The sequence below is a fragment of the Polypterus senegalus genome, chromosome 1 (genome assembly GCF_016835505.1).
Source record: "Polypterus senegalus isolate Bchr_013 chromosome 1, ASM1683550v1, whole genome shotgun sequence".
In the NCBI taxonomy this organism is placed as follows: Eukaryota; Metazoa; Chordata; class Cladistia; order Polypteriformes; family Polypteridae; genus Polypterus; species Polypterus senegalus.
This window is the reverse complement of record NC_053154.1, coordinates 200,733,021-200,805,109: the sequence shown is the minus strand read 5'-3', so window position 1 is coordinate 200,805,109 and position 72,089 is coordinate 200,733,021. Positions and strand designations below refer to the sequence as shown.

Sequence of the window (72,089 nt, the reverse complement as noted above, 5' to 3'; positions counted from 1 at the left end):
TTTCCATCAAGATACAAGAAGTAATTTGATTGCTGCAGTGCCAGGATAGAGCAGCTCATATTGGTAAGAGGTAACTTTTAATTGCTTACAAAACACAAAGTTTGAAGAATATGTTGTTTACAGACAGAGATAAAAAGAGAAATTGGCTTATCTGTAACCAGAAAGAGAAGACTTGAGGGCAATGCCAGTATGAGGGAAGGTGCCAGATAAACCAAGGGAACATAAATGACACCGTGAATCAGGAGAGGCAGCTCACCACACAACAAGACAGTAGTTTGGGGTCCTGGTTGTCAACCCCCAAGGCATACACACGGTCCTGTCCCACCCTTCGGAAATGACCATCTATCTGCCGCAGCCAGGTGTTACTTGGGGATCCCCTAGGCCTGGTCCAGCCAGTCGGGTCCTCTACAATGAGGATCCTGCAAGCCAGGACACCCTCAAAAGTTTCCCAGCATGATGCCATAAATCAATAGTATAAGACAGCAGTGACCCTAAAGGCAGCCTTGATGTTTTGAGCTCTAACAAGATTGACCGCAGATCTTTAAGTGAGCAAGTGGCAGATTCCATAAGGAGCCATGCAAGTGGATGAGAAGGAGGACACAACCAGAGCCAGACAGGATGCAGGGTGAATGCCCAGTGACAGAACTCAAGGTCAAGATTGGACACTGCAGCACTCTGCCTGCATTTTATTAAGCTGAGAAGTATAAGAGACAGTCTTTTAGCATTTCATAAGAACTAAGAAAGTAATGGTTTTACTTTGGACTTGTATCTGGTAGGGGGTAAAAAACATGGAGATGATGAAGTTAAAACAAGGGATATTATTCATTTTAACAACTGAAGTTGAGATTGAAAAGAAAAATGGAACTTTGTCCGACCCTTAACAGAAGCCCCGGAGAAAAACAATTTTTAACATTATTTAATTCTGAAAACGTTCCTTTCACTGTAGCTGTTTGATAACAGTGTTTAAGCAAATTTTGTACCCTCCTCCAACATAGCGCCCTGGACTCACACATTTTTAAGTCTGACTCCCACCCCACAGTGGGGCCTCACCAAAAGCTTTCTAAAATCAATTTTTTCTTAATAATTACACCTATTTATGTACCTGTAATGCATATTAAGCTTACTGACCTAGAGTTACTTGGATCAGAGTGATCACATTTTGATATAATGGGATAATATTTGCTAGCTTCCAGTCCTTTGGAGATTTTTTAAACTTACTGTATATGTTGTGTAAGATGTATAATATTCATATATATAGAGTATCTTCTATACTAATAAAAGGCAAAGCCATCACTGACTGACTGACTCACTCACTCACTCACACACTCATCACTAATTCTCCAACTTCCTGTGTAGGTAGAAGGCTGAAATTTGGCAGGCTCATTCCTTACAGCTTACTTACAAAAGTTAAGCAGGCTTCATTTCGAAATTCTACATGTAACGGTCATAACGGTCGATAACGGTCAACAACGTCCGCCATGTTGAACTTTCTTATTTACGGCCCCATCTTCACGAAATTTGGTAGGCAGCTTCCCTGCGCTAACTGAAACCGATGTTCGTACTTATTTCGATGGTATGACGCCACTGTCGGCCGCCATATTGAACTTTCCAATGTCACTAATTCTCCAACTTCCAGTGTAGGTAGAAGGCTGACCCCATCTTCATGAAATTTGGTAGGCGGCTTCCCTGCGCTAACGGAAACCGATGTATGCACTTATTTTGTTGGTATGACGCCACTATCGGCCGCCATATTGAACTTTCCAACGTCACTAATTCTCCAACTTCCCGTGTAGGTAGAAGGCTGAAATTTGTCAGGCTCATTCCTTACAGCTTACTTACAAAAGTTAAGCAGGTTTCATTTCGAAATTCTAAGCGTAACGGTCATAATGGTCAACAACGTCCGCCATGTTGAACTTTCTTATATATGGCCCCATCTTCACAAAATTTGGTAGGTGGCTTCCCTGAGTTAACCAAAACCAATATACGTACTTATTTCAGTAGTATGACGCCACTGTCAGCCGCCATATTGAACTTTCCAATGTCACTAATTCTCCAACTTCCTGTGTAGGTAGAATGCTGAAATTTGGCAGGCTCATTTCTTACAGCTTACGTACAAAAGTTAAGCAGGTTTCATTTCGAAATTCTACACATAATGGTCATAACGGTCGACAACGTCCGCCATGTTGAACTTTTTTATTTATGGCCTCATCTTCACGAAATTTGGTAGGCAGCTTCCCTACTCTAACCGAAACCGATGTACGAACTTATTTCGGTGGTATTGCGCCACTGTCGGCTGCCATATTGAACTTTTCAACAGTCTTAGTTACTTATGGGCCCATCTTCAAGAAATTTGGTACACGGATTCCCAATGCTAACTGAATCCTACTTACGTACATATATACATCCATAGCCTGCAGCTCGGTCACCGTGTGAGGCGGCGTTGGGTCCTCCATCCCAAAACCTCCCACGTTGTTGGCTGCCTGCCTATATAAGGCCGTCCGTCGTTCCGGTCTCTACATTCCCTTCCTTGCTTCGCCACGGGATTCACGTCTCCCTACTGATAACTGCAGCCTTTTTATTTAATCCACGGCTTCTCTGCTGTTTTATTGTTCGTTTATTATGATTATAGTTATTGTGTAGGTATTTTAGTCTTACTTTACATTGTTCAGGTACTCATTTCCTTTATTATTCCAACCGTACCCCCATTACCATGTCTATCGAGGTGATCACCATCGATCAAAGAACTGTCACTTACTGAGTGGTTTCCATGCCCGGAGATGGCACCTATCTTTTCCATTGTCTTTGTTACATATTGCACGGCCATATCAGACTCACTCTTGATATCCGGAGGAACATTGTGTCTTATGTATTGAATGACTGGGACAGGTTCAAGGTGTGGACTGATGATGGTACAGGAGATAATTATACTACACCGGAGCACTAGAAGAGTGAAATGCTTAAGCCCTTCACCTATGGATCTGCATGTGAGTTGATGGCTGCAGCTGAATTGTTCGGTTTTCGCTTTCAAGTGTACCGAAATGGCCAAATATTTTACACCTTTCGACAACTGCCAATGCCTCTTAAACATCTTAGATTCACAGGTGACGATTTCAGTAGTGGACTCTTTGATGTTTATGAATGTTTAAACTCTCAAAAGCTGGATGTGAAGTTATCGATGAAACCAGTTGTATGCTTACAACACTTGACAGATGCCGAATGTCACTTCAACACAATTCCTGCAAATACTGTCGTAATTGAAACAAACCATGAAACTCAAACCGATTATGACAGCAGCAATCCAAGCTGTGAGATTTGAAACAAGATTACTGTTCACATGGCCAACTGTACGTTGCATGGTCAAAACTAAGCTCAGTGCACAGCTTGGTCATATTACAACCGGAGGGCCAGACTCACAATGTGGTATACAAAGAGATCCTTAACAAATAATTATTGGCATATTTTCTCTCAGTTTAAAAAGGTTTAATTTTCTTCTTAATAAAAATTTTGATGCAGTACTTCGCCGCTGCGAAGCGCGGGTATTTTGCTAGTATTTAATAAAATTATAAGTATCTGTATGTCTGTGAGTCCATCTGGCTGCTACAGTATGTCTCTGTCATCTCAATAGATGCCGCATCACAAACATTTGTAGAATTAAAATGCATAGCGTTTGTCATTCCAATGGATGGCACATTACAATAATTAACATACCAAATGGCACATAACTGAGACATGCTTGGTTTGTGCTCTGACATGAACTGTCAACTGTGGGACCTTATATAGAAAGGTGTGTGCCTTTCCAAATCATGTCCAATCAACTGAATTTACCACAGGTGGACTCCAATTAAGCTGCAGAGACATTTCAAGGATGATCAGGGGAAACAGGATGCACATGGCAAAGGCTGTGAATACTTATGTACATGTGATTTCTCAGTATTTTTTATTTTTAATAAATTTGCAAACTTTTTTCACGTTGTCAATATGGGGTGTTGAATTCTGAGGAAAAAAGTGAATTGAATCCATGTTAGAATAAGGCTGTAACATAACAAAATGTGGAAAAAGTGATGCGCTGTGAATACTTTCTGGATGCACTGTATACATTGCATTTGTCATTCCAATAGAGGGCATGTCACAAACATTTGTGATAATGCATTTTATTTCTACAAAGCTTTGTGATGCACCATCTGTTGGAATGGAAAGTGAAAAGCATTTAATTACTACTGTACATGCATTACAAAAAACATTTCAGTAGATGGTGCATTGCAAATGAAAACAGTGAAGCCTACATTGATTACTTAGATTTCAACCCATCTTAGAAGGATAGCACAGCTAGTATATATGTAAATATTTACCTCATGCCTTTTCTCTCACTACAACTTCCAAATCACTTACCCTTTAGTTATTATACAAAAAGGTACTCCTGTGTTCTCAGATTCCAGAAAGTGAAGATCCGTTGCACTGATTTGCCAACTTCTTTGACATTTTTGGACACCTGCATGCCATTCCAGTTGACCAGAGTCTGCTCAGGCCTGTTTTCACATAACCTAATCCTGATTTTGTGCTGATTTTAAAGGATGAAGTGGCTTGATGAGAAATGGGTTCTAGCAGTCTAACAGTTTAACTATAAACACACCAGCAGTGCAGACTTCTGCTGTGTAGTATGACAGCACCCACCCATCATTTGTCATGGAGTACAGAAAATCCAATAAATCGTCACAAAACAATTTAGGACATTTGTAGTTTTCCGGGGTAAATGTCTGTTTTGACACTAATGTCAATGAATTTAGCACAAGCAAAGAAATATGTGTGTAGCTTAGAGCAAAGTGCTGAGATCAGACAGATAGTCTTGGTGATCTCATCACTGCTGCTATTGTTTCAGTTTCCGGGTGTAAGAGGGAAAAATGTCCAGACTGGCCTCAAAATCCAGTGCTATAATCAGGAGTTGTCAAAAGTAATGCAGCCTTAGCACAGTACGTTTACAACTGTAACATTCTACAATACAAAGATGGCATGTTAAAGTGGAAATCATACATTAGCTGCAAAATATGTGAGCAATTCTACCTTCAAAATCAGTTTGTTGGTTAATCCTTGTTTTTGCTTTATTCTTACCTCAATAGAGAGAAAAGGAATGTTCAAAGGGTTGGCCAAAAGAAGAATAATAATGGAGCAGGCTATAAAAGTTACCCAGGCCAGAACACCAGGAGCTCAACAAAGAAACTTAGGGCTAAACCCAAAAATGTGAAGCAAAATCTCAATAAACAGAAGAAAACATACAAAAATAGTACATGATGCCTAAGAAAAAATATGACAAACCACCACTAGAAAGAAAAAGTGCCAGAAGCTAGCTTGATAGCAAAAAACTGTAATAGGCTCTGACAAGATGCTTGTCTAGGTAAGTGCCAGCTTGGTTCAATGTAGCTTTGGGAGTCTTAACATTCTACTAATGTAACAGTGACAAACAGATAACTCCATGTGTTAGAGCACATTGATATAGACAACCATAAACATACATAAATAACAGTACAACATCCATTAATCCATCCATTATCCAACCCGCTATATCCAAACTACAGGGTCACGGGGGTCTGCTGGAGCCAATCCCAGCCAACACAGGGCACAAGGCAGGAAACAAACCCCAGGCAGGGCGCCAACCCACCGCAGCAGTACAATATATTTGTACCCATATAAAAAATAAAATATAAAAAGTAAAATATATTTAAAATAACAAACAGGCTACAGCATAGCGTAGTAGTCAGGATACTGGATTTTTTAATTGGATATCTGCCCATTGAGTCGTAATATAACTCACTTAGCCTACCAGTGTCTAAATCGTATTCTAGTTCTATATGTTTAAAGCACTTGGCACTGCAAAAAAATGTAAATGCATAAAAAAAAATTTGAAATGGGAGTTGTTTTGCTCTTATTTAGCAAACAAATCTGCCAATCGGGTAAGCAAAATTTATTTGACAAGATTTCTTAAAGTAAGCTAAATAATTATAAATAAATAATGATTTAATGTCATAATATAATTACTTTTTATTTGCTTAGATTTCAGTTTTTGCAGTGTTGGAGTAAATTTAAATACAGAAAGGCACTCTCTGAAAGAAAAAATTTTGTTACAGCAACACAAAAACAAGTTCCCAAAAATGTACAGCATATATTAATACAGCAATGAATAAGGAAAAATAATTGTTGGAACTTGCCTATCTGTATATGAAACTGCGCCTTTTCAGGTTTCCAAAATCAAGCAGCTAGAGTACTCTGAGTTGGCAAAGCAGAATAAACTATGACTCAAATGTGTAACAAAAGTCCAATCAAGTTCATTCTAAAAAGGTTAGTAAAACTTTGAAAAAGAACAGATCACAAAAATTCAGGAAAAAGAATACTACACACTCAAAATAAAAGTCAAAAAAGGAAAAGAGGTTTCATTTGCAGTCACAGCTTTCTCAAGTTAAACTTCACTAATTTCCCGCTCTTAAAGTTACATTTCTATGGTGAACTCAGACAGGCTTCAGTACGTTCAGCATGGATCACATTACTCTAATCTGTTCTTTACTCAGAATGACAAGATATAATTAGAATATTCATCTTAAGAGTTAGCTTGTAGGGGTTGTAATAGAACCTTCCACAATCTATTTAGTGCTATACAGAAAAACATTTTTACATATATACTTTAATTAATTTAACATAACTGACTAACAAATGACTCTTAAAGTATTTGAATAAAAATTTTGACAATTTCTCAATTAAGCGCTGCCCAATGCGTAATGGGGTCCAGGGATCCCATTGCAATTCTCTGCCCTGCTATTTTCTGTGTAAACTTTGCCCATTCTTTCCATGTCTGAATCATTCCTGCTTTCTGCCATATCTCAGAGATGAGTGTAGCAGGTGAATGACACCTCTGAGCTTTTCTGTTTGAATGAGTGTCAGTGTGAGGGGAAAAGCAGGTCAAGAAAACACGTTGATAGCTTTGATGTCCAATCCATGGTTTGTTCCTGACTTGCACTCAGTGCTCCCAAAACAGGCTTTGGTGTCCACAAAACATCTATTTGAACCCCTTGGCTTTTATAGACTCTGTCTAAAGTGAGGACTCCCATTATAGCTTGCATAGATTGTACCTAAATCAGTCACTGGCAGTTTTAGACAAACAGACAAAGCCAAACCAAGGCGGTTGAGTTTTGTTGAGCTGTGCAATTCTGAAAAAGCAGAGGAAAGCCAGGCTACTCCACTCAGGGTCATTAAAGAGAAAACGGGCTTCCGTTTGCACAGCCTGCCAGAATGTAACAAAAAAATGGTCTGTGTAACGCTACTGCCTTACAGCTCTGAAGAGCAGGGTTCTGATGGAAGCCCAGTCCCTGACTTTACTAAGGTTGAATGTTCTTCATATGCTTATGTGTTTGCTGTGCCATAGCATGTAGTAACCCAGCCACCGGACATTACACTGTTTAGTTCTACTGGATGACATAAAGTCACATAACCTACCTGTCTATGAATTGAAAACATGGATGCTAACCTTAGAAAAAGTCTATCAAATACATGATAATAATTTTCTCTGGGCCTTCTTATTCTCTTATTTTCCTTTCCCATTGGAAGAATGTGCTCCTTAGATTGACTGGCGTGTGTAAATTAACCTGCAGTCAGTGTGCCCTGCAATAGATTGGTGTGTCTCTGAGGTCTGGCAGTGTCCAGTGCTGCCAGGATGAGTACCAGCCTCCTCCTAACCCTCCAACCATGATCATGAGCAGGACCAAAATGGTGAATAGAGGCATAAATTCTGAAACATCCGTAACATGTGAGTAGAGTAAAACTTATAATATTTTCAAACCCACTTGTTTGAATCAGAATCAGAATCACTTTTATTTATCAGTACTTAAAGTAGTGGAAGTAACCAGGTATCTCAGGAGCTGCTTACCACATAACACAACATCACATACTGTATATATCACATAAGTGAAACAACAGACTTTATAAACAGTTGCAGAATAGTTTAATTATAAAGGAGGTGTACAAATGATTTGCAAATGAATGGGTGTATCTATTGTGATAGACGTTGGGGACCTTGCCCCACCAAGAGACCTGCAGAAGCAGGGGACAGGGAGATGGCCAATTCCTACCCTGGGATGCAAGATGGCAGCCCTCTGGGATTGCATGGAAACCATGGAGCTGGGACCAGTTGCCCCCACCAGGGGGCGCCTGAATGGTTCCAGAGCCATGGACTGCAGCACTTCCACCACAGCAGGAAGTGCTGCCGGAACAGGAACCAGGTACACCCGGAGTGCTTCCAGGTGTCCATGCAGCACTATCGCTACACCAAGAAGCGCTGCAGAAAGGTCATCAGGGAGCACATCCTGGTGCGTTATAAAATTCCATACAGGGAGCCGGAGTCGGGTGGCAGAGGATAGAACTTCCATGAAAGGAGTGGAGGCGGCAAAGGGAAAGAAAAGAAAGTAAAAGAAAGGACTGTGAGTTTGAGCTATTTGTGGTGCTTTGTGAACTGTGTCTATTGAACTGAAGAAGAAAAATAAGAACGGATGTTGTGGGACATTTTTGAGTCCATCTCTGTCTGTGTTCTGGCTGTCTTTCACACTATACAACAACAACATTTATTTATATAGCACGTTTTCATACAAATGATGTAGTTTAAAGTGCTATAGAACATGAAGAAATGAAAGTTTATGAAAAATAAAAATATAAAAATAAGATTAGGGAATATTAAATAACAAAGAATAAAGTAAGATTTGATGGCTTTGAGGACAGAAAAAAAATGTAAAAAATGTACAGAGTGCTGGAGAAAAAAAGAAAAACAAAATCTGCAGGGGTTCCAAGGCCACAAGACCACCCAGCCCACACTGGGCATTCTATCTAACATAAATGATCTAGATCAGTCCTCATGGTCGCATGGACGAGTTAGATGATGATTGTCATGTGGACACCTGGCCTTCAATCCATCAATGTAGGGTCCGCATGGTGACTTGATCAGGTGGTGGTGGAGTAGATCGCCGCCACAGAAAACCGGATAAAGAACGTCAGAGAAAGTAAGGGTTAGAATGGATTGTGGAGCCAGGATTAAAATGATAATGACCACACATACAGTACTTTATACATGTTTTGGGTCATGGTGTCATGGGGTTTCAGGGCTTATGCAAGTAGCAATCTGTGCAAAATTGGAAACAGCCCTGAAGAGTCCATTACAGGGCCCGCTCATGTACACAATGGGGACAATTTAGTATCATAAATTAAAATAACCTGGACATGCATGAGAAAACTGGAACAGCACATTGCAAATCCACTGGGGGACTTATAAACTCCCACATACAGTAACTGGAGCTGGAATGTGAACCGAGAATGCTGAATGTATGAGACAATAGCACTAAGCCACTTTGATGGTCTGATAGTGTCTTACACAATTAAGCTTTGCCAATTTGTAGTAGAAGGTGTTGCACACTTCTGCGCTGACCTCGTTTTTGTGGTTCACTTACAGAATTACATCCGAACACATCTCTCCAGCTTTGATGTTACTAAACTGGTTACCTGTGTCTTTCAGAATTGACTTTAAAATTCTGCTTATGGTTTATAAAGCCATAAATAATCTCGCTCCATCTTATGTATCGGAATGTCTGACACCCCACATTCCAAATCGTAACCTTATATCCTCAAATGAGTGTCTCCTTAGAATTCCAAAAGCAAAACTTAAAAGAAGTGGTGAGGCGGCCTTCTGCTGTTATGCACCTAAAATCTGGAATAGCCTGCCAATAGGAATTCACCAAGCTAATACGGTAGAGCAGTTTAAAAAACTGCTGATAACACATTATTTAACATGGCCTTCTCATAACCTCACTTTAATTTAATCCTGATACTCTGTATGTTCAATTCATTATAATAACTATTCATGGTGGCTCTAAAATCCATACTGACCTCTACTCTCTCTTCTGTTTCTTTTTCTGGTTTCTTTGTGGTGGCGGCCTGCGCCACCACCACCTACTCAAAGCATCATGATGCTCCAACATTGATGGACTAAAAGCCAGAAGTCTACATGACCATCATCATCAAGTTCTTCCATGAGAACCCTAAATCCAAAGAGGACTGTTTCATTTATGTTAGGTAGAATGCCCAGAGGGGACTGGGCAGTCTCATGGTATAGAATCCCTGCAATTTTTTTCTCCAGCCGTCTGGAGTTTTTTTTGTTTTTTCTGTCTTCCCTGGCCATTGGACCTTACTCTTATTCTATGTTAATTAATGTTGACTTATTTTATTTTCTTACTGTGTCTTTTATTTTTCTATTCTTCATTATGTAAAGCACTTTGAGCTACATTTTTTTGTATGAAAATGTGCTATATAAATAAATGTTGTTGTTGTTATTACTTTACATTTGTTAAGTAAAGCTGATGCCACATTACATGACTTCCACTCATGGCTTTGACAGATCTGCTGACCACAATTGCAGATTGCATCACCAGACCACGTCAATTTAAGCAACTGAAAATCAAGACCTATGTCTAAGTTAGAGACTGGATGCTCACTTTCCAGCACAGTCATGGTCACCTCTTTTTCTGGCAGGCCAATAACTTGCTGCCTGACAGAGCCTGTGCTATAAAAAGGGGTAACAGCTCCAGGCGAGTTCAGCAGTAGTCTCTGCCTCTTTTTTCTTTTTCCATTTTGAGACCTCAGACAGATGAGCTTCTGTTCTGTTTATGAGGTCCAAAGCACCTGTCTTCCTTATTCCTTGGCGCTGCGTTAAATGCATTATACGTCCAGATTGGTCATCATTGGTCGTCAGTTCTCATGCGCACACACAGCCTCCTCCTACAACTATAGACAAAATCAAACCTGTTTGATTATATCAAAGAAGGTCATGGACTATTTGGAGTGAGTCGCTGGGGATGTTGCATTAATCCTTTGTCACAATTTTTTAATAAATTTTCAGTTATAGCCTTTATTTACATTTACATACATAGCTAATTGGAGTTTTTTTTTTAATCAATTTTCAGTCATAGCCTTCATTTACATTTACATACATAGCTAGTTGGAGGCACACTCCTATAAAGCCGATTGACTAATGTGACATACCCAGCAACTCACTCCAACTAGTCTGTTACTCAATACAATAAAATCAAGCTGGTTTGAATTTATCTTTAGTTGGAGGGGAGGGCTGGGTGTGCAGAAGATTTGACAGCCAATGAATGCTCATCTAGAAGCACAATGCACATAATGTATTGACAAGCAGCAAGGAACATACATGTTATGAACCTCACAAATAGAAGCGAAGCTTGTCTGTCTGATGTGTTTTGTTTTACATACTTTCTGGGTGGGATGCCTCTTCACTGTATGGACTAGGGGAGCAAGCCTGGTCAGGACCGTACCTCCCCCAGAATGCTAAATGGCAGCCCCCCTGGATTGCAGCAGTGCCTAGGACTCCCACAGGGCTTCATGAGAGTTGGAGTTTGGTGCAGCCCTGTTGGGATCCATGGGCGCCGCCAGGGGGTGTTGTAGCTGCTGCTGAGCCCTACAGACAGCTCTTCCACCATACCCAGAAGTGTTGCCACAAATAGGTCATCAAGCACCTGGAGCACTTCCAGTTGCATTATAAAAGCAGCCAGCAGCCACTCCTCCGGGAGCCAGAGTCGGGTGGAAGGTGGATGAAGCTTGTCGAGGAGGAGTAAAGAGAGAGAAGAATTGTTAGTATTGTGTGCTTTTGTGTTTGTGGGACTGAGTTGTGCCTGTGGGAAACGGGGAAGGCGTTTCCCACGTGATGACGAGAAAAAGTGGGCCTCTAGCATCTGTCTGTGTCAGGTTGGGTGGCTGGCACGCCCACTAGAGTTGTTACAATACTAAAATGGAATGGAAAAAAGAGCCGAGACTGTGGCTGCATTTAACCCTTTGTATAACAGCAGTTCTGTCAGGCAGCACAGGGGCTGTAGACCTCACAAATAGAAGAGAAGCTTATCTGTCTCATATCTCATGTTTTACATACTAAAATACAGTGGAAAAAGAAATAAAGGGCCAAGACTGCGTCTGAACTCATTGCCTCTATTAACCCTTCACATAACACCAGCTCTGTCAGGCAAGCGCACTGTTCTCTGTTGGAAAAATGGGTGGGCGGGACTGTGATGGAAGATCGGTGCTCAGTCGAAAAATGTGACATGGGCTGCAATTTTGTCATATAATTTGACATAGTGCAGTGACGAGATCAGTGACTGCGGTTGGCAAATCTGACATACTACACAAGTAAACAGTTGCTTAAAGAGACATCAGCTTTAGGCAACCTGGCTTCACGCAACTGCCTCTGACATGCCAAGACAATGTAAATGAAGGCTACAACTGAAAAAGTCACATAATGTGTCAAAGCGTTGATTGATTCCTTATTTATTTGAGTTTAAATGACATGCTCAGTGATGAGGTGGAACCTGCAGGCCAAATCTATTACTGTTAGCTTCCACTACCTCCATTATACACTTGATTATTCTGAAAACTTACATTTTAAACAAATCAAGACCCTAGTTGGAGTTAATGTGTTCAACGATTTTCGCTTGCCCTTCCACTGGGTCGTGCTATTTCAAGACCCAAAGGAGGCTCACTTAATCTGCCTGCACTTTGAACGGATGGCCTCATCAGCTCTTGTTGTGATGAAGCCCACATAAGCTTGTTATGCGATGACCTTTCCAGCCCGTTCAAATCCCCATGTCTTATCTTTGTTTGGGGACGACAGCGGTGTTATCTGTTCCTGAGGTTGAACACGTTCAGACCTGTCATCCTCACTTAACGGTGGTCTAATAGGTGTGGGCCAAGGGGAATACCATTGAATTGCCCCTTAAAGTAGATCTGAATTATGTTATCCAACTGCTATTTTAATGAAAGCAGGCTGTTTTTCCAATAAACCTGCCATGAGGCTTCTTGGGGAATTCGCTGTCAGCATTCTCATATTTTAAGAACATGGCAGACAGCCGAAGTAGACACAAGTCAAATTTGCACCGGGGAGAAGCAAGCCATTGATTATCCTTTCCAGACTGCACACAGTTCAGATCACTTCCACAATCTAAAAGTTGCACAAAACAATTTATCAAATGTGGCTCCGACGTAAATAAATTGTTCACTATCCAGGCGCCATCTAGCAGTTTTGTGACTTTTTTTTTTTGGAGCAGGAAAGAGAAGGCAATCTGGAGCAGCCAGGCAGCAGGAAAGTGAGTTTTTTTCAGGCTGCTGTGATGTCACTTCATCTTTCACATTGTAACGCACTCGATGGAAAGACTGAAGTGGAGACGGGGAGAGCAGCTGTTCTGCGGTTCTGGCAGCAGAGCCAGGGAGTGCTGGCACAGGCGCGTACATACACGCTGTCACTCTTTATGCCCAAGTGCTGGCTCCAAGTGGAATACGCTGAGGCCGAGCTCTTCTGCTTTACTGCTGAAACACTTATTTTTAACAGCCAATAATCCACAGTAGACAGCTATAGCTTCTGAGAGACACATCACTGAGGTTTAATGGCTCTTGGCACTTCTGCACAGGCTTTAGCAAGGAGCTAGGCTACTCTTTGTTTCACCAGGTGGTGGCATGGGTACTCATTGAGGTATCAGGTGTCTGTTTCAAAGGTTTTCTGCTTTACCGTATGGCTGCCATTTGGCACTTCACTGGTGTACCAGGTGTCTGCGCTCATCTCCTTTTATTACTGTCAGGGTGTTAGGTTTTAACTGAGAAGTGTTCTTCTGTTTAACAAATGGAAATTCTGCTCATCTGTGTTTTACCAGCTGGTTTTACTGTTCTCTGCCCCAGTCTGTCCTTTGCTCTTCCATGTTTTACTGGACAGCTGTGCACTGCTTGCCTTCATTTGATCACTCCTGGTTTGAACAGAGACCATGTTTTAGTAGATAACTTTTCATCTTAGAATGAAAGAAATGTTCTAGTCCAAAGCAGACATCCAGCTATTTTTTAAAAATACTTATTCTACTATAGATTTCAGAAAGCTGCAGCCTATCCTGGCAACAATGCAGCACAGGACAGGAAGCAATCCCGTGATGGAGTGCCAGGTCATCGACAAACTCACACTCAATCATAGTTGATCACTTTGGATCCACAGAACAACTTCACCTGTACATCTTTTCAACATAAGAAACAAAGAAAGCCCAGACAGATACAGAGACAACATGTCAATCACCATAAGGACAGTGACATGGGCAGACTGGAATTAACATCTGTGGAAGTGTGAGGCAGCAGTGCTAACCACTGCCTCACAAAGCCAGTCTTTGTGATCAGTTATTTTATTGAATTAAAAACAGAATGCAAACAGGAAATCTAAATAACCATAACATTTTAAACAATCCCAGCCAACCCACCCTAACCGATCCAACCCATCCTATCCTAACCTGAGCCAAGGGACAAATATCATGGGATATCCTGGTTCTCAGAAGAAAAGAGGGGAATGGGACCATAATCAAACCACACCAGCAAAAATCAAAAGAGAGCAGAAAGTCATATTCAGTGAGTAACAGCAAACTAGAATTGAGGAAACTGAGTCGATGCAGTCCAGCTTTTAACTGAATTCCTGGATGCACCATTAATCCATGACGCAGACAATTCAAGGTGGATTAAATTATAAAAAGAGGACTGCCAGTCGTCCATAATAACAAACTCAGAGGCTTTCCAGCGGAGGCAAAAATTAGTTTGGCAGCTATGTTACCGAGACAAAGTAATTTACATTGATTAAGTCTAAGTGGTCTTAAAAAAGGAAGGTTTGAGGTAATCAAATGCAAGATAACAAATGACATATGTGAGACCAAAATGAAAAGACACGGATGCCCTGTAAGAACAAGTGAAAAAAAGTGGAAGGATTTGAAAGGGGACATAAAATGGCAAAGAGGATCAGGATGAGGCACTATGCAGAATTTGGTGAATGGGGAGTTGTGTTTTCTAGAGCAGTAACTAACATAAATACAGTGTAAGTATAGCATCCCATGAGATGGGGAGAAAAGAGGAGAAAGGTATCTGGACCAAACGGAAATCAAAAGGAGAGGTTTATAAGGTGCTGTACACACCTATAACATAACATGAAACAAATAAATCTCTGTTGTGCTCAGTTACTGGTAACAACTGGGTCACATAAGGCAGAGAAATTTGGCTTATAATTGCAAAACTAAAACAACTGCCAGCATAGGGCGATAATATTATAATCTACTGTTGCCAAAAAGTTTGGACAACAAAATTATAAATGTTGTACCATAAGATACCAAACTCTCAACAATACTAAAACAAAAAGAATAGACTAGAATTTGGTACAAAGTTACCAAGATTAGCCAATTGCACTCTGGACAGAGAAGACAAAAATAACCATGAATTAAAATGGATGGCAAGGTGAAAGCATGAAAAACAGAACAAACTGCAATAAATCCAAATCAAAGCTAGTGATGGGTAACTTAGGATTGATTTGCTCTCTTTGAATGACTCTTTTCAGTGAATCATACTAATGGATTAGCGATCACGAACGAGTCGATTCAGAGGAGCACAGCAGGAGTATAAAGGCATATGCATGTCCTAAATGATGTCATCAGTCATTTAGCTGACGCTGTTAGAGGTTTAAAGAGTAAGTGCAAGAATCACCTCAATCATGAGTCTCAACTCATTTGACTTATGAGTCTTTTGAATATTTCTTTGAATCTTCAACAAACTAGTCACACAAAACTGAACCTTATAAAAATATTCCAATTTCTAGTAATTATTTGCTTTCAATTTGAATGTAGTGCACACTTTCCTATGGCTTATTGACTGCACTTGGCATGTATCATCTACTGATCTGTTGAGTATAAAATTAATCACTACCTGAGAATGAGTCACATGATTTTCATGTGCTACTCAAAAATATTAATTCATACATCGAATCTTGATTAACAAAATATTCAAGTGGAAAACCTTTACTGATGAATAAGTGCAATTCGATGAATGGCTCTGAGGATTTCATCCTCATACCTAACAGAAGAATAGGTATCATTGCCTAGCACATGGAGGTCTGTGTGTCCCTTCAAAGAAATGCCTCTCTAGACAATCACAGACCACTGCCAAACCAGTCATGCTGGATAACGTTCAACACAGCATCTCTAGACTTGTCACATGGGCTCAATGTGAACCTGCTCACATCTGTGAAGAGAACATGGTGCCAGTGTTGGAGCTGCCAATTGTGGTATTCTCTGGTGAATACAATCAAGCTGCACAGTGATGGGCTGTGAGCACAGGTCCCAATAGAAGATATCAGGTACTCACACCACCTTCACAGAGTCTGTTTTTGACAGTTTTGTCAGAAACATGCCAACTAGTTGCCAGCTGGAGGTCATCCTGTAGGGCTCTGGCAATGTTCCTCCTGTTCCTTCTTGCACAAAGGTGCAGATACCAGTCCCACTGCTGGACTGATGCCCTTCTACAGCAGTGTACAGCTCACTTCGTGTATTGGCCTGTCTCTTGGTATCTCCTCCACATCCCTGAGACTGTGCTAGGAGACACAGCATACCTTCTTGTGACGGCATGTATGGATGTGCCATCCTGGTGGAGCAGGAATACCTGTGCAACCAGAATTGGTTGCAGGTACTGCCCAATAGTGACAAGGACAATAGCATAATGCAACACTAAGGAAGAATCAGTCAGGAAATATAAGGAGAGAGCAAATGTCTGTGGCCACCACCTGCAAAATCATTCCTTTTAGGGGTTGTCTAGTTGTTGCTTCTCCAATGATCCTGTTGACAATTTTATTTGCACCAAAGCACAATTGCTTATGCTCCCCAAATAAATAGATTGATATCCCTGAAGCTTAATTGACTTGGTGTTAGACTGTGATGGTCCCTTAATTTTTGTGAGCAGTGCAGATATATATATTATATATACACATATACACATACTGTATATATATATATATATATATATATATATATATATATATATATATATATATATATATATATACTGGAAGGGGAGAGACTTTCTTCTGAGCTTACTGTCAGGCATGGTTGTCCTCACTGGCCATGTTTTCTTGGCTGTGCAAAAAGGAGAGGAGATTAACAGTAGCATCACCTCTGAAACTGCTTACCTTGGCTGAGCTGTTCAAGGGGCCCCACCAAGCCCCTAAATCCTAGACACACGCAACCCAACACAACTCCGAGTGTAAATGTAAGGATTTTGAATCCAGATGGCTTAATATAATTACAGTTACAGCCATTATATGCCTTTTAAGTTCTCTTTCCTTCTCTCCTTCAAGAGCATAGGTCACTGCCTCCTGACACTGACTCGTCCATGTGGTGCAGCGGGATCCTTTTTATGCTGGACCCAGGAGCACTTCTGGTGATGTGAAGTGGCCAGGTGTGAGCACTTCCAGGTCATAAGAAAGCCAGGGAGGTCACCCATACAGGGTTGCTCTTCCTCCAACTCCCATATGGCCCTGTGTGTGTATTCACACTGGGACTCTATATGAGGGACACTGCCACCTATTTTGGTGGGGAATGAACTGCTCTCTGCCATCCTCTTTTACTGATTCCTGTAGCCTTGAGGCATACCACTCATGATGGGAATCATAAGGCATCCCAGGTGTTTCCCACATTTAGTCCATCCTTCTGGTATTGCATCCCGGTCGGGTAAGGGATCCATCTCCATCCTGGGCGGTTCTCTGGGGCATCTACAATATATAAAATTATGTATGAGTTATTTAATTATACATTTGTGATGCAATCAGAGGTGGGGCCCCCACCATCTCCAGAATTTATGAATGTGCTAGCAAATGAATTGAAAGAATCAATGCATTTAAAGTGAATCGAAATGGCAATCACTAATCATAGCATGTCGCTTTTATAACATAACAGAAGTAGTGTCATGGCTTCAGCATACATTGCTGTTTACTGGTGCTGTTGCTTATAATTGTAGCAACAGATTTTGTTCAGGAGCAGGCAGACACGATGCCCTTGAGCTAGAATAACTTGGCATACACATCTTTGGGATGTTAAAGGTAATCGAAGCACCAGCAGAAAATCCAGCAAAACAACGAGGACATGCATCCTGCAGCACCCTGGAGTCATGAAGCAGTAGCAATAACTCATTTACCATCAGATCATTCATAAAGCAAACAGAAATTACTACATAATTAAAAAATTTTCCGCATATCAAAACAGAACAAGCTGTTTTCACACAGAGAAACATTTTTGAAATCGTGTTTATAACTTGCATTGGTTAATGTGTTCCACCAATTAAGAGAATGGGATGATAACCGGGGAGCAGGAGGGCAAATGTACTGCCCAGAACCTGACCAGCTGTTAACTGCAGTAACTGATAACTCTATTTCTGTGGTTGGGCAGACTTGGATATTGGGAGGGTGGGGTGTAAAGTTGGGGTGGGACTTCAAATAAGTTGTGTCCCACATATACGGTTGGGGATAGCCTTTCTGGCTTGGCTGTGGTAAGAGATACCACTCTGGGACAAGAGTGAATGCTGCCGCTAACTCTAGCTTGTCTTTTCACCTGCAGATTTGAAAAGACCACCAAGGAAGACACCATGCCCCTCCCTCAATGCCCAAATTTGGCTCTGACCCGTCTGCCCTGGACACCATAAAAACGGGGGCTCCTGGGAAGGTGGTGCCTCATTCTGACTGTACCCTCCTGTGGACAGGACCCTTTCTGTGAAAGACAAGGCTGATAAGAGCTGCCTTTGCTTTGTGCCATGTGCACTTTTTCTGCTGTTTATTTTTCTATACTCTCCCAGGCTTCCTGTGGTCCATCCTGCCTGTCACAGTTGTTTGGAACAAAATGCATACTAAGAGCCATTACTTTATTTATTCTTTTTAACTTCAGTGTTAGAAAACCAGAAGCATAACAGACTTTTTCAAAGTTCAGATTTTGGGACAAATAAGGTGCCCAAAGGTGCCTGATGGACTGAACAATCTCAGCTAATTTGCCAAACCTTTTAAGTTCTTTTGACATATAATCACAGATACAGAAAGAAAGCGTCCAAAACATGTGAGAAAAGTGTGCAGAACAGGCAGAGAAAATGTCTGAAGAACATCAGAGTGACAGAATTGGAATCAAGAAGAAAACCTCATTGCTCTTGTAGACTTAAAGACCTGTATCAAGGGTGAAGTGTATACCCCTGAGAATTATCCATCTTTTTCATTTTTTTAATCAAAATTTTAGGGTTCTGGTAGCTTCAGACACAAGCGTTATGATTGGTAATCACAAACAATTTTTTACACCCATTTTTCTGCACTTACAGGATTTTTTGATGCTATCTTGGATTGCATGCACGCCATCACTTTGACCAGCAGTTGCTACGACATTGTCATGCAAGATCACTTGGAGGAGTGAGGTGGTGAAGTCACCACTGTGATGGGCTGAAAGGTCAGCAACATGTACTTCTTGGTCATCAGGATTTGTGGATAATTCAAAAGAAATCTCTGTGTGGTTGTTGTTTTTGCTTATTTATAGCATTCAACCCTTTTTGGCTTTGACTTTGGTTTGTGATTAACAATTTGATTTTGACGACAGATAGGACAGGCACTCAGTTACAATATTTTTGGTGGTGTTTTCTTCTCCTGGTCATCTCCATTATTCTGAGTTTTCTCCTTTTATGGCAAACTATAACAACAAGGCTGGATAAAGTCCTGGATGGGGTGCATGTTGCAGAGCCCACTCGTGCACACAGTGACACTGAGCCAGTTACCAAATTTGAAAGGAAAACTGGAGCACCTGGAGAAAAGCCCATGTGGAAATGAAGGGAGCATGCATACTCCATCCAGATACTGATAAGGCCATGACTCATATGGAAGACTGTCGTCGTGAGGTAGCTGTGTTGATCAAAGGTATCATGGGAAATATTTTCTTTTTCCAGTAATATTAGAAACAGGAACAAACCCTGGGGGAGGTTCTAGAACCTCAGTATGTGAATCATGACAGAATTTAATGATTAGTTATTGTTGTAATTCACCAAACATTGCACAATTTCAAAACAGAAATGTTCAATTCAAATACACATATTCAATGCAGCTAACAGAGTCTTCAAACACAGAAAGCCCTGCCAGTTTCCATCATGTCCAACTCCTTTCATGGCAGCAGAAAATGTTGATATTTTGAAATCTTACCCAGAAGTAAATAATGGCAGATTGAATTTTACTGTAGTTTATCTTTCTTTAGTCTCAGTAAAAAAAGATGAACCACAAGCTCCTGACAGGATAAAGAGCCAGCCTGCCCCAATCCCTTGCTGCTAGCCAGAACCAACCTGCAGACACATTGAGTAAAAGTATGTTATTCAGGAAAACACTGATGTTTATTTGTATTTATAGGACATGAAATGTAATACCATAAGTTAACTATGCTAGCTGAGTAGATAGCAATCTAATAATGCAATCATTGTTTGTCTGCCCTACCTTCCCACAGGCGATCGCAAAAGGCACAGTCGCTAGTTTGCTCCCACTGTGATTGTCCTCACTAATGCCAAACAAATGTTGCAGCACTGCACTTTGCTGACATGTCATGTGCAGCTCTTGGCACTCACAAGCTATGCTCTACACATCCAGAAGTGCAGCCAGCAGAGATGGGTACCTGATATTGGAAATTGTCTTTGAAAACACACAACGGTACACCAAAATAAAGACTCACTGAGGCGAGGAGATATCAAGAAACACAGAGTGGGAAAGTAAAATCTCTAAATAATAGACGGTGTCATTCTCATCTTGGCACAAAATAAAAATATAACAAAAAAAAAATGAAAAGACTGAGGAAACTGACAAAAGGAATTGATAAGGACATCATTAAAAACATAAGACTTAAAAGATGACTGTACAAGAACATTTTAAAAAGCAGCCAAAGATTTCTGACATATTGGAATACTAGATAGTGAAGATGGCGTTCATAAAAACATTTAATAGGTCAAAAGAAAAACTGAAAAAGAATTGCAAGTGCAGGCAAAATAAAAAGCAAACTATTTTTGAACAAAAAGTAAAAGAGAATTTAAGACATCTCAGAGGGTGGAGGGGTGGCTCTGAGGCTAGGGATCTGTGCCAGCAATTGAAAGGTTGCCAGTTCGAATTCCATAAATGCCAGGAGTGACTCTACTCTATTGGGCCCTAGAGCAAGGCCCTTAACCTGCAATTCCTTCATCCTGGGTATGACGTTAATCTGCATCCAGCCCAGCAAGCAGGTCCTCCAACTTGCAGGAAAAACTTGATGGTTGGTGGCAGGACTGGGACTCCAGCAGCTGTAAAAAAAAAATAAACCTTACACTGTTCCAGTGTGGCGCTGAGATGTCACCCATTGTACGGCTACACTCAGGTCACAATCCAGATGGTTCATAGTGTGGTGGGTGCTGTAATGTGCTGTAATCAGATCATGCTCCCTCCTCCTCCTCCTTAGAGATGCACAGAGAACATTCATTGATTAATAAGAAACAAATGAACAAAATAAATATCTCCCCCAAGTACTTGTAGATGAAGAAATAAATGGAATGCCTCAGGCAGAGGTAAAAACAAGCACAGAATTTACAGATTTTAAAATAGAAGGGTCAGATGTGTTTCAGGCCCTCGATATACTGAAGACTAAGAAATGTATTTGAAGCTAATAGGATTTTACTATTGCCCTGAGAGAAATGAAAGGTTATTTACAAACTGGTATTAAGTACATTAAAATAGGCATGTAAAACAGGAAAAGTGTTGGTTAAATCTATGGCTGCAAATGGGACTCCATTCTGCAAGAAGGAAGACAAAATGAGTACTGGTGACTACTGATCAAGACGTCTTACTTCAATACCATTCAAAATTGAATAACAAGAAATAAAATAGAAGTGTACATTCTTGATGAAAGTATACCAAATAAGAGCTGACATTGATTTATGAGAGGATTGTCCCGTCAAACCAATCTGTTAGACTTTTCGATCTGTCTAATAGAGTAGTAGTTAACGAAATCAAAGCATATAACATAATTGCTTAGTTTGACAAAAAAAAGCCTTTGATCCAGTTTGACCCTGGAGATACATTTTGAAACCAGAAGCTATTGTCATCAGAGGTGACTGACAAGCTGGATAACTAGCAGGAGACAAAGTGCAGATAAGAGGAGAATACTCCATGTGGAGTGAAGTCATTAGCAAAGTTCCTCAGAGCTTTTATATACAGTATTAATTCTGAAATAGCTATGAAATTCACTGATGAGGTTAAAATTAGAGGGACAGAAAATACAGCAAAAACAATTCAAAAGGACAATCTTTAGAATTGTGTGAACCCCTTGGAAAATGCAGCTTAATGTAGAAAAGTGCAAAGTGCCAGACACAGGCAAAAGGAATGTCAGTTATAAGTAGAAGAACAGAGACTCCATCTTACAAGAAGCAAGCTTTGTAAAGAAGCAATTAAAAATATCTAATAAATAAGGGAGAAAGAATGTGTGTCCCAGTGTTCGCCACACTGCAATCACCAAGTGAGACGAAGACTAAATATTCAAAAGCTACTGTTTATTAAAAAAAATAAATGTGTGAACATGATTTGAAAAATTAAGGAAAACCCTAAGAAAGTAAATTATAATTTAATTTGGAAAAAAAATGATATATCAAGGTTGTCAGAAATGTGGCAACACTGTCACGTCATCCACACATAATCAAGGCTCCTATTCTAACTGGAATCGGAAAGGGAGAGGACATTTTCATTTCACGTATACCAGTGATTTCTATTGAACTCCCTTTCGAATTCAAACAACTTCAATTCCCAGAACGTCTTGCATTTGCAATGTCCATAAATAAAGCACAAGGACAATCACTTAAAGTTACTGGAGTTTACCTCAAAGAATCTTGCTGTTCACACGGCCAGCTATACGTCGCTTGTTCCAGAGTAGGATCAGGAAAGAATTCATACGTTCCTGCTCCTAATAGCGGAATGAAAAACATTGCGTATCATAAGGCACTCTAAATGATTCGTAGTAGTTATAATTTGTTACTCGTTAATAATAGTTTGACTTTTGAATAATATTTGAATAATAAATTCATTATCTAATAATAAATGGAAACGATTTCACTTTTTTCTAAACTGAGTGATCCCCACTAGTTAGATTGTATTGTAAAAAGTGGATCTAAATTGAAGGGCATTGTGATTAGACTTTATAATGCACTACTGAGACTGCATCTGGAGTCATGTGCAGAGTTCAGGTCACCTCACTACAAAAAGACACAGCAGCACCAGCAGCTGCACAGGGGAGAGCATCCCAGGACTAAAGGGCAGGTCCTACTCTGACAGGGAGTTGCACCACTTTAGTCCTGAGCACAGCTGGCTGACACAGCAGAATTCCATGAGATACGAAAATAACAAATCACAGACTTGAGGAAATTAAGGGGAGGTGTATTTAAGACTGAAGCCAGTCTTTCATGCAGTGAGTGATGGGAATCAGGAACAAAGTCCAGAGTCCTGTAGTTGAAGCAGAAACTGTGACGATCTTTATGAAGTATCTGGATGAGATATTGGGACAGCTTAGCTTTGGCTAAACAAACAAGCTTGATGTTAGCTGAGTGGTCTCCTGTTGTCTGTCACAGTTCACACTCCATTACTACTTCTATAATGAAAAGTTAATTGTATTTTTCACACTGCCTACCTCAGGCTTTTATGACATTCTATAACGCTTTTGATTTTCATCTTGTTCATCCAGATCTATCAGAAATTAATTGTGAGAACAGGCAGGTATCAGAATAGATGCCCTAGGCTACTGTCTCACAGTTGATTGCTCTTTTGGAACATATAAAATGCTATTTATCAATATTATGCAGCTCCAAATACATTAATTAATTACTTAATAAAAAGAAGTTTTGTTCTGTCTTCAACATGTTTCTTGTGTTTCACCTTAGTTTAAACTGAACTACCCTTTAAATAAACAGACAAAAGATCCCATCTCAAAGGTCAAAAATTGTTCCACAGGTTCCCAACAAGATAACAAAACATTTACTGGTGCAAAAGCGACCTGTTCTGTTGTGACCGGTTCAGCCTGAATGTCATGTAGTCTGTGAAATTCTTATGACTTACAGTATTATAATGTGGACTTCATCAGTCTTGGTGTAAGGTAAGCTGGTTTGTGATTTCTGTTATACAAAATTAAGTAAGTTGCTTATCATTGCAGCAGAGTGTGGTGATTTGTTGCATTTTGGCTGGACGTGCAAGTAAGAATCCACCTTGATAAAAGTACAGGTGTCTGTGTGTCTGTCTGTGCGTCCATCCAGTTGCTGTGTTTCTGTCATTCGAAAAGATGGAACATCACAAAATATTTAGTAATAAAATGCATTGTATTTGCCATTCCAATAGATGGCACCTCATAAACATTTGTTGTAATGCATTTTTTTACTAAAAATGTTTGTGATGCACCATCTGTGGGAATGACAGCTGCAATGTATTTTATTACTACATACATTACAAAATACGCTCCAATAGATGGTGCACTGCAAACAGTAAAAATGAGGCCTGTGTTGATCACTTAGGTTTCAAAGCCATTTTAGATGGGTAGACCAGCTAGTTTCAGTATAAATGTGAAAGTACTGCTGCTTCTGCTAAAAGTGGCACACCGCACTATGATTTGTTACAAACTGCATTATTGAACAATAAGACTGCTTTGCTGAGTTTTCAAATTCTTATCATTTTTTTGTGTCACATGTTATCTTTTATTAACATCTTCACACACAAAAGATTCTCCAGGAGTCAAGGCTTGTATAGACTATGTTTATATGGAGTTTAACGATTCTGTATGTGTGTGTAGCATTTTCAACAAATTTTGCAAGTTATCAACAGCTTTGTCTTCCACATCCCAAAGACATGCAGGTTAGGTGAACTGGTGACTTGGTGTGGCTATAACATGCATTTGATTGTGGTTCCATTTCAATCCAAGAATGGTACCTACCTTGTGCCTGATGGTACCAGAACAGGACTTGTCAACCATAGCCTTAAATGTTAATAGTTTTGAAAATGCATCTATATAGCAAGTTTTTTGTTGAGATACAATATTGAAATGTGGTTGTCTTAAGCTATCATACAGTAAGCTAATTCATAGTCTTACACTGGCACATACTGGACCTTTTGAGAATCACCAGTTAATGTCTTTTGAATATCTTTATGAAGTAGGCACAACCATAAAATAATCCACACTGCTCATTAGTTAAAGATGTTTTTCCTAAAAGGCATAAATCTATTTTTTGTTTCTGTCCTTTCCATGACAGTATCATGCAAAATCAGAGTTAATTCCTGCAGTAATCATCACAAGGCAGGACAGAAGTAAATCAGGAAGCACACACATACTGAGTCACAACAACTATGTTTTGTTACATTTAACAGTATGCGTTTGGTTTGTAGCAGGAAACCAGTGTACCAGGAGAAAGACCATGCAACCACCACACAGAAGAATCCCAGACCAGGAATCACATCAGGTTCCAAGTGCTGTCAGACGGCTGCATTATTTTCAGACTGCTGCCAGCACAATGGAACCAGCTCTTCTTACCTTACATCCAGCATCCTTTGGAGAGACACCTTTTCGCAGTGTTTCAAAGGGGAAAGCAGTAGACAGTGCCATTGAAGAAGGAGCATTTCCTTTTTTTTCATCAGTAAGGTATATGACTAAAAGCTGTAACTACAATACTTGAAAAATTAATGTGTCACAATTGTTAACAAAAAGCAGACAGAAGGCCAAAATCCATAATAAATGCATTTTAACAATAGTGAGCAACAACAGGGAACTAAAGACAGAAACAGAAGTACAACAGCATTAAGCAGAATTTGTACTTGTGGGACAGACTGACTTCAATAAAAAAATAAACTTGTTAAATACACACACACACTGTGTCACATGACTGGTCAATAATTGACAGTCCAAAGTAAAAGGAGCAGATTGAACACTTGAGGCGTGTCCAAAGATGAATGAGTGGGTGTGGCTAAGGGTGTGCCACACCCAACTCCAGAATTTACTGGCTTTCTTAATTTGAACAATTTTGTTGTAAAGTATGTGATTTAAATGGACCTGACACATTTAATCACTGGGTAATGCACTGTTCAAGTCAATATGTCCCTCTGCTTTCTTGCAGGTGCTGTATTCTGTTTTTTTGTCAGTTGTTTATATGGCTAATAGAAAATTTTTCACTCCTCTTGGTTTGAAGAGGCAACTACTAACCTCCTCATTTTCCCGATTTATATATATACATATATTTATAAGTTGTTTTTATTGCCTGTGCACACACTATGGTCTGAACACACACCAGAATAACTAAAAAGCAAGAACATTAAAAAGAAACAAAAGTTCTGACTTGATAGTACCAGTGAGGCATTATGCAGGCATATTGCTGTTGTATAAAGGAGCCCCAGTAGAGTTTCTTGACACACTTTTGCTCAATAATTTTTTGGCTGAAAGTACTCACTGTTAGTGTGTCAGGGGGAGGATGTGCTACATTTGTCACAATGTCACTTAGTTTTGTGTTAATTTTCTCCTCCGCTACAACATCCAGGTAGTCCAGAGTGTGTCATATAACTGAGTTTGTCCTTTTAACTGGCTTGTTGATTTGGTGGGCCTCTCCTGAAGTGATGTTACCAGCCCAGCACACCACCACCATCACAGAACTGTAGATATGAAGGACGTCACTTCCCACTTTAAAGGAACACAGCCTGCTAGGTTCTTTCTTATAATGTTCCTCTGTGTTACGAGATCAGTCCAACCTGTCATTGATATGGAGCCCCAAGTACTTGTAGGAGTGGACCACCTCTACATCCACTCCCTGAATAGTGACTGGACACAGAAGCTCTTTGGTGCAATCAAACCGAATAACCAATCACGTTATGACAGTTAACTTCCATTTCTGTTCTCACATTTTGCAACATTCCTTTTAACAACTGATTTCTGGATTTTGTTTTTAATGTTTATTGGCCTCCTGATATCTGACAATATCCTATTTTCAGATGATTTGTCACATTCTTTACATCTTTCATTCTGAGTATCCTAGCATTTAAAGCAATGGTATTCATTGTTGGTCAAGTGGCGTTGATAACCAGCAGTATATTACAGCATCCTGCTTCCACTTTAGAAGATGGTGACCCTCGTAGCAAGACATCCAACCTTTAAATAATAAAGTAAAGACTCAGAATGAAAACAAAGAAAACTGAGTGAGAACATTTAACTTTTTTTGTCATGTGAATCAATATACATGAATTTTACATGATTTTTGCTGAATTCAAAGATCTAATCAGGTTTTCTCTACCACACAAGGACTTTAAGCGACACGTGATTAAAATTTGCAGTAAATGTATATTTATGCTATACATTCTGGGAACAGATCACCTAAAAGGTAGAAGTGTACAATTTTTTTGTGAACTTGGCTTCAGGACTATCCCTCTTAAGGATTCAGCAGTAGTCAGCAAGAATCCTGGGACTCCACTTGCCTTGGGATTGGTTTTCCATTTCAGAGATGTCGTGATAAAACTGTTAGCCATGCTTGTTGCTGACCCTCGGTGATTTTAAGAGAAAAAGTCAAGATGAGAATCCAAGAAATGAATTTTTAAAGATGTAAGCACATAGATGTTTAACACTTTGGCACCTGATCACCAAGTGGTGTGAAGCTGTGTGTCAGACTCCTGTCTCCACATGTCCACACAGCCTACATACTCTGGCACAACAGAATTCTTTTTTCCCTTCTTGATGGTTACAAGATGTGCAGAAAAAGCAATAAAATATTTTAAACCTGAATTTAAAAAAAATGGTCCAATTCAATAAGGGTTTATTACACACTAAATGTACAGCCTAAAACACAACATACCTCAACAACTATGAGTGTTAGAAAAATTCTGAATACCTTTCTGCTATCAAGCACATTTAAAACACCCTTAGATTGTTCTATAACAAAGTTTTTGTTGACCAGTGTAATTTTGCAGTTAAGAAATCCAAACATTGCACTCACCTGACTGGTTTTTGGTTTTTGTTCAGGCTCTGAAGTTTTCTTGTTAAAATGTATTCCCAAGAACCACCCTTTGCTACAACTGGCAGCTCTTAACATGAACCCTCATGTTTGGATCTCTGCTGCTAAGAATTAAATCCTAACAAAGGCAAAAGGTGCAGGTCATACTCGAAGCCAGAGCTAGTGATAAAACAGTGACAGTAAAATTAATTTTGCAATTGCAAAAAGATTATTCAGGTGGGTTAAAGGTTTTGTGGGGTAAAAACAAGGAATACTGTTCCCTGAAGACTCGCTCACACTTTTGTATTTACCTGTGCTTTTCTCCACAGCTGCTTAATACACACCAAGTACCAGACAGCTCATTAGGTGGCAAAGTTGGCTGCCCAGGGTGCCATCTTCTGGGGGCAGCCAATTTCACTTTGTTTTGGATGGTGTGCACTGTGCTCTCCATGCTCCTCACACCCTTAAGAATTGACGATTCTGCAATACCAGCACAGAATAGCTACACAATGTGCAGAGACGGGAAAAGTTTCAAGGCTACTGTTAGTTTATTTTGGTGTGACCAACTTCACCACTAAAAAATACATTTCAAGTAGAGTGGTGAGAAGACCTCATCAAGGAGTGTTTCTAAATAAAAAGGTAAAAGCCATCAGGCGCTTAGTAGCGCAAAAGCAATAAGGAAGAAGAGGGGAGTTGAGCTAAACACAGAGGTACAAACATTCTGTCATTGTGTAAATTGTGTTTGTTTAATCGCCTCAGCGTGATGGCATCACTAACACTGCTAACACAAATGTAAGCCAAATAAGCTCACTACTCCAGATAACAGTAACTGCTTGTGCTTAGCTACCGGTGTTTCCTTATATGCATAATCACATAATAACATCATCAGGTTCTGTAGTGGATAGAAAGACTTTACAGTGAAAACACATTCAACCTGAAGTTACTGTGATATTCTAATAATTTATGTTATTAATCCTTCTAGTTAAGTACATCCCCATTGCAATATTAGATCAACAGGGAATATACCCCAGGGCTTGATTGGGTTTATATCTCTGATCATTTAATGTCTGCATTCAGTGACTTCAGGCAAGTGTGGTTTGGACAACTGCTTAGGTGTATTTTATAACACAGTCATTTCATGCACTATTGCAGTATTAGAGTCACCCTAAACAATATGCCTTCTGCAATGTCATGTCAGCCCTTAAATTTTGACAGATGTAAGTTGTGAAAGCTCTGCAATTATTGTGTTATGTTTATGTAATACCATGTATAATATACATTGTTTCAGAGATAATGGTGTTATTTATTTTATTTATATTATAAATATATTTACATTATTATAATTATAAGTAAACTAGTAAAATATCCGCGCTTCGCAGCGGAGAAGTAGTGTGTTAAAGAAGTTATGAAAAAGAAAAGGGAACATTTTAAAAATAATGTAACATGATTGTCAATGTAATTGTTTTGTGACTGTTATGAGTGTTGTCATCAAGGATTTGATTATCATTATTTCTTTCAATCAGGTTTGTATTTGGAGGATGTGTTGTGTTCAAGTTATATTCTGTGTTTGTCAACCGTTGTAAAGATAACAGGTTTCATTCACCGAAGTGTTCACTACCCAAATCGCTACTCTAAGATGTTTAACAGGCATTCCCGGTATTAAGTTATGGATTTGCCTGCGAATATTTAGCGGTAGTGTGTCTATGAGCTAATTTAACCTTTCCCAGTCCTGCAAAGTCAGTTCACGTGAGCCACTCGGAGTACATGCATCGGAGCTTCTCAGCTGTGCTTGTGCTATCTTGTGCAATCTCGCGATGTCCACGGCTTTATTTAATGTTAGCTCAGACCTGGCATACCAGCAATTTAAACTCCGTTACAGCAATTTTAACTCTGTTACAAAGTGATCAAAAGTCTTGTTTAAACCCTGCGTCTTCTCATTAAACTTGTATCTCATGAATATTGTATTCGCCGTGGGTATGACAAACGCCAGTGGCAGCCTGTCTATGAACTTAATTTAAACTTTAGGTTTACACCGTACTTTGTTTCCGAAGTAGCTGAACTCATGAATATGCTTGTATGCGTCACTCGCTTCATATTCTTTTGGTGCCTTCTCAATTGTGTAATGCGTTTTTTGAACAGGTTTCATTCATCGAAGTGATCACTTCCCAAATTGGTACTTGTGAATCTAAGATGTTTAACAGGCATTCTCGGTATTAAGTTGTGGATTTGCCTGCGAATATTTAGCGGCAGCGTGGCTATGAACGTAATTTAAACTTAAGCTTTACACCTTGCTTTCCTATTGATATGTTTACAAAGGCTTGTTCAGTGTCAGAGGGTTTCCGCAGTAGCTGCACTTATGAATATGCTAAGCACAGTCCTTCACCCGTGAATATTTACCTTATATGGGCAGGCACTCAATTACATGGGAGGCGTGATGATGCGTGACGCAACTCCACCTCACACGGCGACTGAGCTGCAGGCTATAGCTGTATATATGGGCGAAAGTAGGTTCCAGTTATGACGGTTACACGTAGAATTTCGAACTGAAACCTGCTTAACTTTTGTAAGTAAGCTGTAAGAAGTGAGCCTGCCAAATTTCAGCCTTCCACCTACACGGGAAGTTGGAGAATTAGTGATGAGTCCGTCAGTCAGTCAGTCAGTCAGTCAGTGAGGGCTTTGCCTTTTATTAGTATAGATGTATTTATATTATTTATTCTTACTTTCAAATATTTTTAATTCTGCATTTTGCCTCAAAACTTTTGTTTAAGATTATTATTATTATTACACTTTGCACGTGTTTAATTTGCCATTATTTTATCTATTGTATTAAAAGAAGGTGTCTGTGTTTTTTACATCCATTGTTTGTGCCTTTATTTTGGTGTGGTGTTTTTTGGGGGGCACCAGCAGTGATTTTTGCCTAGAACTCCACATGGGCTTCAGTCACCACTGTGCACATCTTTCAAATCAATTTTGTTTTTTTTAAAAATGTGATATACGGCATATTTTCCTCACAAAGGCACAATGTTGTGCCGATTGGTGTTGTTTCTCCACAGGAAAACTTACTAAACAGAAAGCCTCTTTCTTCCCTCCCGTCATGACCCAGCAAACATCCTTTTCCTTGTTTCTTGATTCCTGCAGACGGGGGCTCCTATAATCCATGCACTGTGGTGCTTTGAGTTCCATTTCTGTCTTCAATGCATCTTTAGGATTGTACTCTCCAAGACTGTCATCCTAACTGGCAAAGTGAGCTTCTTCTTACCACTATAAAATACAACACGCATATGATGGCTCAACAGAAATGTCTATATGTAAAAGTAAATAAGTTCCAAGTTTTTCCACTCAAAATCTTTATTTAGATTGTAATTCACAGGCAGTCACATGCAGAACTATTGCCTGAAAACAGGAAATAAAGAAATTACTTCTTGTGACAATGGCACAAATTTCACTAGAAGCACAATATAATTTGTTTTGTTTTGTGAAGCAAGACACCATTGTTTGCTGCAAATTTTATCGCACTTGAATCATTTCATTCATCATTATTCAGGACTAAATAAAGTCAAAAGTAAGAGTAAAAAGTCTGAATTAGCATAAGCCGCTTTAATTTGACGTGTTCATTAGAACTGTAAGTGATTTACTTCGCTAGGTACATAATAAACAAAAATAATTGCGTCAGATATTTGAAATTTTAAAACAGGTGCTTCAATCTAAATGTGTAACATCTGAATATTCTCAATTGTAATTGAAATTTATCAATTTTCACTTTGTGATAGAGGTCCATAGAAAGCTAGAGTCCTAGTAAAGGATCAATAATCAAACATTCCATCATATTTGTAATCGCTGATCTTGAAATACTCTAAACTGATACCCTTCATGCTTATGTTTGAAATGGGTCATTTTTCCCTTCTGATAGTGTCTCTTAGAGGGCTAAGACTACCAGTACCAAATAAAATATCAAAAATACTATCATGTTCATAATCACTGACCTTGAAATAGTCTTAAACAATGCTCCACATGCTTATGTTTAAATTTGACATTGTTAAACTTCTGCTAGAGTGCTAGGACCACCGGTAAAGGATCAAATATGAAAAATATTATCATATTCATGATCAGCAAGCTTTTTATAGAATAAAACAACACCACACAAGATTACATTACTGATTCCCATTATTTTGGTGTAACTTTGACCCTTCGTATAACATTAGGGGGTGAACTTCTGAGGTCAGTTGATATGTGAGATGCACAACTTCAGGTTCTTCTGATTATTTTTGATGGAGACACCAATTGATTTACTCTTTATCATAAGGGTGTTTTTTTCAGGCACGAAATATGGTCCAAAAACAGTCTAAAAATTAGGCTATTTTGGGTCTAGAGTGGCAAAAATAGGGGGTAACCCCTAAAGGCTTGATGTCTTGCAAAGGCAGATATCAAGACAAGTCGAATGGTACAGTATATCACATGTGGGGGATTTCTCATACCAGTGAGTTAGTAGGCATCAGACATGAAAAACTGAAATAATTTCAAAACCTTGACACGAAACTACTGATGAATCAAACTTTACCTAAAGAGAGTTTTTCTTTAATTTGAAAAGAAGGTGCAGACATCTTCTCAGCACACAGATTTTTTTAAGATATGGCCATCTTGACTTCATACGCCTGTAGTGATGCACAGCTTTATAGCAACCTGTTCCAAAATGGAGGTTCATAATGTCTTCACTACAGGTAATTAATAACTGTAAAAAATTTCACATAAAGAGGTATAAAAATTTTAAAAATGAACAATGCAATAAAAGCTTTTTTTTTTTTAAATCATGACATCTTGCATCACAAGTACACATAATAAGCAGGTGAAATTTAATGACATCTTGAAAAATGAAGCAAAGGTTGTAAGCACACTGCTCTCTGTCTCTTCTGCATGTGAAACTGCTTCCCTGTTTCATTTTGAGTTGAGACGGACCTCTAATGGACTGGCCTTTCCTCCAGAGTCCCTACCTGACTTGCACCCAAAGCTACTGGACTCAATTCCATGTGCCTAAAGCCATGTATACATAGACTTGCTTTCTTATCTTTAATTTGCTTTGCTGCATAACTGCACTTACCTGCACTTAATGTTAAATCTCAGCCTGCATTTCCAACCCATGTTTGTTTGATCTGTCATTTCAGAGGTGTGAACCAAGGTACACAGTCAGCTTGTGTCAGGCTTCTCTCTGCACTCAGATGCTGTACTCCTTCCATCTCCGTTTCACGTCTTGTGTGTCCAAGTGGATTTTACGAGGGCAGCCTGTCACTGCTGACAATATCCCAGCTGGCGGTAGGGGGCTGGTCCTGAAGGGGAAGGTTAAAGTTGATTAGTAACGAAACATTCTTAATTAACAATGAAGAACAAACTTCCACAATAAAGCTGAATGATTAGATTTAAAGAGTGACAATGAATGAAATGTCAATTTTTAACCTGTGTTTTCCTTTTTCAAAGAGCCTAGATATTTCGTTTGTAAATCTGATGCTTTTCCTCTTCTTCTGATAACACTCCCCACAGAGAACCTGTAGGGTCTGATTGAGCACTATAGCTTCTTTTCCACATGAACATCACGATTAGTTATCAGACTAACAGATAAGCATTAAGATAAATCAAGTCAAAATATGACCTGTAAAATGCTAGGATTTGCAAACATGAATAACCAAAGTGAATGGTGCTCAGTGAACATAAAATCAACGAAGCTTTCAGTATAAAATTACATTACAAATAATGTTATATTTTATTGTATTTAACATTTGTTAACAAGACAGTGGCAGATGTTTGAGGTGCTGCCTCAAAACCCCAGAAACTTGGTTATGTTTCAAAACCGATCTCTGCCGAGTTTCTACACATTTTTGTGGTGTTTCTCCCACATCCATATTAGGTTGACTGGAAATTTAGCGCAGTCCAGGGTGGCTTCCATGTGATGGACTGGCACCCTGTGCAGGACTGATTTCTGCCAGGCGCCACACTGCCTTGTAATGGACAAAGCAGGAACAGAAAGTCCTTTATCAGGCAATTAATCAATCATCTTTTGATTTAAATGCAGTTCAACGTGATCAGTACAAAAAATCCATGGTATATGATATTGTTATGGTAACAATACTCCATAACATAATAATTTAACAATACTGAAAATAAAAATCGGAGTTTTGGCGTAGGATCAAAGCATGACATCATGTGCAGTGTGGGAAAAAATATTCTGCGCTGTTGGCCCAAATTATAGTTATGTAAATTAAAAATATTCTTTTTCTGATGAATAAAAAACTTTATGTTTAACCAATACGTTGAATTAATTTCTTAGAATGAACTTCATATTTATTTATATTAATAATTTGCCCCTCTGTCGTTCTATCCAAAACTGAAATTCTGCAAGTGAAACAAAGGCAGAAAGAAGGAATTAAGCATTGGACCTCTACTAGATAATAGCTCAAGAGGGCAAAGTCATTTAAAGATAAATTTTAGAATGGTACTTAACTATGAAATAACAAGTCGCGCCGACTCCATGCAAAATGCGGATGATTTCAATGACAGAGGCGTAGCTTGAATATATTGGGGCGGGGCTACAAGAGGGGTGGGCATTGCGCCGCGTTAGCAACACATGAAAGGCGTGGCTATTCGAAATAAGGCGGAGAAAAGAGCCTGACCGTGTTAGAGATTTTATTACTTTAAGTGGGGGGTGTAGAGGGGTGACACCTGTGGGCGGTGTCGAGTCAGTCAGCGAAGACCAGCCTGAGGATTTATAACCGCATCTCATTCATTTCGTTTCTGATCAAAGAGGTGGCAGTGAATACACGATAAGAGGAGAAAAGGAGTCAGGCTTTGTCCCCGCTTTTATTAGTAAGGCATAACTCTGGGCGTATGTTATATATAAGCAGAGCTGACTTAGATTTCAGTTATTTAAAATTATGCACGACTTTTAACAGCATTTTATTGTGTCCTGCAGGTATATCGACTTGCCCCCGTGACTTCTTTATCTGCTGGTAAAAAAAGAAGCGTAATGGAACGCAAAATCCCCAACTTCGCTGGAAACTGGAAAATGAAAAGCTCAGAAAATTTTGACGAACTTCTGAAAGCTTTGGGTGAGTTGCAAAATAAATTATTAAAAATATAATACAGTTTAAAATAGAATGATGATTTCATAATTATGCATGTCTCTTTGGTTACTTAGATATAGTTATCCCAGGACTCATGCCGCAATGTCAATTCTGCTATCCACACCTGGTGCAACGTAAAAGCAGGATTATTTTAAAACAATATGCAACGCAAGCTATTATTTGTTTTAGATATGGGCGCGGGGTTTTTATGTACTACTTTGGCAGAAAAAAACTGACACTTGGCGCATTTCATCAAATTTCACAGTTTACAGAGGTTCATATTGATTATATCTGCATTTCTGGGTTAGGCAAAGGAGATGTACCGTAACTGATAGATATCTCTGCTGCAGTGTACTGTTGTCAGGTTATTTGACTGCGCTTGCAGTGTAGCAAAATAGTCACCAAAAGGCAAGGCTTGCCTTCAGAACCGATGGGAAGACATTAGCATGACAATATCCAGTAATATCCACCTACTGCGAGATCAGTATACTGGCCAGCTGGAAGCATCGTTTAATTGCCACAGCGGAGGAAAAGGTTCGAGTTAATCCAATTCATGTTAACTTTGACTGCGAGTAAATAAATAATCGCATTAAATCACTGCCTTTACATACTAAAGATGAGCCCTGCTAATTTCGAATTCCTTCATTTTTGTCTCAAGGGACATCTAAATCAAACCTGAAAAACTCCATTCATATGTTATCTTAAACCATTTTCTCAATCGCACCAGCTTCCCACACAAGTCAGGAACCAAACTTGGTCCAGTTTAGAATCGTCACTAAACAGAGAAAGTGATCAGGCCAACCTCAACAGATCTTCCTGGAGCAAGAAGTCAGCAAAGCATTGCACCACTGATCTTATCATGTCCAGTTTGTCAGAAACACATTTGCTAGCAGCAAACCCCTTGACTTTTGAAGGAATGGTTATAGGAACATAACTGAATTGTTTGAAAATTTAACCAAAAGTCTGTATATAATATCTATACATGTCTCTCTATGTATATATGCTAATAAAATACTTACTCCTTGATGTCATGGCATTTTCTAACCTGCTTAATCCAGACCTAGGGGCACAGTGGCTGAAGCCTACCCCAGACAGCAAAGGACACAACGCCGGAGCAAATCAGTTCATTACAGGGTACACAAACTCTAACACATACACATACCAACAGACACTGGCCACTTTAGCATTGCCAATTCATGTAACCTCCTTGTTTATGGACGGTGGGAGGAAACAGGAGCACCCAGAGACATGGAGAGAACATGCACACTTCATTTATCTAATGTCTTTATTTTTCCAATTACAGACAGATATACAGTTTAATGTGTTTTGAATTCATTTCATTTATCGATTCTTCAGATATGTAGTCCATAAGTACCTGTTTAGAGTCAACAATTATCCTTGATATCAATAGTAAAGTCTGAAACGTCAAGGGGAGTAAAATGTTGTGAGCAAGTACTTGTGTGAATGCAGGCTTACAGGGGGTCTTTATGGTAATGAAGCAGACAGACAAGAGCCCGCTAGGCTCAGTATTGATCACTAAACCTCATGCTATCCGAGAGCTGTTGTCCTACTTTAAAGCTGTCTGTCTGCTCAGACATGCCCACATGAAACAGAGCGGCATGTTTCCTCCGCACAATGGCTTTTTTTTCTTTTACTATGGGAATGAGCACGCTGAACAAGCCTTTTAACAATTTCCATTCTGACTCAGAACCTAGTCGTGATTATGACTGGGTGGGTGTTAGCACTGATGTTGCACTGTGTTTGTGTTTGTGCTCTTTCTCAGTTACTTTGCCTGCCGCCTCCTGCATGGTGTGAGTGCCTTTGTGCCCACTGTTGTGTGATCGTATTTGCTTGCTCACCAGTTGTATCCCTGACTACATGTGAACATTTTCATGTGTGAATGCTAGTGAGGGTGTTGGCAGAGCATGTTCATTATGTTGCATGTATGATGCTTCTACTGTATGCTGCTGAGTGTGTCTTTTTACTGACAAGAGTTTTCTGCTTTTGCATGCCCCTTCTCCCATTTTTCCCACTTGGTCAATTTCAGAGTTGGAAGGGAGGGGGCTCAAGCCTATTTGGGATGCGTTAGATGGCAGGGCACATTCACATTCAGTCACACTCAGTCAGTTTAGACTCACCAAAGAGCCTAACATATATGTCTTTGGAATATGTGAAGGAAAACTAAGTACTTCAACAAAGAGACAGATACGCAAAGGGAGTTCATGTAAACTGCACACAGGGCGTGGCCCAATCTCTGCTGGAGCTGTGGGGCAGCTATGTGCCACCACATTCATATATGTGAGTACATAAATATTTAAATACCAGTAAACAAAGAGTGTGATTGTACACTAGCGTCACATATGGTGGCATCACTGCAAGATCATGGCATGGAGTGTCAGTATGTGCTGTAGCTGTCAATGCAAGTTTCAGGTGTCCAACTTCTCATATATTAACAACAGAACAACAAAATGTCTCCACGTATGCAGGGAATTCTGAAATGTATTTTGGAGAAATCATCATTTTGAAACAAAAAAAATTAAAATTACTAAAATTACTAATAAAGTAAATATGTACATAAAAGTGGGGTGGTGCAGTGGTACAGCTGCTGGTCCTGCTCCCTTTTAGAATTTATTTTATTCCTTTTGCGTGGTGTTTGCCTGCTCTACTGTCTTCATTTAGGTTTCCTTTCTCAGTCCAAAGGCATGCTGGTACTTTGATTGGCAGCTCTAAATTGGTTTCTTTTAATGGACTGGCATCCAGTGTCCAGGAGTGCTTGTTGTAAGGACAGGCTGCAGCTACCGATGACTGGTTTAGGAAAAAATTGTAAATGTCTGAAATGCTAAAATATCTTCTATAACAATCTGTTTAAGGTATTTTCATTGGCTGGCATTAGGAAAGAACACTTAAATAAACAGAATGTTACATTAAATCAACTCCTAAAGTATTTTTCTTTGTGTGTCTACACAATTATACATGGGAAAGGTGCTATTTAAAATACAATTTATTGTTATTATTTGTTATGCTTTCACACATTTGGATGTCAGTATATGCTTGTACGTGTTTGCATTGCCTTAGTATGTCACTGTTTGTGACAGTGGCAGGAAGAAGCACAATATACTGGCAGAGGTGGTTTCACACAAAAGGGAATTTCCCTCCTGCTGCTTATGTCAGTGTTGGTACAATTGGGCATTTGGCAAAATAATTAGATTTTACTTTTTGTTTGACTTAGGCATTGCAAGTTTATTTGTTAAGAGATTCCTCTTATGAATAGACACACCTGTATTTGTCTATGTGTGCATAATAAACAAGTGCAAGCATTACAAGGACTGATTGTTCTGATAATGTTATTCTCTTGCTGCCATTAATGAATAATTAATCATCTTGCCTGGAGCTATATAACCACCCTATCAAGATTATTAAGTGACAAACTGAGAGATCAGGTACAGAGATCTGTATGTAGGATTAGAAAAACAATGATGATGATACAGGGTCAGATCTCTGCTCAGGTTACAGGCAGCAATTCAGATGAGCAAAGCTGTGAATTTTTAGCAAAAATTGGCAAGAGCCACATATTCCACTAAGAAACATAAATGCATACTTAAAGTTGTAGATATGAAGCACGTCACCTAGTAACTCAGCAGTCCCGGTAAGGCAGAGATGAAGACTGTTGGCGTGTGATCTGTAGGCAACAGACAGTTGGGTAAATCCTGTTCCAGTCATAGTAGACCTTCTCAGTTTTTATGCTTTCATTTGAAGGCATCTTCCTTTGCAGATTCCCTTCTCTCAGCAATGGCTCTAGCCATAAAAACACAGGCTATTTATGTCAAGGGTCAGCTGTGTGATATCAGATACCCTGTGCACTAGGGCAGGAACTGAAGAGAAGAGAAGCAGCAGCTTAATAATAACCATAAAACATGATCATGCTCTACACCTCAGTAATGGTATTAACATATCCCACTTTGAGCTCCCACCATACCTGAGTAACGACAGCAGCAGCCTCGCTCTCCAGCTGCCCCACACCTCAATAACGACATCGACACCTGCTACTCTCTGCATACTCCACACCTCACTATTGACACTAGCACCCTCCTCACTCTCCTCTGCACTGACTTCACAACACTTTCATTACAGATCTCCAGTAGTACCACAGAGATCATTCCTAACCAAAGCATGAGATGCTACAATAGAAAGCTCCAGCAGAAAGAGAGTTAATGAGCACTAGCAAGGGTCATGGAAGGGGGGAGGAGGGTCAAGGGCTCCATCCATCATCACTATGCAGAGCAGGCAGCTCAGCTGACAGTCAAGGCAGGAGAGGGAAGCAATTGAAGTTGTCCCTGGTGAACCACTAATTTGTTATACTTTCCTGTCAGCAGCTTGCTCTCTTACACCATAGATAGGTCTGTCTTCTTGCACTGCAGAGGATTCATAATTGTTCTAATATGCTCTTTTGGACAAAATTTAGATACAGAGATCGATAGCTAGATAGCTAGAGAGCTAGATAAATAGATTGATAGATGAGAAATACACTATGAAATTGAATATTCCGCTTATTTTGTCACTGTGTAGGCTCTATGTCAGCACTTAAGAGAATAACAGATATACCTAAGTGGCTGAACAAACTTTTCTACTCGTACAAGGACAACGGAAGGGAAATGACCACCAGAATTCTGTGGTGACCACTCAGTAAATAGTAACCATGTCAAGTTCAGAGATTTGTGAGATGTGTGACATTTTAACTAAGAACAGCAACATATTAGGCAGTCTTGAGGTTTGTAAATTCAGGCTTAATATCTGCAGCACCTTTACAATGGTGGACAGTTTTTTTTTTTTTTTGTTCTTTATTTTGCACTATACAATTTCTTGTATTAGGAGTTTGTTAGTTTTCGAATACCCCTTGGGGTAAGAGCGCAGGGTCAGCCATTGTACAGTACCCCTGGAGCAATTACAGGTTAAGGGTCTTGTTCAAGGGCCCAGCAGAGTAGGATCCCTTTTGGCAGTGATGGGGATCTGAACCGGCAACCTTCTGGATACCAGCACAGATCCTTAGCTTCAGAGCCACCACTCCATCCCTAATTAAACCTAATTAAACACAGGAGCCTGGGAACAGCTTTCTTAGATATGCAGCACAACATTGATGCTGTTGGTGTTTTTGATAGTTCAAACAAAAAACAAAGAATACTTACTCATATTGGCATTGAATAATACAATATACTGTACGATATACAACTAAAACTATATACAAAGACTGCCTTTTTACAATATCTATCTATCTATCTATCTATCTATCTATCTATCTATCTATCTATCTATCTATCTATCTATCTATCTATCTATCTATCTATCTATCTATCTATCTATCTATCAGGTGGAGCATGCACTGATTTACAGTGTGTTGCCACACCTACCACATGACAGACCACCTGGATTGAGACCCTTGTGCAGAGGGTTGGCACCTCAGTACCACACTGGAACAGTGTGAGGTATTTTACAGTGCCTGGAGTGCCAATACTGCCACAAACCCTTAAGTTTACCCTGCAAGTTGGAGGGCCTGCTTGCAGGGCTGGATGCAGGTTAACGTTTTACCCTGGACTATCCATAGGCCCTGTATACAATTATACAGACTCTCGGCAAATGCAAATTTCCTAATTTTTTTGCCACCTCAACCCTATCTATTGCCTTGGAGTAGTGACTGAAAGAATTTTGAATATAAATATCTGAAGGGAGGATCCATCCCCTTTAGGACTGTGGGGTGGCTATTCCTGATAGCGTGAGACACTTTGAGTAGAGCCAATACCACTGGAGATTGGAAGGGTCAGCTGAGCTTATTGCAGTTCTGTACTTAATTTTAGCATTAACACTTATTTCCAGTGAAACTGGGATATCCTATTTGTCGAGTTTTAAAATCAACAGCACATCAAACAGATCTTGTAACTGTATCCTACCATGATGGCTCCATTTGATCCTTACTCAATATGAAGCCAGTAATGATTCTAGCTTAGCACTGCCTCTGCAGCTGAACTACCAAAATTCTTCTGCAGTTTATCTGAAGAACATTGCCTCAATTTGTGGCTCCATATTCCATGTTTTGAATTCATTGCCACCTTCTATTAAAAAAAATAAATACTCATTTTTATGATCTTTGTTAGGCACATTTAGGAGTTATTTTAAAAAGTTATAACATTTTATAGGAGGCCACCCAAGCAATAAATGTCAAGCAAATGCTGACACTTGTTACATAATAATAAAAATAATAATAATGCATTTACATTTTGTTGAAGATATGCGTTGGTGACTTAAGAGACATGAGAAGAATCCCACCAAATGTTTATTGCCTGACTCTTCAGCTTAATTACTGTTTTTTTCCCCACTTTGCTGCAAAGAAACAAATACTTTCTTTGTACTGTCCATTTGCATCTAGTGCCCAACTGCCCTTTCAAAGTGGCAACATGAGATCACTGCTGAGGAGAGTTCTGTCAAGGACGGGTGAATGTGGGTGGTGGGTGAACTGCAGTTCCCATGCAAGAGAGAATCAAATAATGGGACAAGTATGGAAGATGCAAGATAAATGAGTTCATCTTAAAGGTGGCCGCTATTCAGGTCTGAAGAAGCTCAGCTTTTGTTGCCACAGTTCTCCCACTGAGTTGGTGGCAGCTTCTGCAAGTGAACCTTTTGATATTTTCATGGGTCCGGGCCGCTTCATCCATCAAGTTGATTACTGCCTTCATATTACGCTGTTCAGGATGAAGCGAGATAAAAGCCTCGTGAATAGAAAATGGATGTCGGTAAAGCATCTAGAGCTACTCGATCAGTGTCAGCCAAAAAAAAAAAGCGTTGAGCAGATGGTTAATATTTCCTTCTTGACACAAGATTAATTGAGGGCACGACAAAGGTGAACACCTAGTGCTCTCTGTTGCTTAACATGAGTTAGGGTTTAGAATTGAATCTTCACCTGGTATTGTGAAGATCAGGGATTAGATATTTCTTCTTTTTCTTTCTCCTCTTCCTCTCCTTAAATGGAAGATTAAAAGCTTTGCATAGGCACAAAATGGTCAGCATAGGGCCAGAGGAGGATCTGATATGTGTGGAACATAAAAGCAGTCTTCAGCATCTCTCCCCGGCTTATGCGTGTGTCTTCAACTCCAGTAAGTACGGGGATTAAGGAGTGTTTGAAACCAGAATTTAAATAGCTGACAGTTCAGCAGTGGACATATTCAATGCACAGATATGTGCTCCTCACTGATTTGGAAGGCAGATACTGTTTTACACAGAAGAAAAATAGTTACCATTTCAAGGCTCCTGGTCACCCAGTTCAGCTAAATTTGGACTTGAGAGAAGCATTTTTCTATCATACAATGCAACATACATAGTACACTCAGTACACTTTACTAGACATGCCGGGCCAAAAAATGAGATCTGTTCTTTGGGCTCATTGTGATAATTACATGGCATTTAGGATCTGATTACGCTGAATTCCACTGCATCATCTAAATACCTCCCTATCATGCACCATTCTGCATAAATGAATCCTCTCTATATCAACTAAGGATCGGTTTCAAAGCGCCTTTGTTTAACTTTCTATTTGGCTTCTCCTAGTGACACAAAAAATATCCCACAGGGTTACATTATTAAAATACTTCATAGCATTGTGTAATTAAGCTTTGCAGTGAGCTGACATTCTCATCACAAAATAAACACTGCCATTTTTGTCTCTAATTTGACTCTACCATAGCTCATTTTTAGTGATTCATTGTACGCCTAAAAAGGGGGATTAAATATGAAGCATTTATAAGGTTCCCTGCAGTGAAAGACGCATGTCTGGTCATCTCAGTAATACACAGTGATGACTGGATTAAAAGGAATGGCCTCTCTCCCTGATTTTCTTTTTTTTTTTCCTTCTCTTCATGCAGGAGTAAATGTGATGCTCCGGAAGATTGCTGTTGCTGCAGCTTCTAAGCCAGCAGTGGAGATTCGGCAAGATGGTGAAACTTTCTACATAAAGACATCCACCACAGTTCGCACCACCGAAATCAACTTTACAGTTGGGGAGGAGTTTGACGAGCAGACTGTGGATGGAAGGCCTTGTAAGGTACAGTGGAAGGAAATGAGAGGTCACAGCACCATCTTAATGTATGGGCATGATTGGCACTGGCCAGGGTCCTATGATGTTTCTGATACCTATGTATGCTATCAAAACAGGGACCCCAGCCCACTACTTTGTCCAGGGGCCTATGATGCTGTTAAGACAGCAGTGAGAGAATGAGAGCATGGAATGGAAAGCAGGGTACAAAATGGATACTGCAGCAATATAAATGCTATATATTTAAAGAGAATTGAAATTCAAGCATAATAACACAGTAGGCTCACTTTTTGTATTATTTCCCCATCCATTTTCTCATACCATTTGCACCATTGGAGAGCGAACCCTGGCAGTATCAGGCACCAGGCAGGAACCAACCTTGAATAGAACACCAGGTCATCACAGGACCCAGACACGTTCACTCATGCTGACTTAACTTAAAATTGTTAAATAATTTCATAAGCATCACTTTGTGATGTAGAAGAAGTTGGTGAATTCAGAATAGCTCATCCAGACATGGGGAGAACATGCAAACTCAATAAAGAGAGTGGGCATGGGGAGAATCCATCTGTAGGGATTCCAAACAGCAATGTTATGTATAGTGCCTCTGGTGTCACTCCTATTGAAGACACCTATTGACTCCCACATCACCAGAGACATGTTTGCTATGTTAACTGGTGATTCCTAATTGGCCTTTTATGAATATGAGTAGGGGTGTGCAGATGAGAAGGTCCTGTGATGGACCAGTGTCCTCTCCAGCGCTGGTTCCCACCTTCAGCCCTATGCTGCTGAGATTTGTTCCACCACCCCTACAACCCTGAATTGGATTGAGTGGATTTGAAAATGTTACATTATGAAATTTTATTTTCAATATAGGGTCTTGGCAAGGGCATGGAGCAGTGGTTTACAATATTACCTCACAGCTCCATGGAAATACATTCATTTGCTGACTTGGTGATTTTGCGTGTCAAACCTCCATGTTTTCTAAATATCTGAGTGGTCTTCTCTTGATATTCTGGTTTCCTTGAAAGACATCCAGGTTAATTTAAATTAAAGCCCCCAAAGTAAATGTACTATGGTACAAAAATAATGTTAAAATAATTTTATGTATCAGAAGAAGTTATAAAAGAAGAAGAAAGAATAACATGTCTTGGTTAAAAAGACACATTAACATCATACCAGTCTAAACGTATGTACCACAGTATAGTTTGTAGCATATAAAGGGCTATGGCCTATCCTGTAGTTGTGCTAAAATTATCAATTTTTTCTAAATTACCATGGACAGTGAAATTTCCCATGCGGCTTTTTAATAAGATAAACTGTCACGGAGATTCATGGCATACCAATGAATGTCAGGGGAGCTTTGTATAGGGGTGGAGTGGGCACTCTCACACACGCAAGCACCAATTACAGTGTCCAGTCAACTTAACAAGTGTGTCTTTACATCACAGGAGAAAGCTGGAGAGCCTCTAGAAAATCCACATATGGACTGGGATGACAGGGAAGCACACAGAAAGTAAAATGGGCAGCGATCAAGTTATGACACAGAAGAACAGCTCTTACCACTGGACCAATATGCGGCTCTTTGTTTATAAAAAGGTTTAGATTTCGTTTGTATGGAAGTTAGGAATTATAAATGAAAGGAAAGTATAAAGTATATACCCAAAGGCAGTAGACTATCCCATTGTGCACCGATTAGCATTGATTTTTTTTTTATATTTAGTGCCTTTACACGTATACATAAAACCAGGATAAGGTGAGTAGACCCATTAAGGTAGAAGTCTGTTTTCTTAAAAAGACCTGTTTACATGCGCAAGTCCACTTATGGAGTTCTCCCTTGGCAAAATGCCCAGTAGTGAATCTGAAAACAAGCATGGAGCCTGTGTCTCCCAAGATTGTGCTGCTGAGCCTAGCACCGTATGTTCACTCCATCAATTTAAATGTATATGATTTCTGAAATATTGAGACAGATTGTTTCAACAAGGAGAAGGAATACTATGATTGTTTGAACAGTTGTCACAGGAAATGTATCTTGGTAGATGCTTCCACCATTTTCTACTCATGGCTGATGATAGATAGATAGATAGATAGATAGATAGATAGATAGATAGATAGATAGATAGATAGATAGATAGATAGATAGATAGATAGATAGATAGATAGATAGATAGATAGATAGATAGATAGATAGATAGATAGATAGATAGATAGATAGATAGATAGATAGATAGATAGATAGATAGATAGATAGATAGATAGATAGATACTTTATTAATCCCAAGGGGAAATTCACATAATCCAGCAGTGACTGGTGGGACAGAGTTTGTTTAAAAGAGTTGACTGACAATGAATTGAGGTGTATTTGTAAAATTATGCTGTAAATTGAGCAATGTGATGGCTGGATATAACTGGACATGGACATGCGCAGGCTAACAGAGTGCAAGGGATATGCACAGACCACAAAATCCTTAACTACAACCCGGTTAAGAGTTTACATGACCATATAACTGCGTTACTCGTGAAGAAACCTAGGTGTGTTGACCTGATTACTCAGAGACCTGGTTTCTATAACTGGAAAAAAGGTATAGATGGCATTTTTGAAGCTGGGTCATTTAAGAATAGCTGTTTTTTTATATTGCTTATAAATACACAAAGGGTAAATGACAGTGAAGAGTTCTGCAATGTTTACACGATCAACATTCACCCAAGGTGCACATGCACAGTCGATGGGTCTTTATATCTGAGAATTTTGAACCTTTCTTCAGTAAATAGCCTTATGTATGAATCTACTGAAGTGAACTCAACTGAATAATCCATGCAGGTGGCACAGTGTTAGCGCTGCTGCTCTGTAGTAAGGAGATTGTGGGTTTGCTTCCTGGGTTCTCCTTGTGTGGAGAGCGCATTGAGTAGTGAGGAAAGTGCTATATAAATGTCAAGAATTATTATTATTATTATTAAGCAGTCTCCCTCATACACACTCCTGCTTACAATGCAAGTTTTAATGCCATGGTGTAGTTGTTACCTCTGCAGTCTCATGGGTCCAGTGTCCTCTGTTTGAATTGTCTGTGTGGAGTTTACATGTTCTCTTGAGTGTGCAGGTGTTTCCCTCAGGGCAGTCCAGTTTTCCTCCTACATCTTAAAAGTCAGTGTGTTGATGGGATTCCAAATCGGGCTGTCTGCGTTCATGTATAGATGTGTGCATGTGTTTGTTCTGCGATGGACTGATGTAGTGCTGCTTGGATAGGCTCAGGCATCCTGCGATTTTGAATTTAATTAAGAAAGTTTACAGATTTTATTGTATAATTATCAAATGTAACAAGGCCAAGTTATTAGAGTATATCGCAAAGGCACAAACACTTTTGAGGTTGTAGAATACAGACATAACTCCCTACAGGGGAAAATATTTTGAAGTACAGTATTGTTCTCTTATAGACAGACCATTCTCAATTCATCTTGCATCCTAACATTACAAACGTCCATTTAAGTGAAAATTGGCCTTTTCTTACATTTACACTTCTATTTTTGGCCACACCACCAGTTTCCATCCATCCATCCATCCCTTATCTAACCTGCTACATCCTAACTACAGGGCCACAGGGGTCTGTTGGAGCCAATCCCAGCCAACACAGGACGCAAGGCAGGAAACAAACCCCGGGCAGGGCACCAGCCCACCGCAAAGCACACACAAACACACACCAACACGCACCAAGCACACACTAAGAGTCGGCAATGCACCTAACCTGCATGTCTTTGGACTGTGGGAGGAAACCCACGCAGACACGGGGAGAACATGCAAACTCCACGCAGGGAGGACCTGGGAAGCGAACCCGGATCTCCTAACTGCGCTACCCACTACGCCTGCGGCCACTTCCAAAGTTTATTGTGTTTTTCTAAAACTGACATTTGACTTTAAGGAATTGTGAATCATAAATTAACACAATATTAGAGTCAGAATGAAAGTTAAGTGGAATCAGAAGGCTTCCCAGCCCTTGAGACCCACTGATGTAAGCCACTGGCTTGTTGTAGGGAGTCTCACAATTCCTTGTGTTTCATACTTTTGTGTATCATTGCTGACTGTCATATCAGTGTATGGTGCGTGAAGTGCTGAAGGAAGACCTTAGGCCATCTTTGGCACAGGCTAGGCAGAGTCCTGAGCTCTTTTCTGTTCTGTGGTTCTGGTTAAAGTGTGTGCAGTCTTGCTTTAAGATTCCTGGCAATAAGCTGACTGTAGACATGTGTTGTTTGGTGGGGTCTTCCTGTTACTGTAAATAACCCAAATTAGCAGGAGACAGGCCATTAAGTCTTAGAATTTTAAATGACCAGTCATGGCCCTAGATAAAGTGTTGCCACAGGAAAACCATTTACACCACAAGTTGCATCACAAACTCGACAACCAATTTCCCCCCGGAGGGTTTCCTTTTGGTATTCTGCCATGAAAATGGGCATTTTTTTCACACATGGTCATTTTTTAACTGTGGTTCATTATGGAATTTTTTTCCCTAATTGTGTTGCAATCCACAGAAAAAGTGATGCCCTAGGCAGTCACCTGCTTTGCATATGCAGCTATGCCATTCCCTGCCTCAGACACTTTAATAAAACCTTTTGGTTTCGGAGATGCTCTAATTGTTAAATGACTTAAATTGTTACTGTTTTTACTGTGTGTGCTCATTATGTAGCACTGTTGCATCATGGATCCAGCATCCTGGAGTTGAGTCTCCTGCCTTATTATTGCCTGCAAGTTCTACTCATGCTAGGTTTGGTTTTTCTCTCACATCCTAAGCATACCCTTCTTTAAGTAATTGTTAACTCTAAGTTGGCCTTGTTGGTGTGTGCTTGAGTAGGCCCTGTGATTGGCTGGATCTCCATCCAGGAATGTTTCCTGCCTTGGGCCCAGTACTGCAGAGATAGACTGTGTCCTCCTGTGGCCATGAATTAGATTACATGGACTGTGAATGTAATGTGCTGACTAGCGTGACACCTACAGAACTCTTGTTTAGCTGTACCTTTAACTTTTGGGCATTTGTGTATTTATATGGTTATTGAAAATGAGTACTCACTCCTTTGGACAGTGTGTTATTGTACTTATAAAAGCTGTCTAGGTAAGTATCCCATATCAGCCATATTGTCTCATAATGATTAAATCCTTCAGGTTAGTGCAGGTGATGCCATTACTCCCATCTGCTGTGAGATACTTTTGTCAGGTCAAGAGAGGTTTTGTCGTTATAATTGTGCTAAAATACAAATACCTATGATTTAGACAAAGTAAGGATAATTGGAATTGATTTAACAATGGCTAACAGTTATAACCAATAAATAAAATATATGACGCCATGTAATACTACAGCATGAATAGCCACATCAAGATGACATTTTGCTTAAATGACAAATTTTCACCATTAAATTAAGTGCTAAGTTCTATGGGTTGTCCTCTCGTGATCATTTCAGACCCAGGGGTTTCTATTGCTAAATGTTCTAATTACCCTTACAGCATTTTTTATCCTTTAAAAAATACTGTCTTTAAACTAAATTCCTTGCTCTGGAACATGGATGCTAATAAGTCTGAGAGGTAAAGGCGGCTAAAGCAGTAATGAAGGCAATAATTGGAAACGGATTCCAAATTTAACTGGAAGTTGATTAAGAAAATTTGATACCTAACGGAATGGTGTTATACATACTCTTTAGTTATGTTTCTTGATGTTTCTATGTAATTAAAACTACCAGGTTCTCACATTATAAATTATGAAAAACAATGTCTTCTGCAAAAATAGCCTGCTATTATACAAGTGTGGTACTAAATGTTAGGTTTTGTAATTTTTAAATGAATCACTCCTTTGTGTGATAGGCAGTGGTTAAGTTGTAGACAGAACAATCTTGTTAAGGACAGGGTAAAAGTGTACTGGCTTATTCTGAGGATTGAGCCCAAGAGATTAACAAAAGATTTTTTTTCATCTTTTGGACATAATTTAGTTGAATGGCAAAAAGGAAGATAATTAGGAGGCAAAAGTCAGAACCAGAAAATTCACTAAGAAAGATCTAACAGCAAAACCAAATGGGAAGAAATAACTCATAATCAAAAACAGGAAAGCAAATAAAAAAAATCAAAGAAAGCTAGAACTGGTTTGATTTTTTTTTTCCCTAATTACACTCACAAGGAGCTTTTAGGCTGTTTCTTCAATGTACTGAGGGATACAAAAGATGTTGGACGCTGCCATTTTATAGTGGAAGTCTAATGATGTCTCATGTGTTACCGTCAGCCATGTGATAGCAACAGACTGGCAGTAAAAACAAAATGGGGGCATCCATGAACAACATTAGCACTAAATGGTGACCAAAATATAAAGGAAAAAATATTGAAGCAATGTTAAACATAGGATACATTACAAAAAAATCGTTCATAATTAAAAATCGTACATATAATAATGAGAAATTATAACAGCTACAAATACTGTTTCAGAATTTCAGTCCAACAGTCAATTGATCTAAAACTCAATTTTCTCTTATGGTTGACTCCATCATCTTTCTGATAGAGAATCTCCAGCAAATCATACAAAGGCAGAGTTTGCTGTGTGAAAGAAGCACAAAAGACAAAGAAAAAGGTTTGGGGTTCCACCCTGTATATTAATAACATAAAGACTAGTCTCAAAAAGAAGCAATGAGTGCAGAGTAGTCTCAAACGACTGAGTCCAAGATGAGACTAACAGGGGGAGGCAAGTGGCTGGCTTTATAGGCGGTGGTTAGGAGGAGGAGGGTCCAACAGGGAACAGGCGGAAGTGAGGTCAGTAGGAGGGTGTGGTCTGGAGACAGAAGTAGAAGATGGTTGAGGTTTAAGTGGTCTTTCCTTCTGGTGATCTACTTAGGAGGGAGAAAAGACATTAGTGCACTTTGTCAACCCCTGACTTGGCATTTTACCCTCATTTAAGCTGCACGTGTGTGACAGCTGCTAGAGAAAAATACAGAACAAAATCCAGTAAACATGTTGTTCAGTTACCTTCTTTTTCTTTTTCATTCTTCCTATGATGCTTGTCATGCTATGGTGTTTCCCCACTCACACCATCTATTCCACTTTCTTGATCTATTGCTACCTTCTTTACCTGTCTTAATTGTTCCCATCATATCTTTTGTTGGTCCTCAGCTCTATTCATGTAAGTGTCTCTCTATCTGTTCCGACCTGCTTACACTCCATCGTTGCTTCCATATAATGCTTCTGTTTCTTCTCTGGCCCCATTCTGTCTACATGGACAAACCATTTCAGCTGTTGTTCTTCAGCTTTCTTCCATAGCAGTTTCAGTTCAATTTCGGCAATGATTCGCTCATTCTTTACATAACCCTTCCTAGTCTTATTAACGGTGTGCCTTTCAGTTGGACTGCTTTGACTGCACTTAGGCATTTGCTCTTGGCAGTCCAGCTTTTACTACCAGACATCTCCTTACATACTTAAACAGAACTGTACAGTCATTTTGTAGTTTCTTCTTACCTAGCTCTGTGTTATTGATTTGGTAGTAAATGTGTTTAGCCTTTATAAACCTCCACCTTGGTTCTATGTCTGTTGCTCTGATAATTGTCATCACCGTCCCCAAGTATTCACAGGAGGTCACTTGTCTTTGCCTTTACACACAACTCTTAGTTGTTCATTTAGCCCTCCTCTCCTTTCTGATTCTTCTTACTTCAATTTGTATTCCTTCTCAAATCAGTTTGGCGTTTCTCATGTTATCCTGATGTCTCCTTCCCCTCACTTATGCAAGCTCTTCATATTCCTGATAAGTTTCTCCAGTGCATCTTTCTCCTAAAAGACTGTCCATATTCTTTCCAAAGGTATCTTCTCAAAAGAAGTTTTCAAGTTAGGAAATTCCACCCTTTACCCTTTATAGAATTCCTATGACATGTACAAGCCGAAGATGGACAGAAAAATTATGAAATTTACAATTAGTGTACAAACACATACAATTGTTTTTGCCAAGTCCTATAGCAGTGCTTCATCTCTCAGGCCAGGTACAGAATGTTGACACTTGATCATTGTGTGGTAAATGTAAATCACTACAATGTGGAGATGAATTTACATTAAATACAGATCTCAGTTACCACATACAAACGTCAATTAGACAAGTGAAACATGCAATGCCATTTATATAAGAAGGTTAATTTCTGCTTATCTTGTATAGGCAACGGCACTGAGTGTGGATAGAGGTGTATCTTACTGTCATTAAGTCAATTTTCATCATTGGATTGGAGGAGATAAAGTTGTGAAGTGATCAGCTTGATCAGGTACTCAGACCTGTTTTGAGTACTTGAATGAGAAGCTTTATCTCGGATTATTGAGCCCTGTGGGAGATTAAAGGTGTTGTTAATGTTTTGCATTTGGATATCTGAAGACCATTCTAAAATCAATATTGTTTTTCTTTTCCACGAACCAGATGTTTACTGAAATGTTACAAGGGACATCTTTGTACACCATTTTGACATTGCCTTTTAGAAAAGGAGTCAAGTGTGTGTGCTTGGCAACATGCCCGTCTCCAAGTTCAGTTCACTTACACAAGTTTAATGTCTCTCTTCATGCAGAGCATGCCGAAGTGGGATGGAGAAAACCGCATCAAATGTGAACAGACACTGCTGAAGGAAGGGCCAAAAACATCTTGGACACGGGAGTTAACTAATGATGAGAGGCTTATACTGGTATGTAAAGCAGAGGACAGATTTGCCATATCTTGATGTTTTGTTCCCAACTGATGATCAGAGCAATGTTGTTGCTGCACTGGCTGATGCAGTCCATTTGTCCACCATCTGTTCTGCACCACACAAATGTATCTTACTCACTTACTCCTTTTGCTTAGTATAATGGTCAGTGCTGCCCATAAATGACAAACTGGAATCAGGACAGTTGAACTGGCCTTGTTATTCATAAGGGTGTGTGCTCCCTCTCTCTTGACTTGGCTGTGTTTCAAAATTTTAATATTTTTATATTTTATATTTCAAAATTGAATTGAATATTTTTGCTCTTTTTTGTAACTGTTTAAGCTCTTAGTATTTAAAAGGATAACAGATTAACCTAAGTCGCTAAAGAAACCCACCTACTGCTACAAGGATAGGGGACCACCAGAATTCTGTAGTGTTCGCTCAGTAAATAATAACCATGGCAAGCCCACAGTTTTGTAGACTTTGCCAAGAGACAGTTACATTTTAACTAAGAATAGCAACATGGTAGACGTTTGCAAATTCTGAATTAATAACTGCAGCATATTTACAACGGTGGACAGTTGTAAAACTAATTAAACTAATTAAACACAGCATTCTGGGATATGCAGGGCAACACTGATGCTCTTAGAGGTTTTTGAAATTTCTAGCAAATATCTAAGGATACTGCCTTGAAAACAGATAGATAGATAGATAGATTTATGTCCTCTTGTTCTCTGAGATGATCAGAAACTGATAGTATCTGCACAGTGTCTAAAAATAAACTGAATGAACACAACCAAACAACCTTTATTTTATATAAAAGCATTATGTCCTGAATTCCATTTCAAGGAGGTTTGAACTATAGAGCTGTGGTACAGTTTTTTAACTTATTTTTACAACTGACCAAACATTCAGATTAAATGAAGTGCTCAAAGTCACAAAGTGAACCTTAAATTAAGTCCCACTGGACACCTTAAAAGTGAGTTGTGACAGGAGACCTTACACTTCAAATAGGATTTAACTACAGACTTGGCACTTGAAGACCAGTCAAGACAATAGCAATGCCCTTTGCTTGATGAAGATGTATTTTAACCTAGAAGGTTTTAACCTAAAATTCTGTTTTTGCATTATCTGGCCTGGCAGGAATAATGTCCTAATCATATTGTAGTTTAAACATTCATCATGATAGTCCTTTTAAACCAATTTGTAACATATCAGTGGCATCCCATGTGATATCTCTTGTGATGGAGGCCAGCCGGATCACCTTAGTTCTTTTCTCTCTGCTCATTTTAATGAATAGATGTATCACTTCTCACAGCATCTCTTTAGCCTAAACTTAGTCACTCTTCTCAGTAATGCAGGTTCCTTGATGGCCCATAAATCGTAGTATCAGCATGCTCAATTTATCCACTTTTCTCTCCCAGTTTTTTCCAGTGATAGGGTTGAGCCTATCACATCCTGTAGACCACAACAACACGTTGGCTTAGAGTAGCATCTCACAGATTCACTGATGTTGAACGTTTTCTTTTTTTATTTTAGACTATGAGTGCCGATGATGTGGTCTGTACCAGGATCTACGTGCGAGAGTGAACACAGCAATGCACAGTCTGTCATAAATGTCTGCTATTCAACAACCGTGGGCTTTGAATTTCTTGCTGGCTGTGGGTGTAGTGGTTGACTGTGCTATGACTTCTGCTTCCATTGGACTACAACATGTGAAGAGTGACACCAGAACAACAGCCTTTTACTTTGTGCCCAAGCCCCACTGACACCTCCACCCTGTCTAGTACCCTCAGGAGCCAAGCAGAAGCTGTAGGCCCACAGTGGGACTGGTGACAGTCATCGGCATGAGTGGCCTTGCAGCTCAAATTCATTGCTCAATGTAATTGGAAATTAAAATGCTAGCGACATGCCAGAATAACATAAATACCTGTAGCTCTCTAAGTATCTTAAATGGAAATGTGTAGTCTGTATTTCATGTTTGTCTGTTCAGAGTGTTTTTTAATTAGCCAATTTGTTTTCTCAGTGTAATCCCTGCATTGCGTATGTTTTTATAAGTCATATTTATTTTGATAATATTTTATACATTTTTTAGTAACTTCTACTTGTGTCATTTCCTGTGGACGTGAAACTTTGCCAAAAATAAAGCACAGGTTAGACCAGAAAAAAATGTATGAAGTCTATTTTGGCCTAATAGCATAACAACATGCTTACTCCAATTTAGGACTGAAGGGGGCCAGAGTCCATCCAGACAGTATGGGCACACGACAGGAAAAAAAAATGTACACTGGATGCCAGTTCATCAATTCAGCTTTAAGATTGTTATGTTGTTGTTGCTTTGAATAATCACAGTTAACTAAGACAATCTGATTTCAGAAAGTATAATGTAAAATGACTTTTAAAAGTTTTTCATGGGGCAGATCAAGATTCGTCCATCCATCATCCATCTTCCAAGACTGCATATTCCATGTGAGGGTCACAGAGTGCCAGAGAAAGAGTGTAAGGCACAGACCAAACATGCAGGACACGACACTCATGCCCTTATAAAACACCAGTTTAGAGTCACAAATTAACAGAGTGTGTTGTGTTTAGGATGTTTCTGGACAACCAAAATAAAAGCAGAAAACCACACAAAGAACATCCAAACTTCATAGACTAAGAACCAGCCGGGATCAGTTACTAGTTGTAATGCAATACCATTCTGTACTGCATCACCACTTATAATACATACACACAGAATTTTTTTTTACTAGATGTACATACTCTGACTAAGTATATAATCAGGAACTCCGTACTAATACTGGCTAGGGTATGCTTTTCCTCTCACAATAGCCTCATTTCTCTGGGGCATGGATTTCACAAGATGTTGGAGATTCTGATCCATGTTGACGTGATAGCATCACATTATTTCCTTAGATTTGTCAGCTGCACATTCATGTTTTGAATCTCCTGTTCTACCACATCCCAAAGGCGTTCTGTTGGATTCAAATTCAGTGATTGAGAAGGCCACTGAAGAACACTAAACTCATTGTCATGTTAATAAAATCAGTTTGAGATGAGCATTGCTTTGTGACACACCATATTATCATGGAAGTCACCCACTACTCAAAAACCCTCTGACATTCAAGTGATGATTGATTGGTATTATTGTGGCCAAAGTGGTGTGCCAAGAAAACACTTCCCACACCATTACACCACCAGCAGCAGCCTAGACTGTTGACGAAAGGTAGGTAGGACGCATGGATTCATGCTGTTGCAGCCAAATTCTGACCGTGTCATCTGTGTGTCTCAGTGGAAATCAAGATTCATCAAACCAGTTTTGCACATGAAAATCCCAGAAGATCAACAGTTACAAAATACTCAAACTGGCCCATCTACCATCAACAAATATGACACGTTTCAAATCATTGAGATCAAATTTTTCCCCATTCTGGAGATTGATGTGAATAATAAATTAAGTTCCTGACGTGTATCTGCGTGACTTTATTCATTATATTGCTGCTTCCACATGACTGGCTCATTTGATAATATCATGGATATGCAGAAGTACAGGTGGTCCTAATAATTTGCTCAGATTAGTAAGTGTACATTCTCAAAGCCAGTTAATCCAATTTAGCATCTTGGCAGCATTGGGTTTAGGACAGGGACCAACTAGGGGCAGGACCCACTTACTGTACACACAGCCCTTCACTCTCACAGGGCCAGTACTTGGATTGTGGGAGGAAAAGCAGAGTACCTTGAGGAAAATCGACACAGACACTGGGAGAAGGAGCAAAGTCCTCTCAATAACAGATCGATGTGCAATCTTCGAGGTTGTAGTGCTAACAGTTGTATCACTTCTCTTTAACAGCAGCTTCCAAAAAGCTCACTGGACTATGGTTTCTAAGATCAGTGAAATCATGTTTGTCACATAGCAAAATAGTGTTTGCTACTCTAGTAATCTTTGGACACTTTTTAAATATGCAATTATTTCCAAAAAATACTTTAGCACTCTTGGGAAATGCTGTCCAGCCGGTTCATTTCTAGCATTATCTGCCATTGTAATTTACAAATTGTGTGTGTGCCCTGCATTGGGCTGGTTCCCTGCTAGGGGTTTGTTGCTGCCTTGCGCCCTGGATTGGCTGGGATTGGCACCAGCAGACCCCTGTGACCCTGTGTTATGTCATAGCAGGTTGGATAATGGATGGATGGATGGTTTTTTTTTGTTAACATACTGTGTAGCTATTGATATGTTTTTTCACTTAATTGACTATATTTGCAATTCGTGTTTATTGATATTTATTTCCCCTAATACTAAAATACTGAAAGAACCTCTTAAAGGGTTGATGTATGGATTTTCAGTCACATTCTACTTTGTTGTTGTTTTTTTTGGTATTGAAAATTTCCTTTTTGAACTTTGCTATCATAAATCCATCAGTTAATGGAAAATTTTTAGTCCTGATCACGTTATACACCTCTATTTTTCTTTTTTGCAATTTCTTTTTTTAGCTCACTTATTCACTGAGATGTTCTTTAAAATTTGCTATTGTTTCTACATTTTGCAATGCCTTACAGTATATGAACTACACTTTAAATCTACCCCACAGCTCCTCAGTCGTCGCCATGCCTAAAGGTGTGTCCCAGTGCCAAATTGCCTCCCTAAAATAAAAACTTTAGTATATATATACTTTGCCAAAGCACTACGAATAAATTATGATCATGAGATTTTACCAATTCGAAAAAGTCAATGCTCTGAATTTTGCCATGATTGAATCAAGACAGTCTTCTTTTATACTTTGCTTAACAATGATTACAAACTGGATTATGGATGCTGAAATATACACATGTATACGTATAATTCTGTGACTTTTGTGGATACCCTGGCACTCAGAACCGGGCTCCTTTGAATAATTAAACTCTCCTGTTTTATTTGTAACTTAAGGTTGTGAAAGGCAGAGAAACATTAGCTAGTGTCACACAGAAGCACAGCCAAATTCATAAGTGCTGCTTCACAAAGAGAGAGCACTCCCCCTGTAAGACCCAGTCAGGACATCTTCGGCTCTCTGGTGGCTGACGTCCCACACACCCTGCTGAGATCTTAAAGACAGAAGTCCTCAAAGACAAGTCCTCTATTTAGATGCAACACTAAACCAGGGAGGATCTCTTAAAGGTTTTGCTTCTCATGAGATGTTGCAGACCCAAAAATTCCTTAATTAGTTAAATTTATTGTAGTATAAATGCACCTTATCTGGAAGGTCCAACTTGTGGTGATTCAGTATGGTCACCTAACCTACTAATTGTGGACCAAAGAACACTTCAGGCAGCTCTGTAAAAGGGTATTTGAAAAGCACAAGTAAGGTGATGGAGAGAAGAGAAAATCCAAGACACTGAGTGTCCCTTGGGGTCCAGTTAAATCAATCGTTAAGAAACACAAAGAGTATGGCACGTCTGAAAATCTGCCTAGAGCAGGCCGTAATCGTGCAATAAGAAGATTAGTAAAAGAAACCACCAAGAGACCCAAGTTATAACGGCTGAGGTTGGAGGTACTGTGCAGACAACAGCTTTATGGCAAAGAGAAGCCCACTGTTAAAAAGTAACACAAAACATCTTTTCTAGACTTTGCAAGAAGACACTGAGATGAGCTGTCAGAAGGGACTATGGTCAAATAAGACCAACATTGAGCTTTTTTCATCAGACTTAACAAATTTTTTGAACACTGCACATTATCAAAAACACACCATACCTACCATGCAGCAGCATGGTGGCAGACAATACTAGACACCACTATATATATATATATATATATATATATATATATATATATATATATATATATATATATATATATATATGCAGGAAAATACAAGGAAATCCTGGAGAAAACCCTAAAGCAGTCTACAAGAAACGGGTGCCTTTGGAGAAGATTTACAATCCAGCAAGAGAAGAACTCCAAACATAAAGCCAAACCTAAACAGGAATGTCTTAAAAACAACAATGTTAATGGCCTGGAGTGGTCAAGTCAGGGTCCAGATCTCAATCCAACTGAGAATATGTGACTGGACCTGAAACAGGCTCCTCATTCAACCTGATGGTGCATGAGCAGTTCTGCAAAGAGGAGTGGCAGACAATGGCAGAAAGAGAGGAAGAGATCTGCGCACACAAACTAAAGGCCATCTTGGCTGCCAAAGATACATCTACCAAATACTCATTTGAAGGAGAATGAATACTAACAAGATCAATTAGTTTGTGTGTTATATTTGTTTTCTGGAGATCAGTGTAAAAAGAGTTGAATTAAATGCACTCTGTTGTCTTTAATTAGTTGTGTTAGTAAATTAAAGGAGTGGATAGATGAGAACTACTTGACTTTAAACACCTATAAAACAGAGATGTTACTTGTTGGAGGGAATGACGCTGATTGCAGCAATATTTTGTCATCATTTAACTCAGTTGGAATTACCATTAATTTCACTGAATCAGCCCGCAATCTAGAAGTTATCTTTGATTCTAGCATGTCATTTAAATTGCACATTACAAAGTTGCCCAAATCATGTTTCTTCCATCTTAAAAATGTTAGGAAATTAAGGCGCTTTCTAAATAAACAGGATTCTGAGAAATCAATTCATTCATTTATTTCTAATAGGATTGACTACTGCAATGTGGTGTTCACTGGATGTACAAACTGTTCTTTATACAACCTCCAGTTAATCCAAAATGCTACTGAAAGAATTATTAGAAGAATAAAAAAGTATGAACATATAACTCCAGTTCTTAAATCCTTACACTGGCTCCCGGTTAAGTTTAGGGCAGATTTCAAAATCCTCCTTTTAACATATACAGCATTAAATGGCCAAGGTCCAGCTTACTTGTCTGAACTTATCATGACTTACAAACCTCAGCGCACATAAAGATCTCAAGATCCCTGTCTGCTTATGATTCCAAGGATTAATAAAATAACAGTGGGAGGTCGAGCTTTTAGTTACAGGGCCCCTAAACTGTGGAATGGTCTTCCTGCTTCTATAAGAGATGCCCCTTCAGTCTCAGCTTTTAAATCTCTTCTGAAGACTCACTACTTCAGTTTAACATATCCTGACTAGAGCTGCTGATTTACTGTACATACTGCATCTGTGTTGTCAGTCATTAGCATTAAAACATAAGTAACATAATAGTTATAATTTGTTACGAACCCTCACCTATTCTGTTTCTCTTCTCTGTACTTAAATGTGGCACCTGGTGCCACGGCCCACCTGCCAAGTTGTTTTGCCTGCCTAAGGTAAAGTCATCCCTGATGGAGGATCACAGGAATTGTGGGGTAGAGGGGTCCTTTCATCGGATTTGCTGGCCAAGCAATGTTTCAGCTGTGGAATGACCAAATGGGAGAGGCAGCTTGATGGCTGAGGTCTCCAGGACTCTAAAAAGATCCAAATCATATTATGTGATATCATCTACTGTTAAATTCTGCTCCATACTTGTAAAATTTTTATTTTTATAATATACTAGCAGTGTGTTAAAGAAGTTATGAAAAAGAAAAGGAAACATTTTAAAAATAATGTAACATGATTGTCAAAGTAATTGTTTTGTGTATTTGGCAGCAGCGTCACGAAGTTGTTTTCGTCTAGCTGCATCAGAAAATGTACCACGACGTCTGACACGCCTCCTTTTTACTGTTTTCTCACAGCTTGGATTGCTGCTGTCATAATCGGCTTGAGTCTACATATATATATATATACAGTACTAGAAAAATACCCACGCTTCGCAGTGGAGAAGTAATGTGTTAAAGAAGTAATGAAAAAGAAAAGGAAACATTTTAATAATAACGTAACAAGAATGACAATGTAATTGTGTTGTCATTGTCATGAGTGTTGCTGGCATATATATATATATATATATATATATATATACACACACACACACACATATAAACATATATACACATATACAAATATATACATATATACATATATACACATATATACACACACACACATATATATACATATACATATCTACATATATACTGTATATACACATATATACAAATCTACATATATATATATCTACATATATATATTAGGGATGGGACTCGATTAAAAAAATTAATCTAATTAATTAGAGGCTGTGTAATAATTAATCTTGATTAATCGTATGTAATCACACATGAAAATTTGCCCCAAATCGCAAATTTAGTTTTTTAATTTAAAAGGGTTTTAGTGGGCGACAGAATCAAATAATAGACATGGATATGAATATTGTAAACTCAAGCTCTTTTAATTTCTGAAAAAGAAAATGCTTTTAAACTGCATTTCATTTAAAAACAGAAACAAAAATATCATCCATGGCTAAAATTATGCAGACTTAAAAATAAAGTGGTAGTTTAAGTACTTTAAGTACATTTTCAGAATAGTATTGTCTTTAAATAATAATAACCAAAATTTCAACATAAAGTGCAGTTTTTCTTCTTAAAAAAATAAGTCAGAAACATAAAAGGTAATTTGACCAGCTTCACCTTTCAACTCTGAGTAACCTTAGCCAAAATTATTTTGTACATTAGGCTAAAACAGTGTGATCACTGAACATTTTGTAATTAGATGTAATTAGAATTACTAACAGTCACGGAAGTCCAATGATCCCCAGTAAGAGCCACAAAGTCCGCTTTCTGTAATGCATCTAATTTTGCTTGCTTTTCAGTGAGCACAAAACCACGCTTTTATCAAGGCTTCCGTCGGGTAGTCTTTTGAAATGAAATTTTCCTCCAAACAGTCGTAGCAACGCGCTTTCTTCCGACTGTTACATTTTTGTAGCTCTGATGTGTGCATCAATGTAATCGGTGTACCAGGAAATCACGCATTGAGAGAAGTTCCCCTTTGCTTGGAATGCAAAGTGTGATTAAATGCGTTATTTTTTAACGCATTATGGAGCACTTGCATCGAAGCTTCTCAGCTGTGCTTGTGCTAAGAAAAGGAAACATTTTAAAAATAACCTAACACGATTGTCAATGTAACCTTTTGTAAGTAGTGCCTGGAGGATTCAGAGTGTGGAGAAACTGTAGAGACAGTGTGTGTATTAACTTGTGGATTTTGTGAGTATTTGGTGGCAGCGTCACAAACTTGGTTCCTCAAGACTGCGTTAGCTGCGGAGCTCAGCTCACAGCGAAATGAGGTGAATGGGAGGGGAGATGATGATGTGACTCTCCCACCTGCCTTAACTGTCAATCCCCCCACAAAGACAGTCTCTCGGAATTTGCATAAGCACAGCCCTTCACTAGTAATTTTAACTTAGTTACAAAATGATCAAAACTCTCTTTTATATCCTGCGTCCTCTCATTAAACTTGTATCCCGCATTACCGTGGGCATGACAAACGCCAGCGGCAACCTGTCTATGAACTTAATTTAAACTTTAGGTTTACACCGTGCTTTGTTTCCGAAGTAGCTGTACTCATGAATATGGTTGTATGTGTGACTCGGTCACTTCTTATTGTTTCGCTGCCTTCTCAATTATATAATGCATGTTTTCTTCAGCGTTTTTTGGAGCTCTTCCTTGTTTTCTACGTACTGAGTTGAAAACTCAGTACATGATTACATGGGAGGCGTGATGATGTCACACGAAACTCCGCCCCCCCACGACCATCGAGCTCAACTCCATTACATTATATGGAGAAAAATAGGTTCCAGTTATGACCATTACGCGTAGAATTTCGAAATGAAACCTGCCCAACTTTTGTAAGTAAGCTGTAAGGAATGAGCCTGCCAAATTTCAGCCTCCCACCCACACGGGAAGCTGGAGAATTAGTGATGAGTCAGTGAGTGAGCTGGCTTACCTTCTTCCCAGAGTGCATTTTGCTGCCATCTCTTCTCAAGGTAAATGACACACACATATACAAAAGAACATGTGATTCACCAGACTAGGCCACCTTCTTCCATTGCTCCATGGTCCAATTCTAACATACATGCTTTCATTGTAGGTGCTTTCGGCAGTAGACAGGGGTCAGCATGGGCATTCTGACTGGTCTGCAGCTATGTATCCTCATAAGCAGTAAGCTGCAATGCACTGTGTGTTCTGATGCTGTTCTCATTAATAGCCATCATTATGATTGTCAACAACTTGTGTTACAGTAGCTCTTCTGTGCAACTTGTGTTACAGTAGCTCTTCTGTGGCATCAAATCAGACACATTAATTTTCCCTCCCCATGCACATCAGACAGCCTTGGGCGCCCGTAACCTAGTTTCACTGGTGGTTCTTCTTTGGATCAGTTTTGGTAGGTACTGTCCACAGACACCCCCAAGACCTGCTGTTTTGGAGATGTTCTGACCCAGTCGTCTAGTTCTCATAATCTGGGCCTTTTTAGAGTTGCTCAGATCCTTACACTTACCCATTTTTCCTACTTCCAACACATTACCTTCAAGAGATGACTGTACACTTATTGCCTAAAATATCCTGCCTCTTAAATCGTGCAATTGTAACAAGATAATCAGTGTTATTCACTTGTGGTTTTAATGTTGTGGCTGATCGGTGTAAAGCAGCAGTAGTAGTAGTAATAGCAATATTGTCACGTGTAGAAAGTATTGTGAAATTCTTACTTGCATGTCGAAAACAAAATAACCACACTCTAGTGCCATGATAAACAGCTAAACAGATTACATGCTTTGCCCCTGTGACTGGGCCAGTGTTAAAAAAGTGACTTTAAAGGACCTGAAAAATCATTAATATACATAGCTGAAAAGTGGTCTTAGAAATAATATGGCTTTGCCAGAGTTGGAGCCTCCCTTGGCCTCATGCTGGTTTATCGCTGGTCTCCTTTGTGCTCACACATACCGGGTCAGTTCAGAGTCCCCACTCAACTTAAAATCCACAAACTGTATGTAGGAGGTTAGTGGTGCACCAAAGTAAAGCCCATACAGACACAAAGTGGGTATTCAAACAGTTGAATTTAGTTAATGTAGGAATATATAAAGTGCATAAAGTGAAATTCAGTAAATATGGAGTGAATTCTGAATGCAAAAGCTTAATTTTGAATACAGTGAACTATGGCTGGCCGTTCATCCCGGCTAATACCCCCACACTGCTAGATAGAGCTCTTCCGGCAGCATGGAGGTGCCCCGAATTCCAGCAGGGCATCATGGATATTGGAGTTTTCCATTACAGCCCTGCTAGATACCATGGGGGCCGCAAGGAGACACGGCAGGGAGGCTCAGAGACTTGTATTTGCCCTATAACCCGGAAGTAAGTCCTGGTCACAGGGACAGAGGAAATGACGTACTTCCAGGATGAAAAAGAAGAGTTTTTGATCTGACCCGGAAGTCCTAGGAAATCACATGGACTGAGGGTTCAGAAGCACTTCCGGGTCAAGGACTCTGGGAAATTCCAGACAAAAGAGCTGAGCTGGGTAGCAGGGTGGCAACGCGTCTGGGAGAGTGGAGGATTATTGATTATTGTGTATTGTGTTTATTTATATGAGTATTGTGGAGAGGAGGGTGCTTTGTGCTTGGTATTGTTCAAATTAATTCATAATTTGGACTTTTATCTGATGTCTGATGTATTGTCTGAGGGTTCAAGGGAGCGATAGTGCCCCCAATCTGTCACAATACATAACATCAAACTTAAAATATATGGAATCAAATCGGCAGTCAAATGTAATATACATGGACTGAATTCTGAATATCTATAAAATCAATTTTGAAGAAAGGAGTCAAAACGTATATATATAGAGGGAGGTTTGAACATACAAAATCAAACCTGAGTAGTTTAGGTCAAATGCTTAATATATGTAGTAAATAATGAATAAATAAGTTTAGTTCTAATACTGTATATATGAAGCCAATTTTAACTATATAACATTATAATTTTAACCATATGTCATTCTTTATTTCAAAGGAGTAAAATTTTAATATATAAAAATTAAATCTGATATGTATCAAGTCAGATGTCAATTTAAACAGCCAAACTTGATTTGACTGTAGTGAATGTCAAAGTGTTCCTTATTCACAGAGCTCACCACAGTTTTCTGCACAGTAGATGAGTGGCTCGCTATCAGGTGTCGAACTTTGTACATGTAAATACAGTAATGTAAAACTAAATACTTGGGTGTTTATGTTGTAGAAAAAAAAAAAGTATGAGCACTGACAGCTTTGCTGTTCACTCGCCACCAGCATAGCATCTTCAGCACTTCTTTTCAACACTTTGATGTTATCTCAACTGAACAGGCAACTTATTTTTTGTCCTTATGTGGGATGGATAACCATGTTCAAAACTACATGAGGTATCAAAGGACACTATTTTCACATAAGCATCAAGGAGTGTGGAAGATTAGTTTAGGTGAATCGATTTTAAGATTCTGCTATTAACATTTAAGGCCATTTATAACCTTACCCCCATATCTGTCGGATCTTCTTCATGTTGCCATTCCCTCCCGTAACCTTAGATCCTCTTCCTCCATCCATCTGACCATCCCTCTTGCCTGTCTAACCACCATGAGGAGCAGAGCATTCAGCCGTTCTGCTGCCAAGCTCTGGAATTCATTGCCTACTGAGCTTAGAAATATCAAATCATATTCATACTTCAAATGTAAACTTAAAACGCGCCTGTTTAAAATGGCCTTTTCTTTATGATTACAGTGGTTATGTTTGGTCTTAATTTTTAATTTTTATATTTTCTGATGTTTTTAGTTGTTTATAATTGTGTCTTTTATTTATTTATTGTTAGTTTGGTGTCCTTGAGTTCTCAGAAAGGCGCCTTGTATAAATAAAATGTATTATTATTATTATTATTATTATTAGGTGTCATGGTTCTTGTAGAGTTAGCCACAAAACAGCCAGAACACAAAATGCTTTACCCAGTTAAAGTAAATGATAACTGAACTTTAAAAAATGCTTGCACTGTGAGAAGATGGTTAGCAGTCCAGGCTCACAAGTTTAAAAAAGTACACCTTAGGAGTTACAAATGGCATACAAATCTAATCAAGCTGCCATATAAAACTAAACTGGAATCACCAAGGTAATGGAAGAGTTAAGTGGTATATACAGTATTATTCATTTTAGACACATTAATGTAATATGAAATTTCCAGTAATTATAACCACAAATTTGGTAAGTTTACTCAGTATAACTTGTAAAGGACAGAGTCTTCAGAGTTTAAATAGACTTCAAGTACTTCAAGTTAGACTTTATATATTCTGAATTGAATTCATATACTTTAGATAGATAGATAGATAGATAGATAGATAGATAGATAGATAGATAGATAGATAGATAGATAGATAGATAGATAGATGTGAAATACACTATAAAATGGAATATTCTGCTTTCTTTGTCACTGTTTAGGCTCTATGTCAGCACTTACAGTAAGAGAATAACAGATATACCTAAGTGGCTGAACAAACTTTTCTACTCACATAAGGACAACGGAAGGGAAATGACCACCAGAATTCTGTGGTGACCACTCAGTAAAAAGTAACCATGTCAAGTTCAGAGATTTGTGAGATGTGTGACATTTTAACTAAGAACAGCAACATATTAGACAGTCTTGATGTTTGTAAATTCAGGCTTAATATCTGCAGCACCTTTACAATGGTGAACAGTTGTAAACCTAATTAAACACAGGAGCCTGGGAACAGCTTTCTTAGATATGCAGCACAACATTGATGTGGTTAGTGTTTTTTATAGTTCAAACAAAAAACAAAGAATAGATCATTAAAATTATTAAATTCAAAATTAACTCCATATACAGTATATTTGACTTTATTCAGATGCTTGTTTGACTTTGTATACTCAAATTTGACTTTTTACTGGTTTTATTCTAATTTAAATTTATATAACTTGACTAGATGATATTTAACAATTATTAGGTAAATAAGGATTGGCAATCTATGTTGAGCTGAATGGCCTGCTCTTGTCAAAATTGTTCATATGTTCTTACACATTTCAAATATGACTATATATAATTCTGGATGGAGTGGCACGGTGGCGCAGCGGTAGCACTACTGCCTTGCAGTTAGGAGACCCAAGTTTGCTTCCCGGGTCCTCTCTGAGAGGAGTTTGCATGTTCTCCCTGTGTCTGCGTGGGTTTCCTCCCACAGTCCAAAGACATGCAGGTTAGGTGCATTGGCAACTCTTAGTGTGTGCTTGGTGTGTGTGTGTGTGTGTGTGTGTGTGTGTGTGTGTGTGTGTGTGTGTGTGTGTGTGTGTGTGTGTGTGCCCTGCAGTGGGCTGGCACCCTGCCTGGGGTTTGTTTCCTGCCTTGTGCCCTGTGTTGGCTGGGATTGGCTCCAGCCGACCCCCGTGACCCTGTAGTTAGGATATAGCGGGTTGGATAACGGATGGACGGACGGATGGATAATGGATGAATGGATAATTCTGGATTAACTCCACAAATATTTTAAGTTTGATATGTTCAGAACTGACTCAACATAAACCATTTTAATTTACTTACTTGATTTTAAAAAATTCACTCCAATATTTCAGATTTTATTTCATATTTTCAGAAATTTAATCCATATATATCAAACTTAATTCCATATATTTCCGTTTAATTATCCTTGCCTGCCTGGCAAGCCATCACAACATCCATAAATACATGTGATTCTTTCTAATCTAATTTTTATTACATAAGCCAGAACACACTTTAGAAAATGTTTTGTCACAAGACATTATGATTGCATTACTTGGATTAGAGTTATTGACACTTTTGTTTAAGACCACCAGCACAGCCCTAACAAATACTATTTGATTCTTATCTTAAAAGAAAAAATCTGTTTAATTTCAAAAAGGGCAAATAAACAAGTGGATTTTCCATTTTCATGTTACTTCATTCCCTTATCATTGCTTGTGTAAGCTCTAACAGCCTGAAATCATGTCATCGACTGTGAATTCTTTGTCAGCCCTGCTTTGACGTCATTCTTAATATTGAATTCATTTTACTTTTTGACTGCTTCTGTCATTATTGATTTCTCTTTAGTCAGAGCTCTGGCACACACACACTATTTTGAAGAAATGTCTGCTGGCCACCCAGAAAATCAGTGACAAGCCTGGAGGGCTAAGAGCCTGGAAGTCTTTCATTACAGTAATTTTCATTTTCCTATTCAATTCACAATACATTTTAATTTTTACCGTTATGTTGGTTTTTGAGGGTTTTTTTTTTTACTTTTTTCCTTCATTTTTCCCATACTATTTATTCTGTTAAAATGATACTATGTTTAGAAACGTCTGATAATAATATTGAAAAAATAAAATTAAACATGAGTGTGTGATTCCATGTGCTCCTCTCTTAACACATCTGATTCTTGCCTTCGGTACTCTGCTTTGTGTGTATTAATCATTTTGATGTTGTTTTCTTCCAGGTTGATTATTTCATTAGTTCTGGAGGAGTAGCTGAATGATTACATGAGTTTATGTAAGGATTCAAGAATAACAAACCAGGGCTTTTGCATCCTGTTCTAATTTGTTACACATTTATCTTCATTTTAAGGAAACTGCATCAAGGCATTGTGATTTTGTTGCAGGCCTTTTGGGATCTTTTGATATTCAGCATATGTGAAAGGTGAATAGCTGACAGCATCTCCTGTTCCCTTTGAGTTGCAAATTTTGGGAATTCTTGGCATGCTGTTAGTCATTTGGAAATGAGGGAGAGCAAGAAGAGAAGCTCTCTACTGCAGGAAGAAGAAGAGAGGAAAGAATCTGTTTGAAATTAGATTACCCACCAAACCTCCCTCCCTCCCTCCCCCACCGGCCCTGACCCTCTTGACACACACGCACTCACACAGCCGCCATTTACAGAGATGACCCTTTAACGAGGCCTGTCCATCACTATCGATTCCCGGCTGAATAGTGTGTGGCCATTATCATCACATGATGGAAACTCTTTGCTAAATATGCAGAGCTAACTTGTAGCCGACCCCCCCATCCACATTAAGAAAGTAATCAGGTGACAATGTCTCTGCTGAAGGCAAGCAGCACAAACACGATAGCAATTTTCAGAGCCTCTGAATCATCTGCTTTTCGAAATCTCTTTATACTTTCGGTCATAGCAGATGAAATATCCTTTGACCTGAGCTACTATGATGTGCAGTGTGTGTCTGAAAGCCTGAGGCACTGATTCCTTTATTATGGACACGGCAGAAGCACATGTTTGCCTCAGCTTTACCACAGTAGCTAGCTGGATTACTGGGTTATAAATGAATACAGTTTAATTCATCTGCATATAGGCAGGAACAGAGAGAAGGTTTGAGTTACTAAAGGACACTGTGAACTTTAAGGGGGATGCAGGATGGGGACAACACCTAGTGAGGCCACAGAGCAGATAGAAGAAGAAAGAGGGGCATCATCAGGAGGCTGTAAACCTGGCAAGTGCAGTGGGTGATCCAGAAAGAATTTACTAGAGGACATCAGGGTACAAATGATGTCATGGAGCATTGGCAAGACACCAAATCATCATTTGCCTGATAGGGAGCAGCATGTGTTCAGAGCACAGGACAGTTGTGAGCGTAATGTCCTTTTGAAAGGAGAGGACTGGAAGAAGCCATTTAGCTTGCAGCACATTTTCCAAAAGGAACCATACTAAGAACTCAGGTCCTTCAAAGCTACACATAGTGTACTGATTTGTCAAGGTAGCAGCAATATTTATGTGGAGATGGAATCAGAAGGAGCAAAATAGCAAGCAATAGTCAAAACCAAAAACACGTATCATCAGCAAGGTAGTTAAGGATGTGAAACAAGTATAGTAGTCAGGAAACATTATGGGAGATCGAAAAACAAAAAAACTGAAAAAGAAACACATAACCAGAGCCAAATCGTCAAACATCAATCATAAACAAAAAGCAGAGTAAGAATTTCAAAACCAGGGATTGAGAAACAAAAATAATAGTAAAGAAAGGTCTTTGAGAGAATCCAGTCATGAACAAATTGGGAAGTGTGCTAAAAGCAATGACCCAATGATAGTTAAATGTCACACATTTCCATTTGACCCTGAATAAAAATGCGATAGCAATGAATCAGGGATCAAAATGTTTTTGCAGGAGAGACATTAAAAATGATCTACATTGTGAAAAATATATTAGACACAAAAACAAATACATTAGGTGCTCTGGTCTGGTGTCCTTCTACTCCAAGAAGTTTTCAGGAGGCCAGAGTGAAAGTGAGATGGAGATGGAGGAGATGTAAGGTGAGAAGGTTGGGTATGTGGGTGACAGAGGTTCAACTGTATTCGAGTCAAGGGGGCAACAAAGTTTTGTGACCTGGTCAGTTCTTCCTTCTTATTCATTCATTGTATGATATTTCTGTACTAAAGACAACGTTTTCTATACTTGCAGGCTTTGCTCATAATGAGGAGAGATGTCACAACAACACCCTTACTTTCTAGAGCACCAGCTGTGTCTGTTGTTAGTATTTTGTTTTATTGATAACACCTCAATTTAGGTACTGCAAAAATACATCTATTATTCATTTCCCATTACAAAACAAGACCTTACAAAAGGCTTCTTTTGGTCTTCCTAACACTTATAAAACATTTGTAGATCAGTTATTCATCTCTGTGCAGTGTGATATATTGATATGTTAGTAAAATTACTTGTTAATATGAAGAATTCATGCTAAATATGTAATATCAAGATGTAGGTGCCACACAGGATGGATAGGCAGCCCGACCAGGAGAAGGGAAGGTTCCTTACCCAGATGGGAGGCCCCAAGTGGATGAAAAAGCATCCCAGCCAAGAGAGAGAAAGGTCCCATACCTGAACAAGACATCCTAGATGGATGGACGGACATCCCAGACGAAGGCGAGGAAGATTCCTTACCAGGATAAATGTCAAGGCTGAAAATATTTGGACTACCTTCCCTGACCAGGATAAAATGGAAGAGCAGGGAAGGACTGTCACTGGGGGCTGTTTATTCCCCTAGGATGCTAGACGGTAGAGGCCTTGCATATCAGTACCTGATTGGAAACCAGCAGGGCAGGCTGGAAATTGTAGTCTGGTAATGAAGCTCTGCTTGGGTTCATGGTTGCCACAAAAGTGAGGGAGTTACACTCCTTACTATTGGGAACTTCCATATGATCCAGAAATGCTTCAACCAAGCAAACGCCCTGGCGCTGGAAGTACTCCCGGGACATCAATAAAAGGGACCGCACTGCCTTCTCCAGGTGAGTCGTAGCTGGGAAGAAGGAAGGCAAACCTCGACTGCAGGAGAGCACTGAGGTAGAGATAGGAGAGGAGAAGAGAAAGAGAGGAGAACAAGGTGTTTCTAATAAACACCCTTTATTTGAGCCTGAGTCTGTCTTGTGAGTTTGTGTTTGGGATTTGGGACTCACTGGCACTCACTAGCCTTCATAAAGAGAAATGTGTCTCAGTTAAACCACCTCAGTCCACTCCAAAGTTAAGTTTTGTTAGTAGGTCACATTGCAGAGATGGATAAACACCTTACTGACGCTTTGTAAGTATTATGAAGGCCCAAAGAAGTGCTTGTTAAGGTCTTGTTACGAAAAGGTAAATGAGCACAATAGATGTATTTTTGAAATGCCTAAACTAAAGTGTTACCTTTTCATTTGTTTTTTTATTGACAAAATAAATCATAAACAATAAGCAATGTACTGTTCATTTAACACACTAGTAATACAATATTAAAACCTTATATTCCAAAAGCAAAATTTAATCAGACTGAATATAACAATTCCATCCTACCCCATTTTTCATTAAGTGATTGAAAAATTGCTTACGAACATTAAGAGTGAACAAACAACAACCCTGTAATTTTTATTACTGCTCTTAGAAATTTGCTTTGTTTTGCATGCAGCTCTGCCAAACTGACCTTAAAATTCATTTTGCTTGTCATTTCACATTGCAAAACATGGTTATTTATTTATTTATTATGTTTTTTTGAGGTGGAAAGTAAGGAACATTGCTCTGAAAGGGTTTTTCCACAGACAAAATCGATGTCTGCTTTTCAGCTACTCAATCATCTATAGTTCCATTTACATTGCCACTGCCGATTCTGTCGCACAATTCTCTTTTGGGGTCAGAGTCTGAGATAACACCATTTTTCCACTTTTCCTAACTCCTCAAGCTGATCCAAGCCAGAATCCTCAGGGAGTCTCACTAGCAGCCACATACCAAAGCCAATGAATTTTACTTTTTAAATTTGCCTTTGTCTGACTTTTGACACCTGACTAGGATTTTGGTTTTGATCATTAGGTTACTTTTTTTCCAAGTCTGACATTTCTCCTGTCTAACCCAAAAAGCTTATTTAAGCATCTCCATCACTTGCCAATCCATAAGATAGGAACATAATAATGATATATAGTGTTCTTATAGCTGAAATGGGTGAAAACAATACAAGTGAACCATTTAGGGCTGGTAGGTTGGTGAGTTCAAGCCTTCTACCCAATACTGCTGCTATATACTGTACTTTGGCTTCTTACTGCAAAAAAAAAAACGTTCAAAAAACGGATGAATGAACAAACTTATCAGATCACAAGATTAGCTTTCATCATGCAGTTAATTTTTTTCATGTGTTACAGATTAAACTATTGGACCACAATTTGCAAAGCATCAGTCTATATATAGTATATGAGAGAAAATTGTGCTGGAAAGTGAGCAATAATATGTAATAGATCAAAGAGGCTAAAGGAAAATCAGTGCGATAAAAGCAAAGCCGACTGTGGATGCAAATAAAGCGGACAACAAAATATCACTTCACAAAGTGAGATGATAATCTAGCATTTGACAAAATTGGACTGACCAAATACAAGTGGGGAGAGGTGGATTTTCAGATTTCAATTTAAATGAGCCCAGGACGATGTGGAGATAGAGTTCCAGAATAATGGACACAACAAATCTACTGTAAACAGACTATGTGAGCATCATAATGGAGAAGTACAGCTGTGTCTTTCTTTTTTTTTTTTGTTATGGTAGTTTCAAATTTACACTTTTTTTTTTTGTTATGGTAGTTTCAAATTTACACAATTCAAAGTATGGAACCACATCATCATTATTTTAGAATTCTGCTTTCAGGTCAAAGGTCAAGCTGAGTGCTCTCCATGTACCAAGTGTCTGCCCATCCATGAGCAGAGCCCATCATTCATCCACTCCTCTCCAGCATGATTTCTGTCTTCACAGTGGTTGCCTGGCAGCATTTACTGGAAACATTCTTCAGCTTTGAGTCCAGCATCATCTTTTCTATTGTTCCACTGCAGACATCATTTAGAGCTCCTATTTAGCACAGGCTGTCCCACCTCAGCTGAAGGATACATTCTATAGCACAAGGGTCTTGCTCGGATAGGCATGAAGCATTCTCTTATACAGAAACAATGCAGCCCCCTCCATGTGTGCTCCTCTGAAATCGAGCAGAACAGTTCATTTCCAAGAATCGTTAGTCATTCCCCA

General features: G+C 39.1%; 1 protein-coding gene and 1 long non-coding RNA gene across 3 annotated transcripts; one reads left to right on the top strand and one right to left on the bottom strand.

The window, feature by feature from the left end:
- Positions 1–26,291: 26,291 nt before the first annotated feature.
- LOC120537878 lies at positions 26,292–38,684 on the bottom strand. Of its 2 annotated transcripts, XR_005635406.1 has the most exons (6): positions 38,599–38,684; positions 32,987–33,212; positions 32,450–32,620; positions 30,955–31,152; positions 27,895–28,030; positions 26,292–27,056 (listed from the first exon to the last, which is right to left on the bottom strand). It is a non-coding gene; the product is annotated as an uncharacterized LOC120537878 (long non-coding RNA). The 2 variants fall into 2 exon arrangements; XR_005635407.1 differs by lacking the exon at positions 32,450–32,620.
- Positions 34,635–53,919, top strand: LOC120537867 (cellular retinoic acid-binding protein 2-like). The gene is made up of 5 exons (XM_039767117.1): positions 34,635–34,743; positions 34,850–34,985; positions 42,908–43,086; positions 51,634–51,747; positions 53,287–53,919. Exons 2-5 carry the CDS (start codon positions 34,904–34,906, stop codon positions 53,335–53,337), a joined length of 426 nt encoding a protein of 141 aa, XP_039623051.1. The 5' UTR covers positions 34,635–34,743; positions 34,850–34,903; the 3' UTR covers positions 53,338–53,919.
- The last annotated feature ends 18,170 nt before the right edge of the window (positions 53,920–72,089 follow it).

Excerpts from the sequence above, each read along its gene's own strand:
- LOC120537867 (XM_039767117.1), top strand. The coding sequence starts at position 34,904 with ATGGAACGCAAAATCCCCAACTTCGCTGGAAACTGGAAAATGAAAAGC. Across the intron at positions 34,986-42,907 it reads CGAACTTCTGAAAGCTTTGG|GAGTAAATGTGATGCTCCGG; the intron begins GTGAGTTGCAAA and ends CTCTTCATGCAG. Across the intron at positions 51,748-53,286 it reads ATGATGAGAGGCTTATACTG|ACTATGAGTGCCGATGATGT; the intron begins GTATGTAAAGCA and ends TTTTTATTTTAG.